At 37.2% G+C, this 72,089-nt stretch overlaps 2 protein-coding genes and 2 long non-coding RNA genes across 9 annotated transcripts; 3 read left to right on the forward strand and 1 right to left on the reverse strand.

Annotated features, from left to right (window-relative positions):
* The first annotated feature begins 11,664 nt into the window (after window positions 1-11,664).
* On the forward strand, window positions 11,665-29,516 carry LOC107768963 (2-oxoisovalerate dehydrogenase subunit alpha 1, mitochondrial-like). Of its 3 annotated transcripts, none has more exons than XM_016588142.2 (9): window positions 11,669-11,974; window positions 26,180-26,317; window positions 26,532-26,714; window positions 27,289-27,446; window positions 27,555-27,654; window positions 27,968-28,079; window positions 28,174-28,313; window positions 28,866-29,048; window positions 29,140-29,516. In XM_016588142.2, the coding sequence occupies exons 1-9, from the start codon at window positions 11,777-11,779 to the stop codon at window positions 29,305-29,307; spliced, it is 1,380 nt and encodes a 459-aa protein (XP_016443628.1). In that variant the 5' UTR covers window positions 11,669-11,776; the 3' UTR covers window positions 29,308-29,516. The 3 variants fall into 3 exon arrangements, with proteins under 3 accessions (XP_016443629.1, XP_016443628.1, XP_016443631.1); XM_016588145.2 differs by having other exon boundaries at window positions 11,836-11,974; window positions 26,140-26,317; XM_016588143.2 differs by lacking the exon at window positions 26,180-26,317 and having other exon boundaries at window positions 11,665-11,974.
* On the forward strand, window positions 11,981-19,751 carry LOC107768965 (uncharacterized). 2 transcript variants are annotated; one of them, XR_001644280.2, is made up of 3 exons: window positions 11,981-15,193; window positions 15,278-16,362; window positions 16,442-19,751. It is a non-coding gene; the product is annotated as an uncharacterized LOC107768965 (long non-coding RNA). The 2 variants fall into 2 exon arrangements; XR_001644281.2 differs by having other exon boundaries at window positions 15,278-15,406; window positions 15,479-19,751.
* On the reverse strand, window positions 28,493-33,293 carry LOC107768964 (small ribosomal subunit protein bS6c). Of its 2 annotated transcripts, XR_001644279.2 has the most exons (3): window positions 32,764-33,293; window positions 30,364-30,659; window positions 28,493-28,723 (listed from the first exon to the last, which is right to left on the reverse strand). XR_001644279.2 is itself a non-coding variant. In XM_016588146.2 (2 exons), the coding sequence occupies exons 1-2, from the start codon at window positions 33,262-33,264 to the stop codon at window positions 30,420-30,422; spliced, it is 741 nt and encodes a 246-aa protein (XP_016443632.2). In that variant the 5' UTR covers window positions 33,265-33,293; the 3' UTR covers window positions 30,202-30,419. The 2 variants fall into 2 exon arrangements, 1 of the variants encoding a protein (XP_016443632.2); XM_016588146.2 differs by lacking the exon at window positions 28,493-28,723 and having other exon boundaries at window positions 30,202-30,659.
* A 9,296-nt stretch (window positions 33,294-42,589) lies between these two features.
* Window positions 42,590-49,108, forward strand: LOC107768966 (uncharacterized). 2 transcript variants are annotated; one of them, XR_001644283.2, is made up of 5 exons: window positions 42,590-42,829; window positions 42,925-43,037; window positions 43,765-43,844; window positions 47,389-47,443; window positions 48,838-49,108. It is a non-coding gene; the product is annotated as an uncharacterized LOC107768966 (long non-coding RNA). The 2 variants fall into 2 exon arrangements; XR_001644282.2 differs by lacking the exon at window positions 47,389-47,443.
* Window positions 49,109-72,089: the final 22,981 nt, after the last annotated feature.

The raw sequence follows: 72,089 nt of genomic DNA on the forward strand, positions 1-72,089 counted from the left end.
AATTTCCGATGTTTAAACTTTACTTTTCTCTATATATGTGCAACTTGTTCCAAGTCTTTTCCTTTTGTCTCATTCCTTGATTCATACAATGTCCAAAAATATGTCTTTATTTGCAAGTATGTGTTTAAAATTATTTATTTGTTAAAAGGACTAATTCATAAGTATAAGTTCGGTCGGGACCCACCTTTGTGGACCGCGAGGGGTGCCTAACACCTTCCCCTCAAGGTTATTTCGAGCCATTATCCTAAATCTCTGGTAATGCAAACTAGTCTAAGAGTTAATAGCTCTAGGTGCCCTAACGCACAATAATCCGTTAGGTGGTGACTCTTCAAATACCCAAATCCCAAAAGGAAACGAGTTATTACCCCCATAAATGTCGAAACCTGGACTTCTCTCTCCTCGGAGGGAAAAAAGGGGGCGCGACATCAAGCGAATTCAAAATTCTTTTTATACTACTAATTTATCCGTTTTAAATATAATTTACATAATTTTTCGATGAAGCAGGTTCATGACACTATGTGGGTCCGCCCCTGCCTTGAATCTTACATTAACTGTACTTCGTATGTCTAACATCTTTTTGTATTTTCCGATGATACCAAAAGGGGGAAGATAAGGTTGGAGGGTTATGAATATGTTTGTTCATGGCACGTTTTCTGATTACCTGGTTCTAGTGTGTACAAAGTTTGTCATCATCAAAAAGGGGAAATTTGTTGAGTTTTGAGATTTTGATGATTAACAAAGTTTGTTTAGATACAATGTTCGAAGAACCAGGTCCTCAACGTAGCTGCTTAATTGTTCTAAGAACCAGCTCCTCAGGATAAATGACTAGCTGGTTAATGATTGTACGTATGTGCAAGACAATAACTTTTTTTCAACGTTACCCAGGTCCGAGTTTGGTGGAATAAGGCTGTTGCATGTTGATAAGAGTTGTTGCCCATGAAGATACGAATAAATCAGTAAGAGACAAGAGTCCCAAAACTTGTGGAGTCCTTGGAACAGTAGGAGTCCTATCAAAGGAGAAGTTGACTATGTATAGGACTCCTAGAAGAACTTGAAGTCCAGGCGTTTAAATACTATCTATTTTGGACTTCTGTGATTACCCTTTTACACATCAACCGAAGAACTATATGGTGTTCACTCTAGTCGAGTACCAATATTATGTTCTTCTTGAGTCAGTCTAGTGAATATGTTTTAGGAAATCGAGTTGTAATCAAGTGTCACAAACAATTAGTGAGTTAGAGTGAGTGTTTGCTTTACAAGTTAGAGTAACTTGTAAATCAAATAGACGTAGTTGGAGTACTGGAGAGTATTGAATTACAGTCTTGTAATTGATATATTTTGACTCATTGTTCTAGTGGAGTTGAAGTTGAAAATCCTACGCAATAGGTCGTGTTTATTTTACTTCACGTTTAAGGAACACGATAAAAAGTTAAAAGAAAAAATGTAAATAGGAGGTTGGCATTTCTTTCTTCTACCTAGATAAATTGACAATCTATCAGAAATTGATTCTTGATCGGATAGGGAGTAGAGAAAAAGAAATCGAATCCGAGAATAAAGGCTTTCATTTAAAAGAATTAAAAAATGATACTCTTCCTGTTTCAAATTGAGTGCGCATCTACCGTTTTAGTTTGTGTAATTAGTTCCTTTTCTAGGTGTGTTTGGTTTAGAGAAAAGAGATTATTTTCTGAAACCAATCTGTCTGTCGGGTGTATAAATACTTATAAATTAGTATTAAAAAATTTATTAAATATCTATAAATATTTAAATGGAAATTTAGTCTTATATTAGTACTCCCTCTTGTCTATTTTACTTATCATGTTTATCTTCTGCACCCTTTAGAAAAATATTAAATACAAAAATAATTTAACTAAATTATCTTAATTATTTTTTACCACAGTTATCTCTCTCCTTATTTATTAGAATAAGAGTACAACAACAACAATAATGTATTCAGTACAAACCACAGATGGGGTCTGGGGAGGGTAGTGTGTATCCAGACCTTACCCCTGCCTGGAAAGGTAGATGAGCTATTTCCGATAGACCCTCGGCTCAAGAAAAGGTGGAAAGGAAGAAAGGGAAAAAGAAGAAAGAGGGGGGAGAAATAAAGAAGGAGACAAAAGATGATAAGGAAAAAAGAGGAGAAAAAGTAGCATCAGATAGTAACAATCAGAGAGCAACAATTTCCAACAAAAGGGGAGAAAGAGTAGCATCAAATAGTAACAATCGGGGAGCAACAATTTTCAGTAGCAATTTTCAAAAATAATGGACGTGGTTGCTAAGTATCAGGTATAATAACAAACTAAAAGGAAGTATCTTTCAACCAACAAAAAGAATATTACTAGTACTACTGGTAAACCTAGGAGAAACTCACAACTACCCATCAACCCACCACCTTAATCCTCGACCTTCACACCTTCATATCGCTAGTCATGTCCTCGGTTAGGGGAAGCACCAACATGCCCTACCTAATCACCTCTCTCCAATACTTCTTTGGCTTACCCCTGCCCTTTCTCAAGTCCGCCATGATTAACCTCTCATACCTCCTGACCGGGGCATCTATGTCTCTCCTTCTCACATGGTCAAACCATCGCAACCTCAATTCACGCAACTTGGCTTTCACGGAAAAAAGTTAATTATTCTATCTTATTTTTCTAAAATAACAAGTATTTTGGATCAATTACTACATTCAGTAAAATAGATCGGAGGAAATATTAATTCAAAATATATAATTGTAGGACCGTATAAACTTCAAATTTAATTACACTTTCCTGCCAAAATCTTTTTTAATTTACAATCAATGTGACCTCAAGGAATTTTTCATGTTAGGCTTATAGCCCTTTCTAATAAATGAGCAACTAAAGTTTGGATGTTTGGCCCTGACGTCATTTGCAAATACTTTCAACTTTCGGTAGCTAGGTACATCTTTATGATTTTATTAATGCGTAGCAGACGTTGCACAGTCTAGTGATACTGAGAGGGTTTTTTGCTTTTGATGAAAAAGGAAAGGTCTTTTCTTTTTCCATTTTTATGCAAGAACAGAGGAGGGGAGTTGGGGACTTTACCAAGTTAAGGAAGAAGGGTAAATGCTATGGTCATCAATTCTCAATCTCCCTCTCGTTTATAGCGCACAGTTAAAGTCAAACAATTTTAAATTTTGAGTGGACCAATCCACCTCTCACACCCACCCATTAATATGTTACAGAGGCATGCAAGAATTATAGCCGTTTACCAATTGCTTAAACTAAAAATAATTGATGAACATGCCGGCCAGACCTTGAAACACTTGTTTTAGGTCCCAAGAATTTAAGTGGTATTTCTTTATATAGAGTATAGTATAATTTATATAATTATTTCTTATTGTTGATAAAATTTTTTTTTTGTCTTCATATTAGTGTTTAATAGCTTAATTTATTCATTAATTAATATAACCAAAATAGTTTTCTGTCAATCTTATTTTACGTATTTTTCTGAATTATTTTTCTCTATTCATTAGTTAGTCACATAACTATATCTAATAATTTAGGGAGAAATTAAAAAATAGTCAGATTTACAAGTGGTCATTCAAAAATAGCCACAATTTCAAAAGTAATCGAAATTTAGTCACTTTTCATGTAAAGATAAATCTGAACGAAAACACTGTTCAAATCCGGAAAATACTCCAGCATAATATACTGGAGTTCCAGCATAAGTGCACTCGAACTCCAGCCTATTATAATGGAGTTCCAACATAAATATACTAGAACTCCAGCATATTATAATAGAGTTCCAGCATAAGTATACTGGAACTTCAGCAGAGTATACTGGAGTTCCAGTATAATATATCGGTCCAGCATAATATGCTGGAAGTTCATACACATGTGTTCCAATCTCCAGTATATTATGCTGGAACTTTTCGCGTGTTAGAGTTCCAGCATAATATGCTGAAAGTTCATACACAGGAGCACCGATCTCCAGTATATTATGCTGGACCGATCCCCATTGCAGCAAAATAGTGGCTATTTTTGAATGACCAGTCCGAAATCTGGCTAGCCCGTACTATTTTTACAATAATCTATCTTATCATTTATTTTCCTCATATAAATTATAATCCCCCTGTCCCAGTTTATATGAAAGTGTTTGACTGGACATGAAATTTATGAAATAAAGGAAGATTTTTGAAACTTGTGATCTAAAATAAATCATAGGAACTTGTATGACTAGAAATCGTCTCATTAAGGGATAAAAAAAAATAAAGTTGAATTATTACCAAATATAAAAAGGGGCCTGACTAAAAAAATGTGTCACATAAGTTGAGACGGAGGAAGTATGTTTTATGGGTTCCCTCATTTCAATTGTGATGCAATCAACGTTAAGTTCGTTTAATTTTTTGTACTTTATAAAACCAAGTTCTCTTTTTTTTATTTCACATACTCGTCTAATTTTTCAAATAACGTTATACATACATACATACATACATACATACATACATACATACATACATACATACATACATACATACATACATACATACATACATACATACATACATACATACGTACATACATACATAAGGTCTCTTATTAAGGCTTTGCTGTAGGCCTTAGATGCTATTGACCTCTTATTAAGGCTTTGCTTTAGGCCTCAGATGCTATTGAGTCGTCCCTGTTGATGAAAACCAATTAAAAAAGGTAAACAATAATTCGACCGACTATTTACATAAAGCCCATTTTTTTCCCTACTTTTACATGAGCATCTTGGTACCGAATTTATAAGGTTCTTAAATTTGGTTTGTGAACAAGTTATCATAAGATTATAATATAATAATTAAATAATAACGAAATTATTTAATAACTATTTTAGATGTTTGGTGTATTGGATTAAAAATGAGATTTACATGATTTAATATAGAATATGTGCTTGATTTTACATTGAATAAATTTTTATTTTTAATTTTAACATTGCGTTCTTAAAGAACTTTGAAAGAAGTGTTTTCAATAAATTAAATTTTATGATTTAATTATTTTATCCTGGGATTAGCTTAAGATATCTACATTGAATGTGGTATAAAAATAATATCACAAATACAGTATAAATAATCCCGAATTACTTATATCAGAATAACAAATTTCAACCAAACATAAAATAAAATAATATCATCGTTTATCAAAATTAGTACCATTATTCCTTTGACCGAACGTCCTAACTTGTTAAAAAGGAAAAAAGGTCAAATTATTTCGGATATTGTCGTTTATTTTTAACCATCGTTATATTTGGCCAAATTTATTTTTACTGCTGGTAAATTTTTAAAAATTTGTTACGCTTCGCAGTATTAAGTTACGACTGTGTTGCACCCTGCAGTATTACATTACGGTGATGTCACGCTTCGCAGTATTAAGTTACGACGATAGTGCACCCTGAAGTATTGTACATTGAATTTGTCGCAAGGTAATTGACATCAGTCCAAGTAAAAGATTATTTGGAGATTATAAGGATTATGCTACTTCACAAGTGGTTAGTAAATTCATGAAGGTGAAAGGGGGAGCAAGTCAAAGAAAATGAATTTTATCCAAGTTTGGCATTTTGGGGTAAAATACAGTCCAAGCTAAAATACCCAATATTTATGGACTAGTGTCATACAAGGTACTACATGATTATGCTAGTAAGGTGTATAAGGTATGTGAAAAGTGAGTAATATTTTAAGTAAGTGAGAATAATTCTTAATTTTATAGGTAATTGATTAATTACCGGATAACGGGACATTACCTAATTAATTGGGGATATATTTGGATAAGATCAATCCTCCCCTCCTAAAAACGTGGCAGCATTTAGCTAACCACATGAAATGACTCTTAGTCATACAATCCTAGGTAGCTACCTAAGATGCATTTGAATTAATAAGTAAAAAACTTATTAAGTGACTTGTTCCATTCCATTTGAGCAAGGAACAAAACACCTTCATTTCCTAGTATCAAAAATGTTCTGTCCCATCTCATTTAAGCAAGAAACACATATTATCTTCCTAGTCCAAAAACTTCAAGAACAGAAGTTATTCAAACCACAAAAGCTCCAACGATATTCCTGCAACAAAACAATTCCAACGAAAATTGTTAGAATCGTTGCAACATAAATTTTTGCGGTTCTAAAAGAGTACGGTACAATCATTGCCAAGAATATTATACGGAGTTTTTCCTACTCCAGATATGTTAAGGTCATCCTTTCTTTCTTTTCGGCATGGTCCAAGTTATACAGAAGAAACGAGCAAATGCACAAATTCCATAAATGACTCTATTCAAAGAAGTATTATAGATATCTATGTTCTTGAATTTTCATGTGTCATAATATTTTATCATATGTTCATGGATTTCAGAAAAATATGAAAGTTAAAAAGAGTATACTTTATGATATTACTCAAAGGCAAAATGGTCTTATGAAATTCCGAAAGATTTTATTAACGTACTTTTCATGCATTGCATTCATGTGCATTGACTCATGACCAGATGACGTTATATACGCGTATATATGTATGTATATATATGTATATGGGATATGGGAAATGTTATGGCGTTATATACGCACCACCACCAGATTAGTTGGTATACATTGATGATTTTTCCCACAATGGCCGAGATGATATGATGGGATGCCCTCAGAGGCTGATGATGTTATGAAAAATGTACCTATGCACGACATGACATTCATACGTATATGCATGACACTATAATTATTTCATAATTTACAAAGTTATCTAAACTTACAGGTGGAGTCATTTACTCTATATGTCCTCTATGTCTATTATGTAGTTATTTATGTGCCTTACATACTCGGTACATTATTCGTGCTGACGTCCCTTTTGCCTGGGGACACTTCGTTTCATGCCCGCAAGTTCCGATAGACAAGTCGAGAGCCCTCCAAGTAGGCTATCAGCTCAGCGGAAGATGTTGGTGCTCTCCATTTGCTTCGGAGTTGCTTGAGTGGTTAGTATGATTTAGACGTGTATTGTTTGGTATGACGGGACTCTGTTCCGACCTTTATGAAAATTATGTATTCTTAGAGGCTTGTAGACAGATGTCAGGTACGTAAAAGATTATATGGCCTTGTCGGCTCATGTTCAGTACACGAGTGGCTATTTTGGTCTTATAGGCCCGTATTTCATATGTATAAGTTTGTGTTACATCATACTTTACTCCGATTCATTTACCTATGATAGAATGATATGAAAGATACGTTACGTTGGTACTCAGTTGAGTAAGGTACCGGGTGCCCGTCACGGCCCATCGGTTTGGGTCGTGACAAAAGTGGTATCAGAGCAGTTCTGTCCTAGGGAGTCTACAAGCTGTGTCTAGTAGAGTCTTGTTTATGGGTGTGTCGTGCACCACACTTATAAGCAGGAGGCTACAGGGTATTTAGGACTGTCACTCTTTCTTCTTACTCTAAATTGTGTGGTAGAGCTCACTTATAAGAATTCAAATTCCGGAATTCTATTTTATTCGTAATAAGACGATACCTACATCCGGAAAGAAGGTTGGAAAGAGAGATAGTCGTAGAAGAGCTGAGTTAGAGGAATTCGATTTTTGTATAATACCTATGATAAGTAAATGTGAGGTCTTTAACATATCATGGGTGTACTGAAAGGTATAAGCTTCCTGATAAGAAGCATTAAGGCAAGAATGCCTATCCACCTTTAAGGTGAAAGACAATGAGAGATTAAGAAGATAAATACAAGTTTGAACAAGCAAAAGAAGCAAGATGAAGAAGGGTACGAGGCGCCCAGTTAATGAAGGTTAACAGTGTTTATAATTCAGGCAGAGGAACATATGCTTTTTGAGTTATATTCAACAGTAACAAGAAGTAAGTACAATTGGTCACACCCATTTCAGTTATGCCCGGTGGGGTGCTAACAGGTATAGTTAAGAGAAGGACGTGATATCAAGATCTGTCTGGGGTTAGGGTAACCCAAATTGGTAAATGGATTGCTTGCGTTAGTTGACATTGACGAAGGATATTGTAAATGTGCTAATAAACCTCCTTATGAGACACCCAGATGGTGCACTCTAGAATATTACAATTAGATGTGAATACTAGCATGATAAAAAAATCAGATGATAGGCAACGAAAGCCTGGAAGGGATAAATATTGCATTAGTGTGACTCTCGTCCCTAGTAGAGCGAGGACGTTGAGTAACCCGAAGAGCCGATGAATGAAGCAAAGAGAGCTAAAAGCGAAAGAATGTCGTGTTGAAGTTTTCACAAGAAAAGGAATATGCAGAAATAATAGCAAAATAATGAGAAGAGAGATAAAAAAGCATTATGAATAAGGTGTGATATATGGATGATAATGGTAGAGTGTTACAGAACTTATAGTTAAATGAAGAAAGGGACGAAAGGTGATGGACCTTAAGACAATAAAAGAGTATAGGCCATACAGTCACATCCTCATTTTGAGAAATAAGTTTACGACTCTAACATGTTAATAAAAGGAAAAGTTAGACCCTAGAGTAATAAAAATCAGTATGGACTGGTGAATAAGATAAACTAAACATGAGCAAGGAACTGAGTGATTTGATAATAGTCAGCATCATGAGAATTTCATATTGCATTCCGGCAATAATAGAACGGACAACAGAAGAAGATCCAAGATGAATTTAGAGAATGGTCATTCAGGGAGACGCTTCCCCAAAGCAAGCAATGTTAGCAAAGTTAAGCTTAAGAGACTATATGTGCCAGTTACACTAAGTGTCACCATCGCGAGTGAGGAATTTAGTTATCCTTGGTACAGAAGGATTACCGCAAGACGAGTAAGGGTCGTGGATGATGTGAAAGGACGCTAAAGATGAAGAGGAAAAATATCTATGGGCAGGTCGTCATAGCTCCAAGTCTTAGTACTCCCATAAAGGGGGGAATATGGAATAATAAAGGAAGAATGCGATAAAAAAATGAGAAAGGGATGAGGTTGCACTTATCCAAAAGGAAGTAAGGGTTCCTGCACGGGATGTTATTGATAGATAAGGAGCCAGTACGTAAAGTAAGGTAAGACAAGAAAATACCCAAAAAAAAGATTAAGCGGAATATGGATATGAGAATAGGCCAACGAATAGTTAGTAGTTGATTCAGGAAGAGCCTAGTCATTACTAGACAAGAGGTTACAGACAAATCAATAGCTCGTGCAAGATAAACAAAGTGAACGGACCCCAACATGGGGAATTCAGCCTCACAGTAAGATATTATAATACTTGAGATATATTTATATGGGGAAGTTAAAAAGGTACCGTACGAGTGATGCGGAAATAAAAGAGAGTGCCACTGGGAAGACAATCAAAATATCAGTTCAGAAGCAACCCACAAGCTCCAAGGCGTGGAGGTAAGTAACTACGGATAAGTATAGGTAAGAAAGGACATCAGGAGGTCCGGCGAGTATACAATGTAATAAGCCCACAGCTTTACAAGAGTCAGAGAGTCCTCCCTAAGTACTACAATGGAAGACTAGCTGTGAAAATAAGGAAGAAGGCTTCAACCTAAACATAGTAACTCGAAGGAGAAATGGTCATGTAAAAGCAGTCTCACAACAAAAATTGTTTGTCCTCCAAAATAAAGTGGCACCTACCATGGCTAATGAACGGGGAGAAAGATCAAAGGTAATATTCGAGACTATATGAGTTGTACAAAAATTCTGGCATGTGTGGGAACTAGGATAAGTTAAGTATGCACGCAACAATGGGAAGAAATACCAGGAAAAGTAATTGCACACGTTTAAAGAAATCTGAGATGGAACGAAAGGAATTATTCGATCAATGATCCAAAGTTAGTACGTTATGGATACACTCAAGATTTTGGAACATTATCCATGCAACATATTTGTTGACAATCATACAGCCATAGAAGACTTCGGTATAAGTTAAAAGAAAGAATTGAGCCCAGGGCATAGACAAAGGATTGAATTGTTAGAAGATTGTATCATGGATATTCCATAACGCCCACCACCAGATTAGTTGGTAATGTTATGGCGTTATATACGCACCACCACCAGATTAGTTGGTATACGTTGATGATTTTGCCCACAGTGGCCGAGATAATATGATAGGATGCCCTCAGAGGCTGATGATGTTATGAAACATGTACCTATGCACAACATGACATTCATACGCATATGCATGACACTATAATTATTTCATGATTTACAAAGTTATCCAGACTTACAGGTGGAGTCATTTACTCTCTATGTCCTCCATGTCTGTTATGTAGTTATTTATGTATCTTACATACTCGGTACACTATTCGTACTGATGTCCCTTTTGCCTGGGGACACTGCGTTTCATGCCCGCAGGTCCCGATAAATAGATCGAGAGCCCTCCAAGTAGGCTATCAGCTCAGCGGAAGATGTTGGTGCGCTCCATTTGCTTCGGAGTTGCTTGAGTGGTTAGTATGATTTAGGCGTGTATTGTGTGGTATGGCGGGACTCTGTTCCGACTTTTATGAAAATTATGTATTCTTAGAGTCTTGTAGACAGATATCAGGTACGTAAAAGATTGTATGGCCTTGTCGTCTCATGTTCAGTACACGAGTGACTATTTTGGTCTATTTGTACTTCATATGTATAAGTTTGTATTCCCTCATACTTTACTCCGGTTCATTTACCTATGATAGAATAATATGAAAGATACGTTACGTTGGTATTCGATTGAGTAAGGTACCTGGTGCCCGTCACGACCTATCGGTTTGGGTCGTGACAAAATTATCCCTAACCCTAGAGGTAACCCACAATATCTTAATATTACCACAATCTTGTAATTTAGAGCTAGCACCCTCTTGGTAGATCTTAACTGGAACCTTATTTTTAACACAAAAAAAGAAAAGGAAAAAGAGCACGAAAAGCCATGTGACCGACACAATATTCATTTACTGCCGTTTTTACTTGGCTTAAAATCGATTATCATTGACAAATCATTTTGGATGAAAAACCTATCATATGGCTCTAAATCTTTCCCAAACCACTAACATGAACATAAATTGGAGTTTTTAAAATCCATTATTTATTTTTTTCTCTCTCTGCTATCTATGTTGATAACTTTTTTCTTCTTAGCACAGACAATTAGTTAATTACACATTCTTAATATGCAATTTCCCTATTTGTTATATGACGTATCCGTTTTCCTTTCCCTTCCCTATTTTATGTAGCTAAATACATTTTCAAAGTGTACATTGATTATATTTGACTTTATTTTAGTGCATATAGTTATTTTAAAACCATTTTCTCCCTATTTTTTTTTTGTTCTGGTTTTCCACCAGAGTTCGATACCCGGATTGGATCTCAAATTTTCTTTCTATTTATTTGAAGGGGAGCTTTGGAGCAACGATAAAATTGTTTGCGTGTAACCTGTATAGGGGTTCGAATCGTGGAAGCAGCCACTAATGCTTTAATTAGGTTAGTCTGTCTATTTATCAATCCCCTTGAGGTGGAGTCCTTCTCCGATTCGTACATGAATTCGGAATACCTTCTGCACCAGACTGCCTTGCCCTTTGGATGTTACAAAATTCTTTAACCTTGTATCAAGGGTATTTATTTATTAAGCCTAAATAAAATTAACTAACCAAATAAGAGAAACAAGTGGAGAAGTACAACTCTTCTTTATTTAGCCCCTGTAAATTCCAAACTCATCACCTCTTAGTTATTATTACTTCCCAAAGAGGAAACTCGTTCGTCCTTTAACAATATTGGAGTAGTGCATGTGTAGTATTTTTCTTTATATATATAACACCATTTTCTAGCTCTTTTCTTTTCATTTCTCCCATAAGAAACACAAATGGCCACTTGGATTTCAAGATCAACAAGAAGCTTTTCACATTTTCTTCAAAGGGCTGGTTCCTTATCTATTCTCCACCAGAGAGGTTTAAGGCCATTTTCCTATTTCGAGTCCACAAAAGGAAGAGAGCAAATAGAGTGCCCACACAAATATGAGAAGGATAATTATCATCTTGAAATTAATCTTGATGAGAACCAAGTAATGTTTGATCAACTTTCTTCTTCTTTATACTATTTCCAATTTTTAGTCCATGCTGATCAACGTATAATCTTGCTTTATCAATTTAGTATTTTACTCCCACGGTGATATACTGACAGTATGATTTTATTTTTTTTTTACACTTTTTAATTTGGTAAGAAAAGTTGAGCATGAACCCACGAAATCAACGAGACTAACGCATATAAGAGTTTCCTACACAAATTTTACAATAGCAATATAATTTAGGAGTAACAGATTATAGCAGGTTTTGCTTTATTTTTCATGTAACTAGTTTATGAATAATTTAATAAGATGCTATCTTTTAGATAATTAGTTTGATTGTGTAAAAATTATTTTAAACTATTCGCATATAAAATTACACTAAAAAAAAAGGTTATACTATTTGATACCAAAGGGATTACTTTCCAATTACCTCCATTTCCAGAAAACTCACACCCTTAACACTGAGCCTCCACCTTATTTGTTTGTTTGTTTGTTTATTTATTTAATGTACATTTATCCTTTAGGTGGTAATATTATTCACCTTGAGTTGTACTATTACACATAGGTTTAAATAATTTTAATTCATTATGAGAAATTTGCTTCGAAAAATTTAAATTTTAGTAATGATCCTAATTTACACAATGAACAAAACATTGGCAAAATTTATCTAATATATATTTTATACTGTACTCCTTTCATTATATTCCTTTCATAATGCAGTCACTAATGATCTTCTAATAATTTAGTCAGTTATTAACATAAAAATGACTGCGTTAACAGATTTATTCTCTTTATTCGACCAGCCCCTGTGCAAAGGTTCTCGGTGGTAGTGTGTCAAGGGACTAGTAAATATATATATAAAGGGCGGTTTTCTGATCATATTCAACATCAAATTAAATTGGATGAAAACAAGAATGGTTTGATAGTCTTTCTATCTCAAATAAATATAATGCAGTATCAAGATATAAAAGTAATTTCGTTAAAAATATTTAAAATGAGCCACTATTAATTTCAAAAATACCCCCATTAGTTATTTGGTTACCGCAGGATCATTTTAGATTCTCATTCTAAATCTTTCCTTTTGCATCTTAAATACTACTAGTACTATTTTCAGCTTGTAAGTAGAGAAATGTAATTTTTAGCTTCTCTCAAAAATAATAATCGATAATTTTTTTGTATATATGTGTATTATATACAAAAATATACATATTATATATATTTTTACCATTAAAGGCAATTAATTTAAGACGACCGGCTAGTTTTCTATTTTGCTCTGCAAAAGGACGAAAGAAATGAAAGTCTTGGATTAAACCAGCTCAAAGAAGGGCTTACATGGTGTGGTATTATGAGTTTTGGCCAAACAAGTAATTTTTTTTTTTCAAAAGACATCACGCCATTAATAGATTCATATACCTTATATGTAGCTTTCTAATTTTTTCAGCTTCCAATTATTCGCAAACCCAACAGAAATAAAAATCTACGGAGTATTTTTCCTCCCTATTTTCTCTTTGTATTTGAGTTATAAACATGTTTACCCTTAAAATTGGAGAACAATTAAACTTATAAGTGGTTTAAAGGATATGTGATTTTACTTGACACAAATTGAGAAATATGAGAAAAATGTTAGAAATTAATAATAGAATAAAGAAAACCAATATAATGAGCGATTATGGCCCTCGAGCTAGATCGCCCTCGAACCAAATGAGTATGCAATTGAGCTATATGAACTAATCAACAGAGCTTAAAAGAAAACGTAATGTATTGCTTTTTTATGCGTGAATATGATGATTATAAAATGATTAGACCCCTTTATATAGTAGAGGAATTTCACTTATGGTACAATTCTAAATACGGAAAGAAATCCCATGATTGGCTAAATAACCAGTCCTGACTCGATACGTGCCGAGATTTCCGCCATAATCCTTACCCGATCAAGGATATCTCAGCTTTCTATTATTCGACTTAGCAGGCTTCCTTCGGTCTCGCTCGATCTCTTTTCTGCTTTGGTCTCGATCACGGCTGGTCTCGATCTTGATCGGTCATTGATTCACGAGCTTAGCAATTCGTCTCCGTATCATAGTTCGATGCAATGCAGGGCCGAGCCTTGGTCTGCCACCCCAGTTTCGGTTAGCCATACAAAATTAGGGAAGTCTGATTCTGACCGTATACAGATAGTCCCCTCAGTTTTTGGAGTGTAAGATAAGAAACAAATTGAGTCTTCGAACTTCCCCTCGATTTACCATGACGTAGGCATTGTGACGCAAGCGGCAGAGGTGACCAAAATGTCCCATCGGTTCAGTTTCCTAGGCATTTAATGTGCGTCAGTTGCTGGTCGGCCACTACTAGTATTGACCGTCGTTGCAAAACCAATAAATAGCCACCTTCTTTATTCTTTAAAACTTCACTTTCAATTTCCTTCATCCTAATCTTCACAGTTCTTTGCTTTCTCCGGATCTTTGTGTTTTCAGTTTCCTGGGTATCTTTATTTGTTTCTTCGCAAAATATCCCAGCGTTCCTCCTCCATTCTATTCTTCTCCATTTACAAAAATGGCTAAGACCTCAAAAACTGACCCACACAAGGAAACCGCTTTTTCATCAAGGTCTGTCGGTGCCGGATCCGCGTCGGAGCCTCCCTTAGAGGACTTCGTTCCTACAAAGTGCCCTACTGCTGCTAATTTTAAGGTGGAGAATACACCCTCGACGCCGGGTCGATGCGAACCGATGCCGAGATACATATGTACTATTACCGACAATCTCTTCAAGAAGGTGAAAGAGGAGTGCAACTGGGTAGGCAAAGATGTAGTAGTTCCTACCCCCGGGGAGTCTATCACCACTCATGTGGAGGGGTATCTAAGTGTCTATACTTACCCCTTCACGATAGGTCCCTTAGACCCCATCATCATCGCCTTCTACAAGAGGTACGATGTCATTTTTGGCCAAATCCATCCATCATTCTGGAGGATCGTGATCCTCCTCCGATTTTTTGTAAACAAGATCGAGGGGCATCTTTTTACCCTCGATCATCCTATGTGTCTCAATGGCCCCGGCTATATGGAGGAGGGTTGATCAAGCTTTACCATCGAGTTACCAAACCCCTGTTCTCGAGCATAGATGAGACCCGAGACCAAGGTTAGATGGGTCGATTTGTCGGAATAGAGACTTCGAACCTGATCCCTGCCGAGGACATGCAGTTTTCTGAAAAATGGAACATGAATCGTAAGTATTGCCTCGCCTTTGATTATCTATCTCTACCGTTTTACTTCTTATCGTCATTCCTCATCTAAGTTTTTTGTGTTGTAGTTGTGGCCATCATGCCGGAAGTGATCCCTGACCTAAGGCAATGGGTCGAAGGCTTAGTGTCGCAAAAGTCTTACTTTGAGAATGCTTGGATAGAGTTATCAAAGGGTTAATGGGAGGCACGTAACCATGGTAATCTTTTTTCCTTAGAACGGTTTCCATTCGAGCTTTGTATTGGACTTACTCATTTTTATCTTTTTGTAGGCCTCGGGAAGGATGTAGCAATGAGTCCCTCCTCTGCTGAAAAAGAGGCACTTCTTTCATCATCTGCCCTGAAGTAGGGCAAAGAGAAGAAAAGAAAAGAGGCTCCGAGCTCTCCTGGCCCAGAAAAGAAAAGACTGGCTAGGAGGCCCCGTAAGCCTAAGGGGAACGTCATCCGTGTAACTTTGGAGTCTTTCCAACGGCTAAGGGATGAGGCTGAAGATGAAGATGATGAAGAAGAAGACTTTGGACTGGTGACTCGTGTGCGAGCTAGCACCAAGATTCAAGGAACCACTGGGTCGGCAGGAGCCGAAACTGCTTTACCTCGACCTGATGAGCCCGAGCCAGAAAAAGCCAAAGATGCTTCACCTCGAGGTGGGAAGATTGCCGAGGAGGCAATCGAAGCTGATGCATAAACTGGGCTCGAGGCACCCCAGAATGGAGGTGATGCCTCGAAAGACCCACTTGGGGCAATAGAGATTGGGGAATCCCCCTCGTTCCCTCCAGTTTCTGATTCAATGATACATGATGCTCAGGTTGCGGAGACTTGTCACGGGGAAGGAGCCCACGGAGAGGAAGATTTTTTTTGTGGTTATTTTGCTGAGGTAGAAGATGTCACCGGTCTTGGTGACTTTGGATGTACCGAGGAAGAGCTCGAGTGAGGCTTCCTCGAGCTTTAAACTGACCAATCAATTCCCGGCCCCAGTGTTGATCCCAGGCATAAGTGGCCACTTATCATCTCGGTCCTAGAGGATGCTCGGGTTTTTTCTGCCCCCGTAGGGGTGGCTAGCTTTATTCGATGCTTGGTCACTGAAGAGGACCAAGCAAAGATGGATGAAGTGGAAGTTGCTTGCTTGTTCAACGAGGCCCAACACACTCTGAATCATGTAAGTTTGAGGGCCATTCCATTATCTCTGTATAACTTTGAATCGTAGATATTTCTAACATTTTCGTCCTTTGTTGTAGGCTTCGGTGTTGCATCATGAGGCCTTTCTTCGAATCTGAGAGGAGTGCAAGGTTGAGGTCCAGGGCCTCACTGAGAAATGCGATACCTACAAGCTTCTCAGTGAGAAGCTTCAGGTAGACTTGGTGACGACTCGAGATGAGCATGCTGAAATGGTCGAGCAGGTATTCCGAGTCCTTCATGATAGTGAGGATGAGTTGGAGATAACAACTAACGATCCGATTATACAGGTTCGATAGAGGCTCGAATAGATCAAGGACCTCCAAAGGCAAATAGATAAAGTACGAGCTGAGGCTAAAAGTGTATGGACATTTTGGCTGCACAAAAGGAGGTCGTTCAAGCAGAGCTGGATTCGGCCGAGTCTCAGCTTCGGTATGCAAGAGAGAATGCCTTGGTTCAGGCAAAGAAGGTCGATGATCTTGAATCCCATTTGGCCAACTTGGCCAAAGAGCTCGAGGTGGCCAGGTCTGAGGCGGCCGCGGCCAATATTAAGGCTCAGTCTAATGCGACCCAATACAAGGCCGATGATGAAGCCACCCTAGCGCAGGCTAAGAGCATGGTGGATCATGAAAAGTGGCAGGCTTGAAGGGAGGCCCTTGAAGGAGCCCGTGATCAAAGCTTCGATATATCTGCTGAAATCGAGGCTGCTAGGGCAGACGAAACGAAGACTAGGAAGCTGGTTTTTCCCGAGGAGGACTCCGAGAGTTTAAGTGGATCTGGTGAAGAAGACTTTGAGGGCAAAGATGCTTCCTCCGGTAGGGACCATGCTGCTTAGACTTAGTATTTTTTGTTTTTCCGTCGAGGCCATCCGACCTTTGTAAAGAATTCTTAATCGGGCCATATGGCCCTTGTAAAAAGATATTGATGAATATATGAAACTTCTTCCCTTCCATGGCTTATGAATCTGTTGTCTATTTTTTTTATATCATGTAAGGGTCAAATGCCTTAGCATAAGATCATGAAGTTGTGTTCGAGGGTCCGAGGTTTGGGGAAGGTAAGGGCCGATAATAGGCCTTACATTTGACCTTTTCTAATCGATAGACTCCGAATGATAACCCGAACTTGAGTTTATGTAGCCCTTAAGCTTAATGATCGAGTGAGGACATGCTCGAACTCGGAATTAGGTAGCCCTTAGGCTTTCTAGTCGAGTTGAAAATGATCTCTCGATCTCGAAGTGAAAGTAACCCTTAGGACTTTGTAAATTTTGTATTCGGCTGATCTGGCCTTTGTAAAATGATCTTTTAGTCATATATATAAGGATTTTCTACCCTTTTTGGCTTTCAAAGTTTTCCCTTTATTTATCATTTATGTTCACAAAGGTTGTAATGCCTTAGCATGAACTAAGAAATTGTTCGAGAGCTCGAACAATTTTGTACTCATTAGAGTTTTCGAGGTTTGATATTATCGAAGCCTTTTATGATTTTGCCTGGGGTAGACCTTTTAATCGGTTTATGAAAGAATTCGAAATCCTGTTTTGTTACGAAATTTGGACGTCTCTGAACCGTGTTAATTTGGTCGTAGCCTCTTTAGTCCGGGATTTGCCCCTTGGGCTTATTTTCATGTTTTACTTCGATCTTGCTTGAAGTTTTAATGAGTCGGTCTAATTTATTTTTCGGACGGCAATCCCCGAGCATGGGGGTAATTATCCGAACTCTGGTTATGATCGACCCTTGAGCCTGTTTACATAATAGATTGAGAGTATGAAATTGTAAAGCAGAAATTTTCTTTTAAGGCATGAGATATTGGCAAGGAAAAATACTTCTCTTTATAATTGATTATACATGCATACATGTTCTATGCCAGGGCTCGAGAAAACTATGAAGGCACGGTTCGTTTGACCGTTTCTCCCTTACAAATTTTCCTATCAAGACCCTGATGCCATGAAGTAATTTTCTCACAAAAAGTTGTCATTCGAGAGTAATGCCCCACAATATTCGAGGTTGATTGTAAAGAAGCCTCAGATCTGTTGACTTGTTCTAAGTTAGCAACATCAATGGTTGCCTCGTTAAAAACCTCGTCGGAAAACCCATTTGGGACAAAACCGGTCTAAGGGAAAAAGAGTGTAACGCGTGCTTTCAGACCTAAATACTTCGTGTTGAGGAGTCCATTGTTGTTTCTGATCAAACACCTGCAGGAGTTAGTTTAAAAGATAAATAAAAATGGAAGGGGACGTACCTTAGAAGTAGTACCGTTTTAGGTTTGATATGTTCTAGTTGCTCAGTAGTTGTTCGTCGTTCATTGTGCCGAGCTTGTAGGATCCTTTTCCGATGATTTTGAGAACCTTGTACGGTCCTTCGTAGTTCTGACCTAGTTTCCCTTCATTTGGATTTGGGGTGTTGAGGATGACCTTTCTTAGCACCAAGTCCCTGATGTTAAAATGTTGAAAATTGGCTCTTCAATTGTACTACCTTTCGATCCGCTATTTTTGAGCAGCCAATCGGACGAGGGCGACTTCGCGTTTTTCGTCCAACAATTCTAGGCTCGTATTCATATCCTCATTATTTGACTCTTCTATTGCATATCAAAATCTGATGATGGGTTCTCCGACTTCGACCGTGATTAGAGATTCGGTGCCATAAACTAATGAGAACGGTGTTGCTCTGGTACTGGATTTCGATGTTGTGTGGTACGCCCATAGAACCTCGGGCAGTATCTCTCTCCACTTCCCTTTGGCATTGGTCAATCTCTTCTTAAGATTCTGAATGATGGTTTTGTTGGTCGATTCGGCTTGTCCGTTCCCACTGGGATGATAAGGCGTCGATAAGATCTTTTGACCTTGTGATCCTCGAGAAATTTAGTTACTTTGTTGCCGATGAATTACTTTCCATTATCACATATGATCTCGGAGGGCATCCTGAATCGATATATGATGTGATCCCAAATGAAGTCTATGACTTCTTTTTCTCTGACTTTCTCGAAAGCCTGTGCTTCAACCCACTTAGAAAAATAATCAGTCATAAATAAAATAAACTGAGTTTTGCCTGGGGTGGATGGAAGAGGGTCGACGATATCCATTCCCCATTTCATGAACGACCATGGGGATAAGATCGAATGGAGCTGCTCTCCGGGCTGGTGAATCATTGGCGCATACCTCTGGCATTGGTCGTATTTTCGAACGAACTCCTTTGCATCCTTCTCCATATCGGTCCAGTAGTACCCTGCTTTGATTACTTTGTGGACCAACGATTTGGCACCAGAATGATTTCTACAAGTGCCGTCGTGAACTTCCCGCATGACGTAATCTGTATCTCCCGGTCCCAAACATATTGCCAATGATCCATCGAACATCCTTCTATATAGTGTTCCGTCTTCGGCCAATGTGAATCGTGCGGCCATCGTACGTAGAGTCCTCTATTCCCTAGGATCTGATGGAAGCTTCCCGTTCTTTAAGTACTCTATGTACTTGTTTCTCCAATCCCAGGTCAAACTCGTGGAGTTTATTTCGGTGTGGCCTTCTTCGATCACCAACCTTATGAGTTGTATGACAGTCCCCGAGTTGAGTTCGTCGTCTTCGAACGATGAACCTAGATTGGCAAGAGCGTCGGCCCCGCTGTTCTATTCTCGAGGTACATACTGCAAGGTCTATTCCTTAAATCGATGTAGAGTTATATGTAGTTTATCTAAGTATCTCTACATTTGGTCTTCTCGGACTTCAAAAGTCCTCTTAACTTGGTTTACAATGAGGAAGGAATCACGCTTGGCCTCTATGATATCCGCTCCCAAACTTTTAGCTAGTTCGAGACCTGCAACTTTTATAGTTCTGATAGACTGTCTAACTATATTACCCATGAGTGATTTTAACACGATGTCTAGTCCATACCTCTTCACGTTCAAAGCATCGTCCGTAAAAAGGGTCCAAACTCCTGAAGGTGTACCCAATTTCATCAGCAGTTCTTTTCAACCTCGGGTACGAGGACCGGCGCAAAGTCAGCCATGAAGTCTGCCAAGATTTGAGACTTGATGGCAGTTCAGGGTCTATACTCAATATCGTACCCACTTATTTTGACATCCCATTTGGCCAATCGACCCGAAAGTTTGGGTTTATGCAAAATATTTTGAAGAGGATAAGTTATCACAACACATATTGGGTGACATCGGAAATATGGTTTTAGTTTCCTACAGGCGCTTATTAAAGCAAGCGCTAATTTTTCTAAGTGTGGATATCTAGTTTCGGCCTCATCTAAGGTCCGACTAACATTATAGACAGGGAATTGCGTACCTTGTTCTTCGTAGACTAGGACTCCACTTACCGCTATGTCCGAAACCGCCAAGCTGTTCGTCCACTTTCGGGGTATGAAGTTGTGGCGGGCTCGATAAATACCGCTTTAGTTTCTCTAAGTCCTGCTGGCATTCTAGAGTCCATGCAAAATTGTTCTTCTTCTTTGGTAGTGAGAAAAAACAGTGACTCCTATTTGAGGACCTCGAAATGAATCGACCTAGGGCGGTTATGCACCCCGTTAGCCTCTACACGGCCTTTACATTATCTATAACCGTGATATCCTTGGTAGCTTTAATTTTATCGGGGTTGATCTCGATCCCTCGATTGGACACCATAAAGCTAAGAAACTTGCCCGAGCCAACCCCGAACATACATTTTTCTGGGTTGAGCTTCATATTATACTTCCTCAGTATATCAAAGGTCTCATGCAAATGCTTTAAATGGTCCTCTGCTCGCAGGGAATTAACTAGCATGTCATCAATATAAAATTCCATAGATTTCCTATTTTTTCTTCGGACATTCGATTTACTAGGCGTTGGTAGGTTGCACCAGCATTTTTTACTCCGAATGGCATTACATTATAACAGTAGGTGCCATACTTCGTGATGAACGAAGTCTTTTCCTGGTCTTCCGGGTTCATTTGTATTTGGTTGTACCTGGAATAGGCATCGAGAAAACTGAGAGTCTCGTGGCCGGCCATGGCATCAATCGTGATCGATATTAGGCAAACGAAAAGAATCCTTGGGGCATGCTTTATTCAGGTCTTTATAATCTACACACATTCTAAGTTTGTTTCCCTTCTTAGGGACAACCACTATGTTTGCTAGCCATTCGGGATACTTTACTTCCCGAATGGATCCTATTTTGAGAAATTTGGTTACCTTATCCTTGATGAAGGCATGCTTAATCTAGGACTGGGCCTTCTTTTTTGCTTCACCAGGAAGAATTTAGGGTCTAGGCTCAGCTTGTGAGTGGTAATTTCCGGCAGGACCCCTGTCATATCAAGGTGGGACCAAGCAAAGCAATTCATGTTAGCTTTAAGGAAATGAATAAGTTTTTTCCTGAGCTCGGGGGTTAGCCTCGTGCCCAAGTATACCTTTCATTCGGGTTGATGTTAGGCTAGTGCGACGTGTTCCAGCTCTTCGACCGTTGACTTGGTGGCGTCGGAGTCATCAGGAATTATGAAAGATAGAGGGATCCAATAGTCGTCATCTTCATCGGTCCCCCGCTTCTCTAATTGTGTCGAGGTTGGTATCTGTGATTTCTATTTGGCTTCTTATTTTCCTTTCGAATCCAATCCCTTTACTGATAAAAGTGTCGGCACCGGTATTACTTCATCGATTGCAAATATCTCCTTGGCGGCGGGCTGCTCCCCGTACACTGTTTTGACTCCCTCAGATGTCGGGAACTTTAGAACTTGCTGAAGGGTCGAGGGTACTACCCTCATGTTATGGTTCTAAGGCCTTCCGAGTAGGCGTTGTACCTCATGTCACCCTCGATCAGATGGAATTTTGCTTCTTAGATGGACTCGGTCACGTTTACTGGAAAAAGAATTTCACCTTTGGTGGTTTCGCTTGCTATGTTGAAGCCATTAAGTACTCGGGCTAGGGGCACAATTTGATCTTGTAGGTCGAGTTGTTCTACAACCCTCGATCGAATAATGTTGGCCAAGCTACCTGGATCGATCAAAACACGTTTAACTTGAATTTTACTCATAAGGACAGATATTACCAGTGTGTCATTGTGAGTTTGTTTGATCCTTTCTGCATCCTCGTCATTGAAAGACAAGGTCTCTTCTGGTAAGTAGTCCCAAGTTCGCGTTTCCTTTGTGATCGTCACCTTGGTGTGTTTAAATACCGGTCCTTGAGGAATATCGACCCCTCTAACGATCATGTGAATTACATGTTGTGTATCTTCTTGGTTGTTCTGTCTATTTAAATCTCTGTTTTTAAAGTGGTTCTTGGCCCGATCACTTAAGAATTCCCGAAGGTGCCCCTCATTGAACAATTGGGTTACTTCATCCCTTAGCTGTCTACAATCTTCTGTTTTATGGCCATGGATACCATGATATTTGCATATTTGGTTTGGATTTCTCTGGGCCAGATCGGTCTGCAGAGGTCGAGGCCATCTGGTGTCTTTGATACATCCGATGGCCGATACAATGGCAGATGCATCTCCGTTGAAGTTATATTCTGATAATCGAGGTGCTTCTTTGGGCCCGACATCCCTATCGAAACCACTCTTACTCATGAGTCCTCGGGTGCTCTGTCCTCGATCTTTGCTTCTGTTATTCCAAACGGGGTTGCGTCTGGGCCCATTTTTCCTCCGATCTCTACTGTATGGTTGATATCGATCTCTGTTCGATCGTGGTTCCCGATCGATATCCCTTTTAACTCTGTCGATGGACCTGTTTGGATAAACGGACCAGGAAGGAACCCCTAGTTGATTATCCTCGACCCTAATCTTCAACTGATACCGATTATGTACATCAGCCCAAGTGACAGCTGGATATTCGATCAAATTCTGCTTTAACTGCTGTGAAGCTATGGAACTCTGAGCTTTGAGACCTTGAGTAAAAGCTTGAACATCCCAATCGTCAGTGACCGATGGCAAATCCATTCGTTCTGCCTGAGCATTTCGTTATCTTTCTGCCTTACCTTGAAAAGGTTAGACTTTCTTGTAGCGACCTTAATGGCTCTAGCGTGTGCCTTTACAAAAGAATCTGCAAGCATAGCAAATGAATCAATAGAATTAGGTGGTAAATTATGATACCATATCATAGCACCCTTTGATAGAGTCTCCCTGAATTTCTTCAGCAATACGGATTCAATCTCGTCATCTTCCAAAACATTTCCCTTGATGGCACACGTGTATGAGGTGACGTGTTCGTTTGGATCTGTCGTCCCATTATACTTCGGAATCTCGGGCATACAGAACTTCTTAGGGATCGGCTTCGGAGCCACACTCAGGGGGAAAGGTTTTTGCACAAACCTTTTGGAATCTAGTCCTTTCAATATTGGTGGTGCCCTCGGGATTTGGTCAACCCTGGAGTTATAAGTTTCCACCTTCTTATCATTTTCCTAGATCTTCTTTTTCCCTGTCTCGATTTGATTTGTCAGTTCTTCGGGCATCTTTATGGTAGCAGGATTGGTCTCCGATTATCCTCCATTTAATCTCTTTGGCATTGATTCGGCTCTATGAATAATTTCTTGCTATGGCTCGAGCTCGATCCTGCTTGGTGCACGGTTCTGATTTTGGAGTTGTGCTATTACAGCTTGTTGAGTCTGCAACATTTCGAATATCATTCAAAGGCTAATCCCGCCTTCTTCACTGCCCTGTGTGTTCTGATCGGCTGGTCGAACATCTCTGCGGACACTATTTTCAGGATCGACGGCCAAATTCCCATTAATTGCAATATGGGAGTTGACGTCGATTGGGTCCACAGTTGGGGATCCATCGGGGTTGACTGAAGGTACTCCATTTCCTGGGGCGGCTATGTTGTCGTTCTCACTGTGGAGGCCAAGGCCATTATCTGTGTGTGTGGGTGCTACTTGAGAATTTGACATATTGATCCTGGAATCAAAGACATTTTAAAGAACAAGCGTAAAATAGTGTGTGTTACGAAAATTGTACCAGGCAATCACTATTATCCTTAGCCCCACGGTGGGCGCCAAACTGTTTACTCTTAAAATTGAATAACAATTAAACTTATAAGTGGTTTTAAGGATATGTGATTTCACTTGAACAAACTAAGAAATATGAGAAATAATGTTAGAAATTAACAGTAGTATAAAGCAAACCAATATAACGACCGATTATGGCCCTCGAGTTAGATCGCCCTCGAACCAAATGAGTATGCAATTGAGTTGTATGAACTAATCAATAGAGCTTAAGAGAAAATGTAATATATTGCTTTTTTATGCGTGAATATGATGATTATAAAACGATTTGAACCCCCTTTATATAGTAGAGGAATTTCACTTATGGTACAATTCTAAATCCGAAAAGAAATCTCATGATTGGCTAAATAACCGGTCCTGACTCGATATGTGTTGAGATTTCCGCCATGATCCTTGCCCGATCATGTATATCTCGGCTTTCTGTTATTCGACTTAGTAGGCTTCTATCGGTCTCGCTCGATCTCTTTCCCACTTCGGTCTCGATCACGGCTGGTCTCGATCTTGATCGGTCATTGATTCACGAGCTTAGCAATCCGTCTCTGTACCATGGTTCGCTGTAATGCGGGGCCGAGCCTTGGGTTGCCACCCCGGTTTTGGTTAGCCATACAAAATTAGGGAAGCCCGATTTTAACCGTATACAAACCATTATATTCATGTTAATATCAATCAAAAGGGATTTATTCTTTGTTTTTCTCTCTCCTTTTTATGCTAAGAAGTTGATTAAGATAATATTGCGATAATTGTATTCACAAGCTTTTAAACCTGGATAGTTTTAGGGTTAATTTCACTGATGATCATTCAACTATCTTTTAATTTTACTAAAGTCACTTAACTATTTTTTGTCACTTAAAAGTAACTAAACTTTATCATTGTCACTTAAAAGTCATTTTGGCTCAAAACCCTACCATAAATATGACATGGCATAAACTTTAATGAGAAAAATCCAAAAATAAATGCCACATAAACTTAAATGGATCATATCCACTTTAGATCCATTTCTTCCTTAATGTGATTTGACCCATAACCCAAATACTTTCAATAAAAAAATTTAAATTTCACATTAGTTTTAAATGATTGTCCTATACTACAAAATTCTTACCTTTTCTGTTACATAATGCTCATTTATAATTATTCTATACTAAAAAAATTCTTATCTTGTTTGTATGCCCCATCCGAGTTGTTTTATAGCTCTACTGAAGTTAAAATACTACTATCCAACTCACATAACATATTTATAATTTTTTAGTGAAATTAAAATAGTATTGTATTCATCTAACATAACATATTAATGTATCATAAGTATACAAGAATAATAATAAGGCTAATAAGAGTCTATTTTCACAATGAACATGCAATTACAGACAACCTATTGCAATTGTTTAGACAAAAGAAAGATTGTATTTGTACGATAAAAACCCCACAAAAGAATCATAAGATCTAATTTTATTAGGGGTGTGTGTGTTTTCCCCTTATTGAAACCCATTTGGGTTATGGGTCAAATCAAATTAAGGAAGAAATGGATTTAAAGTGGGTATGATCCATTTAAGCTTATGTGGCATTTATTTTTGGATTTTTCTCATTAAAGTTTATTCCATGTCATATTTATGGTAGGGTTTTGAGCCAAAATGACTTTTAAGTGATAATGATAAAGTTTAATTACTTTTAAGTGACAAAAAATAGTTAAGTGACTTTAGTGAAATTAAAAGATAGTTGAATGAGCATCAGTGAAATTAACCCGATAGTTTTATTTTATGTTTGAAAGAAACATTATGTTGATTTTCATCATTCTGTGAAATTTTAGATGATCCTATCTTCCTAGCTAGTTAATACTCCATTACCAGGCCTTGGATTTCCCAGGAGGAAAGATTCCATTTACTTCTCAAATGAAATTCATTCCTGAATCATCCGAAACAAGGTTAGCTTGTTATCGAGTTCTTGACAAAAATGGCTATCCAATTCCAGGCAGTGTATTCGAGCAGGTAATTTCAATTCGGTAAAACAATTACCTGTATGTTGTATTTACACTAAATCAAAGAATGCTGAACATTATTGTCTTTCATATAACTGTTTATCACTTAACTACAGTTAAATGATATGTATGATACTCATTTTAATTTATTTTTTTCTAGTGCACGCAAATAGTTAAGTACCAGTAGAAATTAATTTTCATGTAATGTGATTTGTGTTTGGTAGGTGAGCAAAGATTTAGCAGTGAAAATGTATAGAAAAATGGTTACCCTTCAAATTATGGACAGCATTTTCGATGAAGCAAAAAAACAGGGCAGGTTATCCTTTTATTTAACAACTCTTGGAGAAGAAGTCATAAACATAGCTTCTGCTGCTGCCCTCACCTCAGATGACATTGTGTTGCCTCAGGTTATTTGGCTGTCTTATTTCTCCAGTTCATTGTGCTATCACAAACTAACAATAAAATGCACACAACTAATTAGCTAGATACAGTGGCGCACCCAAGAATTTTAGAAGAAATAAGCAAATGAATAAGTTACTGTAATAGCAAGCAGTGTCATTTTTTATATTTATACCTAATTTTTAATTTTATTTACTATTATTATTTTGTACGTGCATATTATTAAAAAAACTTCGATGTTGGAACAAGGTGCCTGTGCCCCTGGCTAGACAATAGTAGAAGTAAAATGACACTGATTCTTCAGTACATATTTGAATTATCTTTTGTCTTAATTGTCCCTAAGCTCGGCTATTTGATAGTCTTGACCATTGTTCCGTGACATGTCAGGTAAAATGTTATGCCTCAGCCCCCGCCTTTTAATTCGCTAAATGCAAATTTAAATATTTTATTATGAATTTATGATTGCAGTATATATATATATATATATATATATATATATATATATATATATATATATATATATATATAGGAAGTGCCCAAACTAGTTTGGGATTGAGGTGTAGTTGTTGTTATTGTTTGCAGTACAGGGAGCCCGGGGTTCTCTTATGGCGTGGCTTCACCCTACAAGAATTTGCCAATCAATTGCTAGGAAACAAGGGTGACAATGGGAAAGGAAGGCAAATGCCAATACATTATGGTTCTAACAAGCTCAATTACTTCACCGTTTCTTCAACTATAGCGTAAGAATCTATGCCCCTTTTAATTTTCTCCAAACAAATGATTCAGATCATATATATCTCATCAAATCCAGCAATTTAATTTAAGCATATTAACGTTCATTTCTCCAGCACACAGCTTCCACAGGCAGTAGGCGTGGCTTATTCTCTGAAAATGGACACAAAAGAGGCTTGTGTTGTCACTTATTTTGGAGATGGTACCACTAGTGAGGTGATTTTGGATTAAGCGGGCGTTTGGTCATAATAATTATAAAATTCCGGAAAAATGTGATTTTTTTTAAAAGTAAAAAATGGTATTTGAAAATTAGAGTTGTGTCTGGACATGAATATAATTTGGAGCTGTTTATGAATTTTTATGAGTGATTTGAAGTGAAAATTTTGGAAAACAGCTTTTTGGAGTTTTTCAAATTTCCGAAAAATTTCGAAATTCAGCTTCAAGTGAAATTTCCAAAAAAAAAAATATGGCCAAACGGGCCAGTATAATATATTATTTTAATGAGCTTTTGTGTTGAATTTTTTTTCAGGGAGATTTCCATGCTGCTTTGAATCTTGCAGCAGTTCTGGAAGTTCCTGTTATATTTGTATGCCGCAATAATGGATGGGCAATTAGCACCCCTGTGGCCGAACAATTTCGAAGTATTTTCTTTCTGAGAATAACTTTTATTATACCAAACATAATCGAAATACCGCATATACTTAACTTTTATTCTCCTATATTTCTTTAATGTAGGTGATGGAATCGCGATTAAAGGGCAAGCTTATGGAGTTCGAAGCATTCGAGTGGATGGCAATGATGCTCTTGCAGTTTATAGTGCTATTCGTGCTGCTCGTAAAATGGCAATAAAGGAACAAAGGCCAATATTAGTCGAGGTGAAATTCATCTCTCTCATATATATGTTGTGATACAACTAAATATAGTTCAAGTTACTCATATATATGTTGTGATACAACTAAATATAGTTCAAGTTACGAATGACGTTGAATCTCAAGGATCTATATAAAAACTACATGCACGGTGCACAAGGCATCCCGTATTCACACAGGGTCCGAGGAACAAAGGCGAAGCTAGACCTTCGCTTACGGGTTAATTAAGTATTTGTTTTGTGAAATTCATGGAATATGTACAAATGATTAATTTAAAATCAAGTGACGTAAAAGAACCAGATACTGAACCCGTAAGCTTCAAATTTTGGTTCCGCGTCTACCGAGGAAGAGCCGCACCCAAAGAGATATGATATAATCCAAGCATTAGTGGTTGGTTCCTGGCTCGAACACATAACCTATAGGTCAGAAGACAACTTTAATTTAGCGTTGATCTAGGACCCCTTTCAGGAACTTGACTACTATTCATCTTAGCAGTATTATAAAGATACTATTCCTTTGCTTATAAAACTTCATTTGTACGTATATAACACTTGTTAGGCCATGGCTTATCGAGTGGGCGACCATGCATCGTCTGATGATTCTACCAAGTACCGATCCAAGGAGGAAATTGAGTACTGGAGAAGACGAAGCTCAGTCGCCAGATTCAGAAAATGGATACAGAAAAATGGTTGGTGGAGTGATGTAGAGGAATTCGAATTCCGGGGAAATATCAGAGAGCAGGTTCAAAATTCAAAATTCAAAAATGTCTATTTGATTTTCTTCTAACCTATTACAGTATTTATTTGTTTAATTATCTATTTAATTAATGTAGGTGTTGCAAGCAATTCAAGTTGCTGAGAAAGAAGAGAAACCTCCGTTGGTAGATTTGTTTACAGATGTTTATGACCAAATACCATCAAATCTTCAAGAACAAGAGAGGTATATTAGAGATGCTGTGAAGAGAGGTCCAAAAGAGTATCCTTCTAATATGACTCTATAGGCTATGTATATATATATCTCCTCTGGTTATAGATAAGTACAGGAGCTTGCTACATTTTCTAGAATTTTCAATCTGAAATTGGCCCCCTTGAAATCCAGTAATATCCTAGATGTAATATGATACAGTAATATGTGTGTGTGTGTGTAATCTGAAACTGCACGAACTATCCAAGTTAAATGAAGTTTGAACTCGTTTATCTTCTTTGCAAATGGATGTTGTATGTTCCTACCATAAACTAGTTTTGTCTTCAACTCTACTAAGAGAAAACTGATTATATGAATAAAGCGATGACAAATTATTCTTTTCAATAAGTAATCGACACAGCCAAAACAAGGCAATGTAATCAAGGTGGAGGCAAACAGATACTCTAACTGAAGAAAGAATTGAGAGTTTCTCCCTTTTTAAAAAAAATTTAAAACATGCACTTACTCTATTTTCACTGTTTACTAATAAGAATTAAAGTCAATGATCTATTATACGTAACTATAATTTAGTTTTGGTTAATTATAATGAAGTTGACATGGAGCTACTATACAGCCGATACACCTAGTCGATAAAGCTAATGGGGACTATACTTTAAAACTAATGATCAAAATAATTAGTAGTACTATTTTAGTCTGGTATATCACAATTCACAAACATAGAGAATGTTGGGCTATACCCTTGGGTGCAAACGAGAAATATAGTTTCTCAACTTCATTTTTTTTTTTTTCATAAACCAGTCAAACAAGCCACTCTAAGGTACCAAATCCCCCTTTCACCAGCCATAGATCGAGGGACGGAAGGAGAGAGAAGAGGGAGATTATGTAACTTCTCATGTTTTAAATGGCAAGCTTTAAAATCCTTAACATATTAAATTGGCACCAAAGAAACTAGAAGAAAATAGATGCACTGTGTTCAAGCCTCAGATAGAACTATCAGCTGCTCAATAATGTACACATTACAATGAAGCCGGATTGGAGTATTTGCAATTTTCAGTAATCTTACAAACATTAGAAATTGAATCACTTCGAAAAATTTCTGAAGATAACATTAGTGAGGTGAGATGAGTAATACCTGTCTCCTCCCGATCATCCCCTTTCACCGCTAAATGAATCGACTAATCAATCTACCTAGTATTTTCTTTTCCTTATTTTGAAGCTGGATGAGCGTATAACATCATCATCAGTATTGAGTGTTGCCTCGAGAGCTGTCATGGATTCGGGTTTGGTAAAGTAAGTAAACAGCAAGTAGATCCCGTCCAAGTAAGTATTGGTTTCTCCAGCTTTATTTTTCCTCCTGATGCTGTAGGCAAGGGGAATAACCCCTCGGTTGAACACCTCCACATACATGCCACCACCAGCAACAAGCAACTGTCCAAGGAAAAGAAAAGCAAAAAGACATTGGAGAACACCTGGAAACACTTGTCTAAGACCCAACGGTTGAACCTTATTTCAAATATGACCATCTTGTGTGCAATTGAACTTAAGGGAAGAAAACACAGGACTTTGTATAGCTTTGTAAGGTAAATACTAACAATCTGCGATGCATGAAGATAGATATATAGATTATATGCAGTGTAAAAGATCAGAATTGTAGCAACAATTTAGACACCAATTCAAGCTTGAGCTGAAATCAAAATGATACTGACGGGATGAAATTCTCTTAAAAAGAATCCAAATTAGGTACTTATTGCTGAAATAAGAAGACATATCTGATAAAGCAAAATGGTTATGTTCTAATTAAGCATGTTGTTGACTTTAGATAGTAACTGCTTGGAGAGGATGAAGGTGAGTGTGAGAGATATTGAATCTGGTCAAGAACTGATTGCAAGAAACAATGTTATTCTGGTCAATCAGAATAGGGAGGACGGAAAAAAGAGGTTGCGAGGCCCTAAAGAAGAAAAGCAGGTTTGTCGCACTTTATGCAGACGGAGACTTTGAGTGAGGTAGTCGAGGCTCAGAGAGGAGACACTTCTTAGATTTATCGTTAGACCTACAGTTGTCATAGGTTGTACTTCAGTTTCTTAAGGGGAAATGAAAGTAACACAGGTCATACCCTTATCACTTGGCTATGAGAACTTTGGTGATGGTGGGCTGAAGAGCGATTACCAAACCAGAGAAAATGAGATCAGTGCATAAAGGGCATCAAGGATAAGAGATTCCCATGTTCGGGAAAAGAATAAATGGTACAGAAATCTAGTTGTTTTTTGTTTCCTTCCCTCCCAAACCCCGGTAGGTTGGGCTCAAGTAAGTTTTTGTATGGTTAAATGGAGCAGTTGAGCCAGAAAACAAATAGATTGGAAACATTAGCACTTATTGTTGCATCTATTTGACAGTAAATGTTTGAAAAGTAGAATTGCAAAGAAATTTGGAAAAAACATAGGTGAAATGGTGGAGGAGGGGAAGATGTATGCTCAGATTTTCTTTGATATAGAATTTCAACATATAAAGTTTCCTCTTTTTTCTCTTGGTATATCATGGATTTCACACACTGCAGAACATTTTTTCCATTCATTTGACTGAAAGATGAGACATAGTTCGTTGCCATTGAGTAATCCTTTTGCGTAATTCTATGTAATTTTTTTCCCATGCTTCACCAAATCTCTATCTTTCTAATAGAAGTTGTTGTAGTTCTGAAAATGAGGGGCAAATTAAAATAACAAGCTTCAACATAGTGATAAGAGGAAAAATGACGACAATAATAGCAATCTGTTGATCAAGATATTACGTGCCAAGCAGGTCTTTTTTCCCTTAAAATGTATTTCCCATAGGACCCAAGACTAGATAATCCAATAAGTGAATAAACTGTTGAGACAGAAGGGAAATCCCTCCCTACACTGCTTTGCTCCTCTCTCCCTAAATGAAACATGAACTTCCATTCAGAAAGTACCATTAGACTGAAAAGCTCATATTTTTCACAACAGTGCCTAAATGCCAATGAGGGAAATGAAAAAGGAAGAGTGCACTCTAAGAATCCTGTGCTCAAGTCATCAACAGCTCGAAATTTTCCTTCTTTAAACCGTCCACCTTTGACATGGTTTCAGCAAAGAACTTATTTTTACTAATCATTTGTGAGTTATTCACAAGAACAAAAAGAATAGTAAGTGAAAGAGTCCTATTGTAAGGACTAAAGAACTGCTTCTATATGGTTGAGTGTTCACTATTGTTAATCTCTTCAGAATGACAGGAAACAAAGCATAAACTATTTCGGATTACTATTTTTATTCCTGCATTCATTTTCCCTCAGCTAATTCTCAATACAAGTGAGGATAATTACATTCTTATCTTGAGCCTATACTTGCACTTGAAAATCTACAATGTTCTTTATCATCAACTAAGCAAGCCAAGAACTATATATATAACACAGTCAACACATTAAATCATATATATATTTATGCACGGACAGTGTGAAGAATTTTAACACTATACGCCCAAATTAAGTAATGTGCACAAACTGTTCTACAAATATTCATACCTCTTCATACTTCTGGGTAAGAGCGAGTCGCTCATCTTCAGACATATCAGGCCTCAAAACCGCCATAGTTTCATATGGCCTCAAGCCAGGAGGGCACTGGGGCTCCTCTTTATCTTCAACAGCGGTAATGCCCGACCCGGGAGCAGTTGGCGGGTCGTCATCTCCCCCGAACCCACGTTCAAAGAAGGAACCCGAAAATTCTAAAGTCTGAGCCTTCACAATTAAACAAGAATGGTTCACATTTTTGGCATTGGAAGTTATGGGGAAAGTCGTGAATGGGTGAAAATGAGAAAGCGTTAAGAAGGGGTTGAACGAAGAGGGTGTGGAGGTCAAAGCTGGGGATAGTACCATTTTCTTGTGAATTGGTTCTGATGTTACTGCATATGGTGAAGGTGTGGACTGGGAGTCGATTACAAAGAGGAAGAGATTGGATAAGGGGGGAAGGCAGAGTTGATCCCATTCCCATGTGTTGGCAGAGAAAAATAGGATTATTTTAACCATTTAGCCACTTCTCTGGGTTTTATCTAAAATTTATAACAATTATTGCAAACCTAGTCACTATTGGCACATCGGCTTCTAGCATATTTGGCCAAGCTTTTCCAAAGTCAAACGTAAATATAGTGCTCCTTTTTTCAAAGTCGAAGTGCTTCGGAAAAAAAATGCTTTTTGGGTAGAAGCAAAAGCATTTTTGGAGGAGCAGAATAAAAGTAACTTCTCCCCAAAAGCGATTTTTTGGAAAAAATACACTTAGAAACACTTTTTAAAAGTTTGGCAAACACTAATTGATGCTCAAAAGTGCTTGTATGCACAGAAAAATAAAATTGCAATCACAAACATATAAAGGAAAAAAGATTTTATTGATAAACATTGCAGGTTACAACTTTGTTTATCCCTTGATTCTTCCATCCGATTTATTCTACGTGATTCGAGTGCCTTAGCAGCATATTTCTCGAACGTAGGACATTAATCAAGACATATTTGACATGTCCTTGATCTCTTAATGAATATTCCAAGAGTTTCATGGAATTTCGGAGATCTCATATTTGATCTCTTTGTGCATATTCCGAGAGTTTATGGAATTGTCGATATCGTCTTTTAAGGACATATGTAGCCTTATTTATAGGCATGAATTAGGGTTTGGGTAAAGTAGCCACCAAGTAACCCTAATAGGCTCCTAATATTTCAAGAGTTGTCTTGAATTTAGGATTTATCTTGATCTGTTAAAATTTCAGTGTCTCAAATGCCCCTACTTCAAGGTTTATCGAGGTGTAGGCTTGCTGAAACTTGAAGTACCCGACCGTCGTAACAGATAATTTTGAAACTTGAAGTTTTTGATTTGCAGGAGGAAAAGATAAAGGGCAGAACTTGTCCCATTGTGCATGTCAATTTGTTTGCAACGAATTTATGTAGAGAAAAATAAAATTGCAATCACAAACAACTATAAAGAAAAAAGGATTTTATTGATAAACATTGCAGGTTACAACTCTGTTTATCCCTTGATTCTTCCATCCGTTTATTCTGCGTGATTCGAGGGCCTTATCATCATATTTCTTGAACGTAGGACATTAAGCAAGACATATTTGACATGTCTTTGATCTCTTAATGAATATTCCAAGAGTTTCATGGAATTTCGGAGATCTCATATTTGATCTCTTTGTGCACATTCCGAGAGTTTATGGAATTACCGAGATCATCTTTTAAGGACACATATAGCCTTATTTATAGGCATGAATTAGGGTTTGGGTAGAGTAGCCACCAAGTAACCCTAATAGGCTCCTAATATTTCAAGAGTTGTCTTAAATTTAGGATTTATCTTGATCTGTTAAAATTTCAGTGTCTACAGTATTTTTCAAATTAATTAGTCAAACACAAACTGTTTTTCACCCAAAATACTTTTGAGAAAAACGCTTTTGAAAAAAAAACAATTCTCAAAATAAGCTAATTTTGGCTATTCGTCTTCCTCTTCTTTCCTGCTTCTTCTTCTGCCTCCCTCCTCTTCTTATAAACTTAGTTGTCTAAGTTTAGGTGCATCAGTTCGAACCTCAAACTAGCAAGTTGCATTAATTCGAACTTCGAAGACTACTAATTTGCACCAGATCAAACTTCATACTAGCAGATTGAAGTTTGGCTAAGGCTAACGTTGCACTAATTTCTAATTTGTGATCATAATTTAAAGAGCAATATTAGAAGTGATTATTTGTGCAAGTGGCACATATTCCACTATAATGTGATACTATTCATTTTGATTAGAATATTCCATGATCATCCAACCCAACTAAAATGCTCACGAATATCTTGGTTGGACCGGCCAGACAGAAGCTATCAAATGACAAATATTATTGGTTGGATCGGCCAGCCCATAAATAGCTACGAATGAAGCTGTCAAATGAAAAATGAGAGAACTTCATTTATAGCCCATCCGGCAAAACAAATATCATTCGGTAGCCCAAAATTATAATATGTATTTTATAGCCCAAAAGTAATTCTAGTGGCTAGCCACCAAACTATATATCTGACCCACAAACTCTGTAAAAAAAATGGATCTTACAAAGGAGATTAAATCTCCGGCATAACAAGTTCATAGTAACAACAATACACAAACAAACACAGGTTCACTGGAGAAATAATTTCCGGCCCGAAATGGTTTAGCCGGAAAACTTCACGGTCGTCAGAAAAGCTATATACTGGCCAGATCTACCGAAATTCAAATTAGCAAGCAAACCATCTTTCAGATCTAGATTTTTATAATATCAAAATCTCCAAAACAGTAAATAAAACGAGAAGAAAGAGTCGCCAGATTTAATGGAGGGTCGCCGGTATTTGAGTTTCCGTCCAGATCTAAAGCCAACGAGATCGAGCACAGTGGGTTAGACTAACTGAGTTTTGATTTCAATTTCACGATAAAGTTCGGTTCTTCCATCCAAGATAAAGCGTCCCTTTTTATGTTTTTACAAAGGTGCAAGTCGTTGGGTTTCTACTTGGGTTCAATCTGATGGCTTTCCTTCTCTCCTTCTTCCTATTTATTTATCTTTTTATGTTTTTGAATCCACTAATAGAAAATCATTCACTGGTTTCACTCCTAAATTCTTGTCACTCTCTGTTCTCATTGCTTTTTTATTAGGTTTTAACAACCTTTTATTTTCTTGGGGTAATTCTTATCTTCCCGTTTTAACAAATTCTCTTGTTTTATCTTCACAGTTAGCTTTCACTCTTAACACTTTTGTAATTATTGTCAAACAAAAAATCACATATGCAAATCTCAATTGTGTTATTTTGTCCAATGTAGAGGTAGACCATGTATTATATTTTTAGACTGTATTAGATTGGAGAGCAGATTGTTTTTTGAATATTGATATATTACAAATATATACAAAATAGACATTCACTATACAAAAATTATATAAAATAGACTGTCACTTTACAATTTATATACAATAGACTGTCACTATACAAAAATTACAAAAATAAATTATTATTATTATATAAAAAATATACTAAATAGACTGTTACTATATAAAAAATATACAAAATAAACTGTCATTATACAAAAAATATACAAAATAGACTATCTCTGTACAATTTATATACAATAGATCACCACTATACAATTTATATACAATAGACTGTCACTATACAAAAATATATTAAATAGATCACCACTATATAATTTATATACAATAGACTGTCATTATACAAAATATATACAAAATAGACTGTCACTATACAAAATATATACTAAATAGACATTTCGTGCTATTAGATATAATATGTTTGGGCCAGAGGGCCATTTCGTATCAATGAGGGAAAATAGATGAAACTATACAAAATATATACAAAAAAGACTGTCACTATACAAAAATACATGATACACTCCAAATACACAGTGTGCACACATTACACATACAAAATTGTATATAATTTATATACACTATGTTTACATATTAGAAAATACACATTATATACAATTTTGATACATTGTTCAGACAGATTATACATTCACGATACAAAATACATTTGGGATACACAAATATATACACTTTAGATACACAAGCACACTCGAGATAGGCTCAATATACACTAAGGATACACTGTCGAACTTAGGATACAATATTTATACATTGCAAAATAATGTTGGATTACTAACACCTTCTCAATATACACCTTCTCAAGTTAACATAGTAAAATATTGTAAATACTGTCACGATGAAATCTCAATTTGGATTTGGTTGAAAATCAATCCCGAGATTGGTGCTCATGCTTCACTCAAGTTCGATAGCTTAAAAGAAGAGAAGGGCCTTGCAAAACCTCATTATCATTTAATTATTCCATCATATAAAAATAAGAAACTATCATGATAGCATATCTTGAAAACAAGCTACACATGAAATTTAATAATTTAACATCGTGTGCATTCAATTGACCTGCATTACATATTTCATTCAATTGTTATCAGAGGCAGAAGTACATTTAAAAGGGCAAAAAAGGGTTGCTCTATCGCACAGGTAGGGGTCGAACCTACAACCTTCAACTTAGGAAACATGCGCTCTATCCACTGAGCTACAGGCGCTTGTGTTGTCATACTCATTTTTTCGGCTATTATATGCAATACGTTTGGCCCGAAGGGCCATTTTTTGTAAGTAGGACAAAACATGGGCTATTAAAATTTTGAGGGGCTATAGAGGGTAGTTTTCTCATGAAAAATTCTCGGGCTAAGTGCATCGGTAACCATTTTTAAGGTAGTTGTTTAAAAAATATTCAACATTTTGCAGAGTATTTAAAACATAGCCACATCTAAGTTGAGCTATAGAGACACGCTGTTTTAAATTTCAAGACACTTTTTGAAACTTTAGGACATTGATTCAGCTTCAAGACACGAGCCTCAATTTCAAGACACAGTTTCGCTTAATTGGTGATCTTATATTGTTTAAATAACAAATATATTATTATTTTAAGTTCAATTAAGTGAAGGAGAAAATATGTATATGTTGCGAATGGAAAGAACTAAACTAATAAGAGATACTGCTTCCATAGTGGGGACGGTATTTGACCAAAAACAAATATGGGGCCTTTTTGTCAAGCTAATTAAATAAGAAGATAGAGGGTAAATCTTAGTTAGGAATAATTAATTCTAGATCTGAGATGAACACCATGAATAAAAAAATATAGTCGAGTAATAGTATGAAAAATGATGCATTAAGTAACATAAATGGTAATAAAATATAAATAAAGGAAGAGATTCACTCAATAGGTGGGATCCTCTTTCATTTGATAAAGAAGAATGATAAACCGATACAAGAATCTTAAGACCCTTTTCGGGTCCGGTGAAGGGTGTGGGATCACATATCCTATAATATCTTTAGAGAGGTATGTTTACATATTTTTTAAGGAGAGGGAGAGGGAGAGATAGCCCCCTTTGGGAAGTCCCCTCTTCCAATTTATAAGGGGTATCCCTAAAAAATCTTAAAATAGTACAATTAGAGGGAATATCCAGTAGAATGTTCCCTTTGAGGATTCCAAAGCAAACTAGCTGTTACATCTATAGATCACTGCCCGACCTCGGTCTTATTGATTACTGCCCGACCTCGGCCTTATTGATCACTGCCCGACCTCGACCTTATTGATCACTGCCCGACCTCGACCTTATAGATCACTGCCCGACCTCGACCTTATAGATCACTGCCCGACCTCGGCCTTATTGATAACTGCTCGACCTCAGCCAATTATCTCTGCATGTCGAATTTCTCTTATCTAATTTTTACCCATACAGTTAGTACATCCGCTTATCGAGGTCGTCTTTTGGTCGAGCTCGGTGAGTGGACTTCATTAATCGTAGTTCGAGAAATTCAAATGGGGAGGTCGACTAGTGTGGATCGCGGCTAAGGGTATCGATCTTCGGGTCAAAGTGGTATCCCGACGGGCTAAACTTGAGTAGAGTTCGACCAGGGCCAATGACTCGAGTGATGAGTTATTTGAGAAGACGGTAGAGTTGGAGAAGGCCAACGAGGCTAGGATGGCGGCATCGGAGGAGGTCATCTGCGTCCTCGGATCTGGACGGGCAATTCGGCCCTTGTAAGATGCCTTTTCTGGATTTGGAATGCTACTTCTGTCGCTTATTCTTGTTTCTATCTTTCTTTTTCTTGAACGTTTTCCTCGATTGATGGTTTCAAAGGAATTGTTGGTAGGCATTAATTCAAACGTGATCAAGTGTTTTTTATTAGTCCGGGCGAAGTCAAACATTGCCATATTTAACTCGAACGAGGCCTAGCTTTGAATCAAGTTCAAACTAGGTTGGATGCGAGCTTAATTCGAGCGAAGTAGAATGTTAATTCGGGCGAGGAGGTCGAATGTCGATTCGGGCAAGGAGGCCGAATGTCAATTCGGGCAAAGGCGAGGAGGCCGAATGTTAATTCGGACAAGGCCGAGTGTTGATTCGGATGAGGCCGAATGTTGACTCGGATGAGGCCGAGTGTTGACTCGGACGAGGGGCGAGGCTGAGTGTTGACTCGGGCGAGGCCGAGTGTTGACTTGGGCGAGGCCGAGTGTTGACTGATGCGAGGCCGAGTGTTGATTTGGACGAGGCCGAGTGTTTATTCGGACGAGGTCGAATGTTGACTCGGGTGAGGCCGAGTGTTGATTCGGACGATGTTACTTGTGTAACTGATGCAACGTCGCTTTGGCAAAAATACGGGTGAGCTTCATGCACTTATGCTTTGCTTATGCATATCAGAGGGATTTACTTGTTTTCCGGGCTAGCAATCCAGTCCCAATCTATATGGTCTCTTAGCGTCTTCGGATTTTTTTTATATACATATGATGGCGATCGTTCCCTGTTCGCATATCTAGGAGATTGCTCATGCTTCTATCCCACTTAGAAAAATAGTCAATTAAAACCAAATGAAATCGTTCGTTACCTCGATTTGATCGGTTGACGAGTGGAGGGGAGTGACCATGTTTCCTTCTCCGGTTGTGCTTTTAGTGGCCACTACCAATTTGGTTAGGCCGTCCGCTTTGATATTTTGTGCTCGAGGGATGTGGTCGAGCTGGCATTCATCGAACTCGAGTAATAGCTTGCAGATCTTGGCATGTTATTTTTGGAGTCTTTGTTCCTTGATTTGGAAAGTCCCTGTGGCTTGATTGACAATGAGCTGAGAGTCGCACCGTAGGACGACTCGTTCTGCTCCGTAGAAGGTAAAAGGCTCACTGAATCGGAAGTAATGGCAAGATAGCCGGAGGAGGAACTTGCTGGGGGCAATGACGCTGACGGCGTGGCAGCGATACCAGATCCAGAACCACCACCGGAGCTGCTGCTATTTTTACTGGCAGCCATCCCGTCTCCTAGATCTGTACGCACACGTTTTTGTACCCAATCGAAGCTAAAGTAGATGAACGGCATCGATCTGAGTGAAAAGCATGTTATCGTAGTGAAGATTGGACTCTGGATCAACAATGATATCCTTCAATCAAATCTTCAGTGTGGTGTAAATAAGCAAAAGCACACTCTGGTTATAGCTATTGATAAAAGCTAATAGAATCTAGCATTTGATCCATACTATTTATATTTTGTACCAAAGTACGGGAAAAAATCAAGGAAAGATCAAAATGATGTTCTACTCATTTGAAAGCATTTTCTGTTTCTTTCAAAAACAAACCAACTGTGTGAAGTAAAGAAGAACCACAAACATGATACTACGGGACATATTTAGATCGCTATAATTGTAACGACCCGACTGTCGTTTTGAGCTCTAGCGCGTCATTTAACAGTTTGAGGCCATGAGCAGCTTCACTTCAGGTATTATGACTTGTACGCATGGTCGGAATTGAATTCCGGGGAAGTCGGAGTTGATTTGGAAAGGGAATTCTCATTTCGAAAGTTTTAAGTTGAAAGAATTGACTAAGATTGGATTTCAGAGTAAACGAACTCGGAATCGGGATCTCAAGGTTCCAGTAGGTTCGTATGATGATTTCGGACTTGGGCATATACCCGGATCGGGTTTTGGATGACCCGGGAGCGTTTTGGCGCCTATTGTGGAAGTTAGCATTTTGGAAGAAATTTCATAAGTTTGGGTTGAAGTGCATTTCAGTGTTATCGATGTCCGTTTGAGATTCCGAGTCTGGGAGTAGTTCTGTATGGTTATTCTGGAGTTGGGAGCGCGATCGGAAGGGAGTTCGGAGGCCCCTAGGTCATTTTGGAGTCATTTGGCTAAAGATAAAAATTTGAAGGTTTTTGAGAAGTTTGACCGGAAGTTAACTTTTTGACGTCGGGGTCGGAATTCGATTCTGAAAGTTGGAGTTGGTCCGCAATGTCGAACATAACTTGTGTGCAAAATTTGAGGTCAATTGGACATGATTTGCTAGGTTTAAACTTCGAAAGTAGAAGTTTGAAGTTCTAAAGTTCATAAAGCTTGGATTTTTGGATTGGAGGCCGATTCGTGATTTTAGCATTGTTTGATATGATTTAAGGTCTCGAGCAAGTCTGTAATGTGTTTTGGGATTGGTTTGTATGATTGGTTGGGGTCCCAGGGGCCTCGGGTGGATTCCGGGTGGATAACGGATCGAAATTAGAATTTTGGAGAAGGCTGAAGTTGCTGGTTGCTGGTGTAACCGCACCTGCGAGGCTAGGGTCGCATGAGCGGTCGTCGTGCCGCAGAAGCGGTTAGAAGTGAAGGGATCAGAGGCCGCAGGTGCGAAGGAAATCCCGCACCTACGAGATCGCAGATGTGGCCGGTGCGGCGCAGAAACGGGCTGGGGCAGCAGGAGGAGGACCGCATAAGCGATATTGTAACCGCAGTGAGCGTTTTAAAAATTGGGATTTGACCATTTTCTCTCATATTTTCTTGGCTTGGGCGATTCTTGGAGGGTTTCAAGAGGGGATTTTCATCATCAACGATAAGGTAAGCTATCCCTACCTATCTTGAGTTAAATACATTGATTATGTACGGATTTGAGCATGAAATTGGTAGAAACTTGGAGTTTGAGGGAAAACCTAGAAAATTGATATTCTTGGAATTTGACCACGATTTTGGGTATGAAATTTAGAGTAAATTATATATATGAGTTCGTGAGGTTATGGGTAAAATTATCCTTCGAAATTTTTTGGAATCCAGGCACGTGGGCCCAAGGGCGTTTTTGTTAACTTTTCGATCAGGGTAAGGAATTGCTATAAATTGGATTGTAATGAGTAATTAAGCATATATTAATGGATTTGCATAATTATTGGCTAGCTTTTGAGCATTTAGCATCGATTCGGGTCTTCGGAAGGGCGTGGAAATGTCGGTTATGGATCTTCCATGCGAGGTGAGTCTCCTTTCTAACCGTGTAAGAGGGAATTGTCCCCATAAGTGAGTTAATTGGTTATGTGCTCCTATTTTTGGGGGCTACGTACGCACAAGGTGACGAGAGTCCGTGCGTAGCTACTATTATGCTATTGTCCGGGTAGTCTAGGACCCAAAAGCATGCTGTACTTAGAAATATTTGTAATCTTATTGACGGTTTGAATTACTTAAATCAGATCAGATTAGTAAGTGAATTTCTAAAAGATTGAGCTTCATTTTATTGAATTGTAAAAAGAGAATTGGATTTTCCTTGGATAATTGTTACGTGTAATTTATACGTGACTCCAGCTGTATTTTTATAATTTTTCATTAATGCATTTGAATTCACGGCTTCTCCCTGTTTGTCTTATCAGCTGCAGGTACTTTTTTTCCTCCTTTTTTCTTTTTTCTTTGGGTCATTATTGTTAGCTTTGAAATTTAATGGTTCCTGATATATATATATATATATATATATATATATATATATATCTTTTTCTCTCATTTTTTTCATCTTTTTTCCCCTTTGTATTTTTCAGCGCTATTGCAGGTTTCTCTGATTTTTCCCAAATCCCTTTCCCTTCTCTTTTTCTATTTTGGGTTCTTTTCATGATTTTTAATTTTGCAATTGAAACCTTGCTGAGTTTTGAAATTGCACGCTTTCCTGGGTGCTCCACCTACTTGTTAATTTTGCAATTTCAGGACTGTTATATGCTGTAATACTTAATAACTCTTCATTTTATCACCCAGATAGTAAGGTATTTATGTCATACTACTCTGCTGATCTTCTTTGTCTTTGTTTTATTTTTATTTTTCAGATGGTGTGTAAATCTTTTTGAATATGGGCCTGCAGATAAGTTAAACGGGAGAAGGAGCGCTGACAGACATAGAGGCGAAGAGGAACTATATTAATCTTAATTGCTCATTGGAAATATAACAAACTGCTCCTAGATTCTTTACTGTGAGGTAACTTTGGAAAGAAGAAGTTAATTCTTTCTTGATATCTAAAAAAACAAATATTGTAAACCACAAAATAGGCTAAAAAATTACTTAAAGTAGACCAGAGGGAGTAATATTTAATCAATACAGTTACCTATAATAATTATTTAAATAATCTGATATAATATAAATATACAGAAGTTATAGTCCATATCTAGCCCTTAGGGGTCATTTGGGATGAGTGATAAGGTGGGATAAGGCGTAAGATTAAATTTATACTGTTATAAATTTATATCTCCAACCAAACAAGGTATAAATTTAATCCTAGATTTAATCTAGGATATCCCATCTTATCCCATCAAATGTGGGATTATTTTATCTCATCTCTCATGTAGTATAAATTAGTACCGGGAATTCCGGGATAATTTAGTCCGTGTTACACGACCACTTATATATTCAGCCACAATCATATCAATTCCTCCGTCTCTTCTTCCTATCATATCCTTCAAAAATTTGATTTGCCATTTTTTTCAATCCTAAAACTTAATTCCCATATTAATTATGTCCAGAATGGTCAACATAAAACTACATTGTCATTGCATACTCTTCTTTATCTTACTTTCTTCAGCTGCAGTTTCACAAGGTTCCATAACTAACACATAATATTGCATCTCATTCATTGAGTTTCAAGCTTCAACATTAGAATTAATTCCTCAAAACTTTATTTTATGTAATATAGTTTCTGTTGCCGCAGGGTCAAGAAGTCAAGTGACAATTTCTCATCATCGAAAAGCCAGCGGCATGTTTGCAGCCCATAGAGAATTACAATTGAAGGTAGAAATACGCGCACATTTTCTTGTACATGTATTTATTTTAACTCGTATACAATTACAGTGTCATGATATTTTCCACTATTAATGTATTTTAAGTACTTTTATACTTCTTCCGTCAAAAAAAGTATGATCATTAGAAAAGTATCATCTTTTTTGGATGCAGAGAGTAGTAGTAGAAACATGAGGACTAATTTCAGGATATTAATCTCACTTTTTATGCATGATTGTCCGTAATTAGTTTTTAAATGAATCGATTGACAAAGTATCATCAGCTTTGTGACATAGAGAATAGTAGTAGAAACTAGTGTATTAAAAGGTATTTTCGGGGCGAGCTTTGGGGCGAGGCGCACAAAAAATGCCCCAAAGTGATGGTAGAGGGTGAAAGTCACAAGAGGCGTACACCCAACAATTATATTCAGGGCGTATGTCTATGCGTTGAGGCGCGTTTTTGTAGTGAGCCGTAAGCCCAAGAGACTTTTTCAAGTTAAAACAAAATTTGCTACGTAAGTCCTTAATATAATACCAAATTTTTTCAAAAATCAGCTTGTAATTACTCAAGTTTTAAAAAGGAATTGAAACATTAACAACTTGTTTGGATGGTTGTCGCCCATTGTATCGTATTGTATTGTTATCCCAAAATAATATTTGTTTTGATTGTTTAATTAAAATTGGTTGTATTGTATTGTTAAATCCGTTGTTCCGGAGCAATGAAAAGTTCCATTTTCTGAAACAACCAATTTGGTGTGGTGGTATTGTTTCTTATTTTTCTTTTCAATTATGCCCTAACTTATTACTTATAATTTTATTTTACCCTTTACTTCCTAACCTATAACCTACTTCTTTATTCCTTTTTTCCTTCCTAACATTGACATATGCCAATGTGCTATATTGGGTTCCCATGCAAGTTCATTAGACTCATTGGGTAAGACCACTGTTGTTGAGTTGAAGTTGATGCTTGGTGCTCCAGCATAAGAGGAGTCTGTGTGGTAAACCACTGGTTCTGAGTGTAGGCCTCCATGCCTAGTCTCATTCCTTCTGCCACTATCTCTGCCAAGTGCGTAGGGTTTTGAACTAGGAGAACAACCTCCTGATTGTTCATCTCCATGGTGAAGATCAGTGCATAACCTTGCAAGCCCATCTCCAACCAAGATTGGAGGGTTTATCCATTATCATCGACTGAGAAGTGTAGATCAGCGGAGTTGAGATATGTGGCAGTTGTGGCCCCTGCATGGTTAGCCTTGGGAGGTGGAAAAACTGGTTGTTTTGTATATTCTTTCTTAGAGACATATTTTGGTTGTTGGTCGGAAAAGAGGGCCTCTGCATTGTTGATGATATCAAAATTATTCTGTCTATGAGTGATGATTTGAGAAGAGTTGTTATAGTTGTCTATTAAGGACTCAAAGTGTGCATGTTGTCTAAGTGATTTGGATTGTTAGGATGGTAAGTAGTGCCGTGTAGGTCTTTACATGTTTTGCAATCATTGTGTTTGCATGGATCTTGAGTAGACCTATGGTCTTGAATATTATAGGGTACTGTAGCATGCAAAATATCTTTATTTTGGCTTATTGTTAATAGGGACGTGGCTGAGTGGGGTGTATTCAATTGGGATTTGTCTATTAGGGATTGGTCTTGGGAGGTGAGTATGCTGCTACATGGAGAAGGCAACTGATGTGTCTGTGCTTCCTTAGGAAACATGTTTGGGTCATTTAAGTATGTTAAAGAGTGGGACTGTGAATCAAGTAATATAGTCTTAGGGTGGACAATAATTTTATTGGGTAAAGAGGGCTGTGAGGCTATGATCTGTCTTGATTGGTCAAGAGTGGGCTGCAACATTGGTATCTCTATTGTATGTGATACACATTCCCCAGTTGGGCCAACTTGTATTGGGCTTGTACATATTTGATTAGCCCCTCTCATAGTTTGCCCATAGTCCGCTAAGGTATCAAATTTATTAATGAATTCCTTATTGGGCTTAGCAAGCATGTGTGGGTTAGTCAAGGGTAGCCGGCCCAAGTGTGGCCTAGTAGGGTTAGAATACTTACCTGACATAGGTTGCTCTTGTGGTTGCGCTGCTACTGTAGCCGCTTTGCTTGTGGTGGTTGTGGAGTTCTTGTATGCGTAGTTTGATCTCCTTGCAAAGGTGACCGTTTTCCAGTCACTCTCATGTGTTTGGTCAGTGTTTAGTATTGTAGAGGATGTTGCAGCCTGATTTTTTATACTTTGTTCCAGTGAGGAATGTGCAACAAAAAAACAATTAGGTTTTGCATGACCAGATCGTTCACAACTCGTGCAGAGTAAGTTAAGCCCCTTATAGAGAAGATTTTGCCCGTGATGGCCTATGGGGATATGAGTTTTTAAAGGTTTTTCTAAGAGTACTTCAATGCAAATACGTGCATATCTTCCCCTTGTAGTTGTTGAGGTGCATGTCTCTATCTTTAATAATTGCTCCAATTTCGACCCAACCCTTTGTAGTATTTCCAAATCATAGAATTCAGTAGGAAGTTCAGGAAACCTAACCCAAATAACCGAGTAAGCTAGCTTTAAAGATGATGCTATGAATTTGGGTTCCCACCTTCGAACTAACAAAAAATGGCTCAATATGAACCATGGTCCGCCGTGAAGAGCCTTAATCATATTCTCTTCTTTTTGAAATTTGATAAGAAAAAAGTCAGACCCCAGATCAATAATAGGGAGGTCTTTAGTTGGCTTCCATAGATCTAGGAGCTTGTTCCTTAGAATATGATGGGCAATCCTCCTTCCAAATAACTTTATTATTACCAAGTATTTCCAAGGTTCATACAAGCGTGATTTATCAGTGGCACTAATTGGAATAAAAATGTCTTCATCTATAGTGTTTTGGATGATTTCATAGAGAGATCAGCTGTAGTTATTGTATTTTGTTGATTGGTTAGTGTTGGTGATAGATATTTATTGGATAGTAGAGTTTGTAGAAAAGTTATTGGTTTTGTAGGTGTGTTAACATGTGATGACCCAAAATGTCATCTTTAATTTAAATAATTATCTCGATATTTTAAGACCTTGAAAAGCGCTATCAATAAATCCTCGACTTGCGTGCGCAGTCCGTATAATTTTCTGGAAGGTTCTTATGTGAAAAATGGATTAAATCGTGAACTAGAGCTTTAAAACTCAACTGAGTTGACTTTGGTCAACATTTTGGGCAAACTTTGACCATTCCGGTAATTCCGTATCGTGATTTGGGACTTGGTCATATGCCCGAAATCGAATTTGGAGGTCCTTAGATCAAATTATCGTCATTTAACGGAATCTAGAAATCTAAGGTTAAATATTTCTTAAGTTTGACCGGAGATTTGGCTTTTTGATATCGGGGTCGGAATCCAGTTCTGAAAATTTTCATAGCTTTGTTATGTCATTTATGACTTGTGTGCAAAATTTGAAGTCAATCGGACTTGATTTGATAGGTTTTTGCATCGAATATAGAAGTTGGACGTTCTTAATTTCATTAGGCTTGAATTGGGGTGTGATTCACGATTTTAGCATTATTTGATGTGATTTGAGAATTTCAGGCACGAATTCACGAGGCAAAGGCTTGTTGGAATTTTGAATTGGTTGCAAAGCGAGGTAAGTGTTTGGTCTAACCTTAGCTTGGGGGATTAGGAGTTGTGTCTTAATTGGTACATGTTAATTGTGGAGTACGACGTATAGGCATGGTGACGAGTATTTATACGTTGGTGTCAAGCATGCCTGTGAGTCTTGTATTATAATTGTTATGACTCTGTTGTGGTTTATTGAGCTTCATATGTTACTATCACCATTGTTCCCTTATCGGGATGTTTGTTTGATATTATTGTTCCCTTGCCGGGATGTTTGTTTTGATAGTATTGTTCCCTTGCCGGGATATTGTTTTGATAGTATTGTTTCCTTGCCGGGATGTTGTTGAAATATCATTGTTCCCTTGCCGGAAAGTTGTTATATTGCTCTTGTTCCCTTATCGGGATTCCTTGTGATTATTGTTGGCTTGTAACTGGGAGCGGGAGCGGGTGGTACGCCTACCAGAAGATATAATAAAATGGGAGCAGGTGGTATGCCTACCACAAAATATTATAAAATGGGAGCGGGTGGTACACCTACCACAAGATATAATGAAATGGGAGCGGGTGGTACGCCTACCACGAGATACATGAAATGGGATCGGGTTGCACGCCTGCAATAAGATGTGAAAAGAAAGTGAAATCTGTCTTTGTTTTCCTTATTCTTGTTAGTGGTTGGATTTTGATTCCTTTATAATTCTCTTGATATTCTGTTTTTACCTTTTTTTGTATATGTTCAATACTCCAAATTTCAACAATTGTTACATTTTTTTAACTCAATTGATTTCTCAACTAAATTTTCCTTAAACCGTTTGAGGTTGTACTTTACTTAAAAAGAAATTTCTACTATGTTTTGATTTATTGATTTATCGTATTAAAAGTAATGATTCATTCGATATTGTACTTTAATTGAAAAGGGTATCTTCTTTATCAAATGATTTCTAAAAATAACTTCATCTTTTCTTGTTGATTTCCTAATTGGGTTGGAAGCTGTACTCTACTTTATGTTAAGTGAATGAGGCGTCACAAAGTGACCTTTACTCGAAAGAATTATATTCGAAAGATATTTATTTAAAGGAAATATATTCGAATATATTCATTGAAAAGCATATTATCTTAGAGATTATTACTTGAAGGATTTCTAGGCGAAAGATTTATATTTGAAGGACTTGATAAATTAATTGCATTTGTATCTATTATTTGTTGAGAAACATTTATGATGTTCTTGTTGCCTGCTATTTATATCACTGATTGATCATTGTTGCCATCATTGTTATCTGCTTCCTATTATTTTTGTACGCTATATTGCACAGGTTTATTTGGCAGTCTGGTCCTAGCCTCGTCACTACTTCGCCGAGGTTAGGCTAGGCACTTACCAGCACATGGGGTCGGTTGTGCTGATACTACACTCTGCACTATGTGCAGATACTGATACCGGAGTGCTTGGACCGCAGTGAGAGTGCTGTCTTCAGCCCACACAGGCGACACGAGGTAGTCCTGCAGACGTCCGCGGGTCTTGGCGTCACCTCCTATCTTTTCCTTTATCCTGTTTCCTTTACTCATTTCAGAAATAGTGTATATTTTATCTTTCAGACTTTGTATGTAGTATTTTTAGACCGTCTGTGAAGCTGTGACACTAAATTCTGGGTAGAGTTGTATTTAGACATCCGCAGTTTTGTATTAAGATAAATTGTCAGATTTTGTCTTTCGCTTAATTATTTTCGTTATTTGCATGATATCTACCCATCACAGATAATGGTTTAAAACTGGAAAAGGTTAAGTAATTAGAATAATTTGGTTTGCCTAGCTTTCACCAGTAGACGCCATTACGGCTCTCGAGGTTGGAAAATCCGGGTTGTGACATAACATCGTCTATTTGCATGAAACTTATGTCCGGCGGTTCAGTGATTGGTTGTTGTGTTTCCAGTTGATGAGTAGAATAATTCATTTTTGGAGTTTAGTCAGTTTAGGCCGTAGATGTGTGAGTGAGATCGGGGCTAATGTTTTGAACAAGAACAAGAACAGTGGAAATAGCAACGTAAAGGGAGAGTTGTTACATGTTGGGAGTTCTTTTTAGCTTAGACTAGACTTGGCGGTTCAGTCTGCAAAGCCTGCCGTTGTTTCAAACAAAACACTAGCAGTTTTCTGCTTCCTAAAGATAATAATTAAAAGAATAAAAATCACATGGGTGCCAAGGCAAAAAGTATTTGAACTTGTAAAAATTCACAAGAAACAATTATTTTTGAGTTAAGGTATTTTTTTGCAATGGACCAAACAGTGTATGCACCTAAAGATGTGTGTAAAAAGTATTAAAATCACAAATGGTTTTAAGGTTAAAGTATATTAACTTGTTAAAATTCACAAAGAACAACTTTGGAGCTGCAGCTTTGTTTAAGAAATGGCACAAAAAATAGCATTATAGAATGTAATCTAGTTCAAGAAATTCATGGTTTACTGCAGGATTTTTTTTTTTTGTCAGAGTATAGTCTATAATCCAACATGCATTATAGACTATAGTCTATTCAAGAAAACTCCTTAACATAATATTGCACCTAAAGATGATGTTCAAAAGCATAAAAATTAAAAGGGGTTCCAAGAAAAAGTATATTAATATTTTTTCTTATTTTTGGTAAATTAATATTTTATAGATTTGTGTAAATCCAAAATAGAAAGTTGTGCTCAACCTATCTCAATTTATATAACACACTTTCCTTATCAGTTCGTTCTAAAAATAATAATATAACTTTAAACTTTTATTATATTCATTTTACTCTTTAAGATATTAGGACCATAAGCCTCTAAAATACATATTTTTAAATTCCATGACAAATTGCAACGGAGAGAGTATATAAGATGTCATGCACTTATAGTTAAAAAAAATTTAATTGGCTTGTTGAGGTTTCATTCCATTATTTTTCTTTTGTTGCTTTGTTTCTTCAATTTTTATTCTTAAATTCCGTGTTATATATACCACGTAACATAAAATAAAACAAAATAAAATAAAAAAAGACAAGACAAACGAAGTGGAGTACTGTATAATGTACATAATCACGAAAGTCCTAATGAAATGACGTTCGCCTTTTTATCCTTTAAAAATAAATTTCACATTGGATATAATTATAATTTAATTATTATTCTAAGTTTTAGAAATTTAAAATCAATTAAAAAGTTCATTAATTTTTTTTTATTTACAAAGACATAATATCTAAGAATTTAAAATCAATTAAAATTTTAACTTGCCCAACTCCTTTCCTTATTTGATTTATGTAATATAACTAAAATACCTTTCATATGAAAACTTCTAATATTTAAGATTTTAAAATTAATTAAATATTTTTTAAATACACATCAAGAAGATCCTTTTAATTTGTAAACACCTTAACGTTAAACACTTCTTAAATTTAGTATAAAATAACGATTTCCTTATTGAAATTAATTACAACTCTATAATGACGCCAATGTGTTGAAATCGTAAAATTATTCATCACTTCACACCAAGTCTTGTTAACAATAGCACCAATCCTTATTCATAAATATGAGTCTTGAACTAATATTTTTAAGGATATAAGCTAATGAATAAAAATTAGTGCAAAATTCTAAGTAATATTAAAGTCTTTACTATTTTATACGTGAATACAAAAATAGTAAAAAGATCTAAGGTTATAATTGGCAGAAAACCGTTTATAACTATGTTTTATGCAATTCAAAATAAACACAACACAATAAAATATCATGAAGAATATTTTTAGAACAATAAACATGCAAAACAATTATGTAAAAATTTCTTCAGACAAAATGTTTTTGACACTATGGAGAGTTAAGTATATAATTTTTTTGGTGTGAAGAAAATCGAAGTTACTTTTAAAAAATCTCAATTTAAATGAGAACTAACTAAAAAAAACACAAGAATTAAAATGCAACAGTCGTGAGAATGGTTGAAAAAATAAATTCTAAATCTAATCTAAACATGTATGAATCTATATTTTCACCATATTCAACGTAATTCATTCAGAATTCATCAATTACAAGTAATTTCATTACAAAAATAAATTTTTATTTTTATAAATAGACAATTTCCTGATGCAGAATTCGAATGCGTTTAGTTATGTTCTTGGACAAAAAATAAAAGATCCCTCAAAATGAAGAAAACTTATATTACTAACAATGTAGCGGCTAGATTATACATTCGTATCTTGTTTGTATTTTCTATAATGAACTTAAGAACGTGAGTTTTCTAACAAAAAAAAAATCAATAGAGCTCTTAATTCTTCAAGAAATTACGTATTCTTGCCAAAAGTAAAAAAAATTGATAATTTACGAAATTAAATTAGTGAAATTATAAAACTAAAATAAAATTTAAGTCGAATATATTGATTGAGGTGATTGAACAGTTCTATGGATAAAATTTCTTCTTTTATTGAGTTAGTTAAATAAGATCAACAATCATTATTTTCAAGAACTTATGCTTTTCTTTAATTTTTATTTTAAACTCGAATATAATTTTTAATGTAATATATACGTTTTAATATAATATAGGCACAATTCGTAATGTTTAAAATATATATGCTCATCGGGTTGGAGTCCGGAAACAAAGTAATAACTAATTGAACCCAAGCCACTAAAGTATGTGGTAAAAAAAGGGCGAACCAATTTATGTATAGTGCATGAAATAAATGCGCTATACACGGACAGGGAAACGACCAAATTTAATATCAGTGTGCTAGCATTGGGATGTAGAGCACATAAAATAAATGCGCTACATTTTCATGAATGTAGGCATATCCGCTCTAGCAGCGTGTGACTCGCCTTGGTCACCTGGCAAACCCTGTAACACCCTCCACGGGTGCCTCACCACCCCTTCGTTGGCCACCCTATCCGCGCTAACCACCCCGACCATGCTGACCACTCTGTCCTGTCTGGCCATGCCTAGCACGTCTACCTCGTGTTTGGGGCACATCTGGTCCATGATGGTAATCTTCTGGTGGAATGTACACAAAATCAAAACCTAACCGTGCCTCGGCTCATGCAGCAACCAATGTCGCAGCAGCAACTGCATAAACTTGACGACCCCACTGGTTCAATAGTAGTGCTTCTTCATCGCCTACATGTTGCTGCATCTCTAGGCCCATCTGGTGAATACGGTGTAAGCCCATAGCCTGCATAAAATGTAACATATTAATTAAAAAAATAAAGTAAATCAAATATTATATATAAGTAGATCAAATAACGTACTAGTGCCTCGTGCCTCCCGGCATATGGAATGTATCGGCGACTCTCCCGATGATCAGGATTACCAATCAAAGTACGAGTAACGCGATGATACCAAGCCATGTACTTGTCAACGTCAACACTGTCATGTGGATGGTCTGGCAGAAACATAAAAAGCCTCAGACCCCATTCTTCTATCCGGGGCTCGAGCTAAGCCAAGTACTCCTGGTCAACTCGACTACGATCGTCCCGCTCGTAATGAGTGGCATGCCAACTGGGATGGGCAGGTATATGTTATGGTCGGCCAAACTGCTGCAAGATTCGCCCTGTCGGATGATGCTCCACTATATCAAGGCAGATCAACGGGACCTCAAAAAGACATACGGCTCGACCTCGTGAGCAGTACTCTGGCAAGCTGGCAATGATCTCATTGGTATATGGCCTCCATACGAATTTTTGAGTAAACACAAGACAAGTAAGTTAACACAAGACGAATAAATTATTAACAAACGTACTAAGCCGAATATTTACCTGATCACCATCCAAGAGATCCAATATATCCCTGCAGAGCGGAAGGTGATGTCGAGCCTCGACGTCGCGAGCGCGGCCTCTCCTATCAACCCACCTCCTCGTATGGGGTAGTAATGATGGTGATGGTGCATCCAGATCTAATGGTCGACCCACCTCCACATCCTGCAGCGTGATGGTGGCCTCGTTGGTGGGCAAATGAAATGTGTGTGTCTCCGGCCTCCAATGCTCGATCAAAACCGTGATCAACGGCCAGTCGAGTTGTAACTGGTCGACCTCTATAACTCGGTAAATACCAGTCCGAGTCAGGCACTCGATAGTACGATGATGTAGTGGGTGCTCCTTGATAAGCTCCCAAAATTTGTCAATGCGTCGTGGGCGGAAGTTCTGACTAAGTAAATCACCATCCCATATACGCGAAGACCTATGGCCCGCCTGTAGCGTAAGTAGCTCACGTGAACTGGGTCCGGGATGACCACTCGGTCGATCCATGATGATGTCTGTACATTGAATAATGTTAATTAAACGTATGAAATTATCTTACTTTTTTCATAGCGAAGGATTTTATTTATTACTGTTGTTTGAGACCGTAAAGAGTATTATTTAAGCATATGAAGTATTATTTATCTTTTATTTAATTCATAACGATTTATACGTTAGTTTTTTTATTTGACGTTAAAAATTCGGCGAAGTAACCTTTGTACGGATAACTATCCAATTTTTTTATTCGTTAGTCAAAGAACCGTACAATATTTTATTTATTTAACTTATCGGAATATCTTGAAATATTTAATTGATTAATTTGATATGGAATATTATTTATTCTTTTTTTAATTCATAACGCTATATACATTGATTTTTAGATTTTACGACAAAATTGCAGAGTCACTTTTGTACTGACAACTATTCAAATTTTTATTGCCATTTAAAGAATCCTAAAATATTTTATTTTTTAATTTATCAGAATATCTTGAAATATTTTTATTAACTAATTTGATATGAAGTATTATGCATCATTTATTTAATTCATAATGGTTTATACATTAGTGTTTTTGATTTAACGGTAAAAATTTGGCAGAGTCTCCTTTGTACTGACAACTGCGCAAATTTTTATTCGTCAGTCAAAGAACACTAAAATATTTTACTTGTTTAACTTACCAGAATATCTTGAAATTTTTTATTAGTTAATTTGATACGAAGTATTATTTTTTATTTATTTAATTCATAACGGTTTATATGTTAGTTTTTCAGATTTCACGTCAAAAAATTGGTAGAGTCTCCTTTATATCGACAACTATTCAATTTTATATTCGACAATCATATAATCCTAAAATATGTTATTTGTTTAACTTATTGTACTTTGATTGATAAGTATATGATCATACTTTTAGTTCAGCAACCGAATACAACAAAGGGCTACGTTTATGAGGCGCAAACAATTATTGTTCAGTATTTAACATACAATTGTTTAAATTCAATTACAGAAAACCCTAACTCAAAATTAGCCAAATGATCTACGATATATACAAAGTTCTGTCTGCTACTCCACTTATTTCTACGATTCTAAGGTAAATTTCACGTTTTGCTTATGAATATATTTTAGATTTGATACACTTTCTTCTGCTTATGATTTTTCACTTCGTCTTTATGTGTCTCTACTTGAAAAGAACATTTATTCTTTTTTGTCTTTCTATTTGTTTCAATACTATGCTGGATTTAGAGGAAAACTGTGGAAGGCTCAGTTGGTTATTGAATTTTTCTGTTGAAACTATAGGTTGTGGAATAATTTATGTCTTAAATCAGACATTAGTATTACACTTAGCTACTTTTTCTATCATTGCTCCAGTAACTTGTGAATTATTTGTATGCCTAAAGAAATTGATTTCAAAGTAGAAACCTATTTAAATTTTAATATGCTTGAATATTTGTTGTATCTCTTAAGTAATAATGCTATCATCTGTAAGGGCAATCGGCTCATCGTATTTGCTTGAGCAAATGGAGATCTATATTTACAAGGTTAAAGAAGAAGCTTTTAGTTGGAGATGTGTATATATGAAAAGGTGGAGAAGTAGTTAGCTGCATGCGACGAGGAGTGTTTATTGTGATGGATTATTACATGCAGCGGAAGCAATCTCAGTATCAAAATCACATGTAATTTAGACAACTAGCATAAACGAGATTTCACGGGTTACCTGTTGAAGCGTGAACATATCTCTTCTACCACGTGAGCCTTCAGTTCCATAACTTCTCAATGGAATCTCCATCACCCGCACAATCGTGATCCTCGAACGTTCCACGGTCTTCTACTGTGTTACCCAAATAATACCCGAAAATAGCAATTTCGTGTGGGCACAATTTCTAGGAAAACTTGGCTGAAAATTTCAGCCACCATGTACTCATCCCTCTAGGTGGAAAACCTTATGTATTTATAGCACAAGTTTTAAGGGTTAAGACCCTTTTCCAAAACCAGTTAGGTTTTCTTTTCCACCAGAAAAAGGATTCCTTTATTTCCTATTATTTAGGCACAGTAGAGACCACAGAATTTAATTAACAAGGCTTCCAATTATGGAATTAATTTGTAATTTTCGAAATTAATATCCACCATAATTAATTACGAATTATTCCACTAAAAATTCGTAATTACACTCCTTATTCAATTTCGAAATTCATCCATTAAATCTTATTTAACTCCCCATGTTAAGATTCAGATACGAATCAATTAAATTAAATTACTGACGATTTAATTTATTGATTATTTCCTTTAGACTTTCGCTTAACTTATTTCATGTGTCGGATACAAAATCCACCGGCCGGGTTTACACATGAAAACTTATAAGCTTTCATAAAGGTATATCATCAATCTCTAAACCGAGACATGGATTCCATCAACTAACTATTACTTCGCCAATGTATATTATTATTATCCAATTTACCAGACATATTGACCCACGAAAGAATCTCGCCTTTTAATAAATCAAAATAATAATAATATACACAGCTAATAATAATTATATCAAGATTAAGAGTATAAGTACATTTAATGGCTAGAGAGTTTATTTTATTAAGTCAGTATAAAATATTTATCTCTACCTGGTCCGTTCAATACATACAAAATATACTAGCACAAGAAGTTGGAATTAAACCATTCCCATAATCAAGATTAATTATATTTAATCTTGTGCTACAATCATTCCTGATGGTTTGTCCAATTCCATCATTAGATTGTGAACTCAAACTTTATACTTATAAGAACCGATGATTTAATCTTCCGTGTATAAGCTAAACTCTATACACTAAATCATCTACTATATAAGCAAAGGACACAGACTATTATATGATCTATTTAAAACTTTATTAAAACTGAATAAATAATTATTTCATAATAAATACTATATCTAAACCAAACTCATGGTTAATAGTATATATCCCAACAATCTCTTACTTAGACTTTTAACCATGATAATTATTAGAATATACTATATCCAAATGCATGGTTAATAGTATATGCCCCAACAATCTCCCACTTAGACTCATAACCATGCATCTACAACTTTCTCAGGCATTCTTTTACATGACTATTAAAAGTCTTCACCAAATAAGGTTTTGTTAAAGAATCTTGCCAAGTTATATCTGATGCAATATTTGTCCAGTAGTACTTTGTCGTAATTATCTAGTTTGGTATTAAACTCTTCAGAGATCCTGTTACCGAAACTATCCCAAGAATGAACACCGAACTATAATTTTCTTTAGCTTTCTCCCACTAAGACGAAGTACCACTAATATTACCTTCGTTACCTCACGACATTGAAATATTAGTGACTTCTTACTATAGTGTTCAATGTTCAAACATCACTCCCACTCGATAAAGGCATATTATGTCTATTAACATTCTCCCACTACTTAAATGCAATGGAACGTCAATTCTGACGTGTGGGTTTTGATGTTCTTGAACATCTAGTTATTTCTTTGCCCAGTTCCTGTAAAAATAGTTTACTTCTAGGAACATGTTTTATTAAACAGTCCTTATCTAGAAAAATGCATTTGTTTTAACAATTGCCTTATTTTCTTTAGGACAATAAAATAAAGCTTCATTCGTTTTCTTGGATATTCGATAAACATGCACATATCCATCCTTAGTTCCAACTTACATATCTGCTTTCCCTTTCAGCACATATGCGGGATAATCCTATATCTGAACATGCCACAGACCAAGCTTACATTCAGTCCACAGTTCTATAGATGTCTCAGGTACTAGCTTAGAAGGAACTAAATTCAGAATGTAATTTGAAGTTTCCGAAATATTCCAAAAATAAATAAGGCAAATCTGAATAACACGTCAGTAGTCTATCCATATCCAAAAGAGACTTATTTCTTCTTTCTACTACACGACTCTATTATGGAGTTTACAGTGTAGTCAATTGAGATGTAATCCCTATTCTGATATGTAACTAAAAAGCTCTTTAGAGAGATGCTTGCCACTACAATCAAATTGTAGTAACTTAATATATTTCTTTGGTGCTTCTCTATTTCAAGTCTTAAAAACCTTGAATTACTTAATTCATTAAGACTTACAGTGCATCAAATAAATATATTAATATTTTGAGTAATCATTTATGAACGTCATAAAATACTCAAAATCTATCTCTTACGAGTATGTTCATTTAACCATACAAATCAGAAAGGATTCATTCTAGCTTATCACTAGTTTTATTTTCTTTTAAAGGGAAACATCTTTTAGTCAAATTTCCTTCCAAACAGGATCCACAAGTTGGTAGTGCCTCTACTTTCAATGAACCTTAAGGTCCATACTTGACCAACTTGAAATCCTATCCAGATTAATATGACTTAGATAAAAGTACACAGATAAGTTTTACTCAATTTTGAAGAACATATTCTCTTATGAGGTAGACTAATATTGTTCTGTTCAGGAGAGACATCAATATATAATAACAAGGTCATGCATTCATGTACCACAAGAGATAAAGTGTTTATTAAGCTCAATAACTCAAGAGTTATTCGAAAAATAAAATAAATATCCATCTCTTATTTTGCCCAGAAACCGGAATTAAATTCCTTCTAACAAAAGTACATATATTGCATCCTTAAAATTAATGCCTTATCACTAAAAGAAAATTTTAACAAGTAATACGACAAATTGCATAAAATCATTGTGGAGTTGAGATAAAAATATTAAATAGATCATAATAAGTCAAAACACTGAATAGTAAAATTCAGACTGCATTCAATATTTATATACATACATGCATCTGGAATAATAAATTTCGATGGGAAAAGAATTATTCATGCAAAATATATTATATAATGCAAGAATTATACAATCCAAAAATAAATAGAACCAACTCAGATGGAGAGCATACTATTATTTTCAGTCAATTGTATATAACTTTTTAATACAAAAATTTTAAAATACACTACACATATATGTCATGCATCTTGAATAGCAATTTCGATGGGAAAGAACTACTCATGCAACATACATATGCAATGCCAGATTATTCACTCCAATAATTAAAACAGACCCAACTTAGATGGAGAGCATACTATTATTTTCAGTCAAGTGAACATCATTTTTAATAGCTCTAGTTTCATTGATCCAACATGTATACTCAGATGGAGAGTAAGTACACGATATCAATTACTAGTATTTCACCTAGTGAGCTTACAATAAATTTATCCGATATGGAGGAAGACCTAAAGTCAACGCATAAATTTATTACTCACTTGAAATTAATAGTGGAAGACCATAGAAATATATTTCTATCACCACTTAATCATGATTGTATTGTAGTTACAAAATTGATTCAACCCTTTAAGCTCAGATGGAGAGTTAATACTAGTTATCAATAACTAGTAACTATAGCCAGTGAGTTCATAATAAATTTATCCGATATGGAGGAAGACCTAATGTCAACGCATAAATTTATTATCTCACTATAAATAAATAAAAAATGAAGACCATAGGGGTTTATTCCTATCACCACTTTATCACAACCACGAACTTTTCTCTGAGGATTAAGTTCCATATTAAAAAAATGCTCAATACCCATTTAAACAGTCTTAAAATACTAAAATTAATATTTCACACTGTATAGTGGTGATTATTGTTGACTGGACTATTTCTGATAAATCTACCAAATTTCATATCAATCAAAAATTGTGACCAAATTTGGAAAATTATCATTTTAAGCATTTTTTTAAGAATTTAAAATATGACCTACATTTTTTTTATCATATACCAATTCATGTCAAATCAACATGTGTTATCATGTTCCAGATTAGACATATAAAATGATAGAAAGAATGACTTTTCGTATGTAAATCACATTTTAATCCGTCAAACCTCCAAAAAACTCACCTAAACGATCCCAAATCGTCAAAATACGATGTGATTCACTGCATAGCAGTGAGTTCTTCTTAAATGATCGTTTCCAATGATCCTACTGAATTTCAGGTCATTCGGAGATCGTGAAATTCATGATCGCCAAAAACTAGACCAAATTCGAATAAATTATTTTTTTGGCGTAGTCAGGATTAAATCCATGTGATTTGCATTCTTGCTATATATCATATCAAGTTAAATCATCATGTTTCAGATTTAACACAAATATAGCTGATATATAAAGAATAATTTTTCATATTTATAACAAATTCAATTTAATAAACTGCTTGAAAACCCATCTAAACGACCTCAAAATGCCAAAAAAACAACATGATTCACTGCATAGCAAGGAGTTTTTTTTCACTAGATTGTTTTCGATGAACCCACCAAGTTTCAGGTTAATCGTAGTCCATCAAATTCATGATCACTAGCCTGTAACCAAACTCGGAGAATAACCGTTTTAAGTAGTTTCATGAATTAAAATAAATATGATATTGATTTCCATTCTCCTTATAATTACACTATGAGCTCAAGGCATATATTATTTTCTTCCTATTTCTAGGATATATAATATCTCCTTTTGCAATAAATTATCCTTTTATTAAATACATAAGAACCTGTGATATTATATTTTCTCCCGTTCAGTGAAAACCCCAATATCTCTTCTCATGGGTGGAGTTAGTTTCACTAGTACCCAAAGATAAATATTCTTTTTCTAGTTATGAACCTCCACCATTAATGTAGATTTCTCAAGGATAATTTTCACATGGTATATTAAACATATTTCAATGACTCAAATAAACAGACCATTTTGTGGATCCTACTTATTAATCATAATGCTCAATCCATGAATATATATAATTTCACATGTACAAATTTACTAAGAATTTTTCATGAGTTCAAATAAACAAACCACTTCAGTGGTAACTATTTATTACTCATAAAATTCTCAATTTACAAGTGGATATATATTTAGCTCATAAAATTATTTTATGGTAGACCATAGCTTAAAAGTCATACCAACATTATAAAACTCATACAACATACCGTCATATTTCACTTAATTAGAACCTCCAATCAGAGAACAAAATTCTTCATCGAAAATCCAAACTAGTAATCACGTAGGGCATGAAAATATAAACTTAAATTTGAGAAATTTTTTATGCACAAACATGCCAAACGCTCCAATCATTAGTCATCCAGGATATCAAATAGAGAATTTTACTTTCTTACAAAATAATTATATCATTACACAATATGAATTATACCTTGTAAGACCTAGTCAATAAAATCTTACACCTCTATTATTGAATTTAATACAACAACACGTTTATTTGCTAATAGTCAATGTGTAAACCTATTATATGACTAGTATTTAATCATGGGGACCATGGGGAGTCATCCCCAACACCATTGAATTAAAAAAGAATTAAAATTATTAAGAAATAATTTCCAGAAAATAGAAAAACGTCCAAAACACAGTCCAAACGACCTCAAAACGCCGAAAAATACCATGATTCACTGTTAAAACAGTGAGTTTTTCTCACCACGGCGTTTCCGATGGACCCACCAAATTTCAGCTCAATCGGAGTCCGTCAAGTTCGCTGACCTCCGAAAATTCCGGCTATTCGGTCAAAAACAGGTTTTGCGTTTTTCTAGGGTTTACCCCAAAAAATTCAGATAATCTCAATCAAATATCAATAAGAAAACATATATCTCATGATTATAAGAATAATCCATAAATTATGCACAGTTAATTCACAAAACAGCAGTGCAGTTTTTCAGAAAACCACATATATATGTAATTCAAAAAATGCACATAAACACCATATTCTTATTTCATGAAAAACTTAGTTATCTAATTAGATGTGAGTGAGCTCTGATACCAGTTGATGGATTATTATATGCAGCGGAAGCAATCCCAGTTGTGAGCACGTGATTTTTGTTTTCGCGACAATCACTCCAAAAGAAACGAAAATAATAGCAATTGGTCTTGCTGTACAATTTCTGGATTTTTACGTGGCATTTTGTTAATTATCTATGATTTTGCCCATTTTTATTTTTATTGAAACAAAAACACAAAAAATGTGTGTCATGTGTAGTTTGAACCGTAATCCGGTCATTAAATGGAAAATCATAAAATATGCATTTTTTTGTCCTGATTGTTTGCCTTGTGTGATTTTACCCACTTTAAATATTTTAATATGTGTAATAATTACATTAAGTTGTTAATTAATGATGTTTAATTTTATTTAATTAGGTTTGTGTTTAAAAATTAGAAAATAAAGAAAAAAAAGGGGGTACGAATTGGTCTAAAATCGGATTGGGCCCATTTCTATTTTTAAATCTGAGGCCCAAAAGTAGCCAGTCCAAACAGCCCGTCTGCAGGCCACCAAAACGACGTAGTTTGACACCAAAACTACGTCGTTTCAATACCAATTCATCTCGACCATCAAACCAAATTGATCCAACGGTCGAGATCTCTCACCCATAACCCCATTACCCGACCCGTTACCCGAACCAACCCCGACCCTTACTAAGCCAAACGACATCGTTTCACTTAAACCTCCAGATCCAGGCCGTTGATCTCGACTGATCTAACGGCTGAGATCAGGCCATCCACCCCATATATAAGCTTTCCACTCGTACCCCACCCCCTATCCAAATACCCCTCCTTCGTCCTCATCCCTTCCAACAGACCCAACCCCGGAACCCTAGAGCCGCCCCCCTTTCCCCTCACCAAAAACCCGGCGGCATGGACGCCGGTGACCCCCACCTTAACACCCTAGGACCACCTTGAAACCCTGAACATGGATCTACAAAACATTGATCTCGAACCTTCCCCCATCGTCTCGAATCTTTATTTGAAGATTCGAGCAGAACCTCGACTTATACCGATGTACCCCAGCTTCACACCAGACAGTCCCCGAACCTCCCTCGTGACCAAACCATGCTTGGTTTGGTCCGAATCTAACCATGGAAACCCAAATCCCAAATCTACCATCTAGGAACCCCAGAAACCCCAGGCCTGGTCTGTGTCCGTTTGAGCCAAAGTGATTAGGGTCTAATGGACCTTAATCGAAGTGTTCTCAGTTGAGAACACTTCGATTAAAGTCCGTTCAACCCTAAGAAGGGTCTATTCAAACACGAGCTGGTTTTCTGATTTTTCTTTCAATGACTTTAAGGTAAGTTTGTTTTTCTTTTCTTTATTCAGTTCATGTGTTTGTTAAAGGTCTGTTTGTATGGACAAACGTCTTGTTTTAATTTGTGTTTTGAATTTTACCAACTGTTTTTGCCCACCTTGCCCGGACCTTTGTATTTGGTCAAATTTTTCCTCATTCACTGATAATGTGTGTGTATGTAAACTGCGTAATCGACTGAATTGAAATTGTTTGAGTAATCAATTCCCAAGTTAATCTCTGTTTTGACAGTGCAATCTGAACCCTTGGTGCAATACTATTTGATTCCAATCCTTGGCTTTGATTGTATATGTTATAATTAGTATAGTCGATTCGATACGTGTCGTCAAATAGTTTCAACTGTTTGAATGATAACAATTTGATCTGTTTCATTGCTGAACATTGTTTGAATCAAATTGAGAATCGAGTATAGCTACTTATAGTTGCTAATTTGAATCAGAAATATAAAGGATTTGGTTTGTTTAGTTACAGTCTGAATTGGTGGCATGTGCATTTATGCACAGCATGTGCATAAAGGCCCTTTTGAAATGAAAAATAACTTGACAGCATGTGCTGTCAGGGCATAGTCAGGCTGCCCACACGGAGGGGGGAATATCATAGGAAGGGTTATATTTAAATAGTTGAGTGGAAACTAGAAAGAGAACAGACCACATGGAGGGGGGTTTCTGATGGCTTTACAGGCTATTCAAAATGGCCTGAGTTTAGGATAAAAGGAGGCAGAACTTCCATTAGTAAAGGGAGGACTCAAACTGATTTTTGAGACTGAATTTTGAAAAGAAAAGGGCAGACAGATTTTTAGATTGAACTCAGATTTTTCGAGACTTGATTGTTAGATAGATACAGACACATACACAAGAGAGAAAAACACACAGAAAAATCAGAAACTGTTTCTTCCTATTTGTTGTTTGGGCTTCATTTGTTTTCAGCATTTTCAATCAATTCTGATTCTTTGAAGTTCCAATTGAGTTTATTGGTTGAGTGTTTTCATTGGTTTATTGTTGGTTCTGGTCTGCCTGGAGTTTTGATTCTATTCCATTGTGGGCTGCTGTCATTTGGCTACCTCTTCTATCGGCTATAGTTGCATTCTTGCACTCAAGCCTGTTCTGCTGTGTTGTTCTGTTTGCTGCTATTACTTTGTCTGTTGCTGTTACTTTGTGCCCTGCTGCTGCTGATTTTCCCTATCTCTTTCTTCTTCTCCTCTGCATTTTCAACATTCCAGGTACACATTTCGAGTCCCATATTGGTGTAACTGAAACAGTTTGAAAGCATGAAATGAAAGATGTTGAAGAAGTTTAAGTATTTGTTGTAATACTCATGGTATATTGATGGGCTCGTATAATTGATTTGGTTTGTAATTCAATAGTATGAAAGGATAGTTAATTGATACTTAACTGAGTTTTAGTCTCTTGTGGTTTAGTTTATAGTTGTTTATTGGTACGAGGTATATAATTGTACAGTACACAGAATGCACGGATAATTGACATAGTGACTGACCAGACTCCTTTTCAGCTATAATGATATGCATAGGATAGAACACTTCAACTTTATACAATGCTGTTCTGTTTTATTATAGTTCTTTTATCGGGTCCCGTTAAGCAGTATATAGGATCACGTTCGAATCCCCATTAGTAACAATGCCTAGTAGTCAATTCCTTTAATCTAGCCTAAATAAGTTTAGTTAAATTCAATTCAAAAAATGTTTGGATGTAAGTGTAGCGTTTCATCAGCTTGTATGTAATTTTTACCAAATTAAAAGCAGGCTCCATGAGGTATGACATTCTTCATCTTGTAGACAACTAATCAGATGATTAATAGGAAATCCGGATTTGGCTAAAAAAGCATGCAATTGAATTAGCACGTACCTTTTCCTTTCTATTTTTAGAGACAAATATAATAGAAATGTAGCCACTTTAGGATATCCCTTTTAAAAATAATGAGATGAGCCTCGTGCAAATAAAGATACACATTGCGGGGCCCTCAATAATTAATCATAATAAATATTTAGAATTTGGGATGGGCTGTCTAGCGAATTTCCCCGCCTTCTCCAAAGACAATAACGCGTTAGACTCTTTAGGCGCGGTTTAATTAAATTACATTCTTAAAACATTGATGTGACCCAAATCCCAATCTCAACGGAGCCGAAATGTGTTAACAACTACGGGTGCATTGACTGTGACGTAGTTCGAGATGCATTTTCACGACGTTGCAATTCTATAAAAATAAATGACAATAATAAAAGCGGTTTAAACTTAACAGAAGCATGTAAGTCATAACATGTATTTAAATCAGATATTTAGCCATTATAACAATTTAAGCGACCGTGCTAGAACCACGGGATTCGAGAGTGCCTAACACCTTCCCTCGGGTCAACAGAATTCCTTACTTAGAATTTCTAGTTCGCAGACTTCATTTGGAAAAGTCAAAAATTTCCTCGATTTGGGATTCAAGATATACCGGTGACTTGGGACACCAAAAGCCAAACCTTTCCCAAGTGGCGACTCTGAATTAAAATAAATAATCCCATTTCGAATATTGTCGCTTAAATTGGAAAAACTCCCTCGCGCATTTAACCCTCCGGGGCCGGGCGCGCAAAAAGGAGGCATGACAGCTCTGGCGACTCCGCTGGGGAAATAATACCCAGAACCTCCGGTTCAGGGTTCAAGAATTCGAGCGTAGAATAATTGTTATATTTGGCTTTATTATCTGATATTTATTACATGTTTTGACATAACGTGCTGCAATGTTTGTTTTTTACTACTTTGATATTATCTGAACTGTATGTAAACTGTGCCGAACCCTTCTCTCTTCACCTCCGGGGAGAAGCTCGATGGTCGAGGCTCCCTATTCTGTTAGTGTCGATACCTGAAATAAGAAAGAGGACGGATAAGTTACGAAGTCAGACGGCCTTTTGGTTCCTGGTAAGTTGCCCCTCCTCGACTCGAGTTGTCCGCTCGGGTACACAGTCTAGAACATCTACCCAGATTATAAATATAGTATAACGAAACCTCATGCCGGATCCCTAGTAGGAACGCTTATCTGCATCATGTTGCATTTGACATAGGGGACTCAACACAGGGGTTGGGTCCGTCTAGGACAGGCAACTTGGAATGAAAAGACCATCCTGCTGCATCACGTTTGTTCTGCGCATCTATTTGCTTCAGATCTGCATGTTTACCGGTTTCCGAAAAATTTTCAAAAAAAAGAAAAGAGAATAGCAGGGTAGGGAGATAATTACTTATTCTTTTGGGGAAAAAAACCAATGTCCAAGTAATGTCAAAACCTCACCGGAATTTTCTTTTAAAAAATATATATATATAAAAAAATGAAAACAAAGCTTGTCTTTCAGTTTGACTATTCCTTTTAATCACTTTCAAAATCCAAAATACATATAAATAAAACAAAAATCAATTTTTTTTTATTGTTTCATTTGTAGTACCTCTTTAAAAGATTTTCGAAATTTCAAAAAAAAATGAAAAAAAGGGAAGTTTAAAATGTATAAGTATTTCCTTGGTCTATTTTCAAAAATAAATACTATAATAAAAAAAAATATATAACAAAATTCTAGGAAAAAAAAACAGTTATTCTTCTTTTCTTTAAAGGATTTTATTTTTGTTTCCCCTATTTTGATCCGACCGAACTACGCCGGTTTGATTCTCACACGGTGTGAGATACGTAGGCAACTCTCATCGGGTCCAACCTCCCGTTTTGCAAAAAAAATCTTTAAAAAAAAATCTAAATAATTTTAATTTTTGAGTCTAATAAAGGTTTTTTTTTTCACCCTAAATAAATGTGCAGGATGAGCACGATACAAAACGAACCTTTTTCAATAATGACCAAGATCCCTTTTGAGTTGCGATTATGGTGGAACGACTTAGACAAGGAGGGGCAAGGCAAAGTAAGGAAATATCTGAAAAATCTCTCGGATTTACTAGACATTCAGCCTCGGGGCGATATTATCAGATCATTGGTCACTTACTGGGATTCGGCACACAATGTATTTCACTTCTCAGACTTCGATCTCACCCCGACTTTGGAAGAAATAACGGGATACATCGGGGGTGATGAAGCTCCGTTAAGGTTCAAATACTTGATTGCACCTAGGGCCGTCACGGTACACCGGTTTCTGGATTTCCTGAAAATACCCCGAACATTTCACCATCCAGATCTTGCCAAAGGTTTTTGCAGTCTCCACCTCATGTATGCTGGATACAGTCACGAGGGTGGGTTCAATAAGCCAGATTTCAAACTGTGTAGTAAAGGCAACCGACAAAAGTGGGACGAACACAGGCTGTTAGCTTTTATGACAGCCTTCTTGGGTCTTATAGTGTTCCCAAGGAAGGACGGAAACATCGATCTAAAAATAACTAGGGTCGTCAGTACTTTGCTTACCCAAGATAAAATTACTCTGGCGCCTATAATTATGGCTGACATTTTCTGGGCTCTCACCGCTTGTCGAGCCAGGGGCGACTTCTTCGAAGGATGTAACCTACTGTTACAAATGTGGATGACCGATCATTTATGCCACCGCTCCCCGCTCTTGGGTTACGGTTCGCCCGAAAAAACTTGTATTGGAGAATTCTACACAAGAATCAAAGGGTTCAATTTACCTGAGGGAGTCACATCATGGACCTCATTTCTCCGAACTCTCACTGCTAGCCAAATCCAGTGGACGCTCGGATGGTCGCCTATTGAGGAAATCATATACATGCCGGCAACCAGGCCCCACTTTCTGTTGATGGGACTTAAAAGCATCCAACCCTATGCACCATATCGGGTTTTGAGGCAACTTGGGAGATATCAAGTGGTGCCGAAAGATGAAGATCTGAGTACCCAAGTGATTGAAATCAGTCCGGACGGTCGTTTCCCCGAAGAAGAAGTTCGCCAAATCTGGAGTGAGTGCCAACATCTGACAGCAAGCACTTGTGTGATGGATATAGCAAAAGGGGAAGTTGCCCCAGGGTACCACGCTTGGTTCAGAGGCGACCTGTCTTGCGAAAGACCAGCTAAGAGACCGCATCTCAAAGATTTTGTAGAATCGTCCCAAGGGCAATAGAACTGGTTAGCAAAAGAAAAGGGGTATCGGGCAGAGATCGGTGATTTGAAGCTACAAATTGACAGTCTGAAATTCAATAACAGCATACAAATCGCGGCAGATCGAAGCGAAAAGAATAAATTGATCCAAGAGAATGAAGAACTTAAGGCCCAAATCCAAAAATTGAGATTGTCTCTTGATGAACAGCCCAGAAGTCGATCAGACCAGCAGTTGATTAAGGGTTTAAAAAGAGAAGTCACGGAATGGCGAGATGGTTTAGAAGAATCTGAAAAGGTCATGGCAAAGCTCAAGGCATAGTGGGGAACAAGAGTAGAGAAGCATCGCCGATACTTGAACCAATTGAAACGCGACCACGAGAAAACTGTTGTCAAAATGAAGAGAGAGATGGCTATACTTGAGATCAAAACAGTTAATCAGGCCAAGGATTTCCAAATTGAGAGTAGATACTGGTACGACTTGTTAGCCCAGATGAAGTTAGAAGTACGGCGACTGAAGAATCAACATATACATGATTCTCAGGTATTCAAGATGTGTAGCGATCAGATAAAATGCCTACTCATATAGAAGAAGCAAACCAAAGATAGGATCAAGGCCATTGCCCATGCCATCACCAGACGATGTCTACGATGTGAGAACATGACCAGTGTTACCGTCCTCTCGGCAGTGATGGGTTATGTCAAGCAGACCATGCATGAGCTGGAGCAGCTTGAGAGGGATCTCACACCTAGGACCGCGGCGAGGCCGAATGATGCCCCGCGGGCACCAATTTTCAAAACCATAATGTACTCATAAGTCGAGTCTGTATCTTAGCATCTTCTGCCTGTTTTTCCCATCAGTTTGTTTTAGTCTATTTTGAGTCTAGGTTTATTTTCAAAGTTTGCTCTTTCTTTTGCAGAATGTAGTTTGTAATAGACCATTTCAACAATAAAAGGTGTGCTTCTTTTACGCTCATTTGTGTTTTTGAACTACGTAATGATCTGATTCATGTGGCATCGTGATACGTAGGCAATCCTTATCGGATCCGGTCGCGGTTTAACCAAAGAGAAAAATTAAAAAAAAAGGAAAATAATAAAAAGCCTAAAAGAATGCCGGAATGACACATGCTTTCGTCGCAAACATGTAGGAATCCATTTAACTGTATAGGTGCATCATGCCCCAACGTGAGATTGCCTATCTGTTATTTGATTCGAATTAACCGTTCGTTTGTCGTTGAGTTCCTTCCAGGTTTTTGGAAAGGTGGTTGGTTTGGTGAAAGTCTGGCCTCGCACTCATATTTCACGAGATCGAAAGGGAGTGTTCAATTACCTATTGTTAAGACAGGAGGCAGTGCTCACACTTACTTCACAAGGTCAAAAGGAAGTGTAGAAATGTCTTCAGAGATTCCGTTGCCAACAATCCCTGTTCCCGAGGAAAGTTCTATCTCGGCCATCCTCACGCCCGAATCCGCAACTGCGGAGGAAAACAGAATCTTGCGGCTCCGCATGCTGGAAATGCTTGATGACTGGAATAATGGGAAAGAGCCGCCAAGCATCGTCCCTGGATTCCCTGAGTTATTCTCCAGGACAAGTGGGACTTCTAATATCCCCATAAGCTATCCTGCTACCCCGTTTGGATACCCAGCCATTTCGGCCTTCTCTGCTGGATCGCCCTCTGAGTCTTATCCCCGAGTGTCAACATCAGATGTAAACACCAACATCTTTACTGCACCACCTTGCCCGATCATGGCACAACCTGCTGCATACAAGCCGACTTTTGACTCGTCCTCGTTTACATTCCAAGCCCCATCTTTCTCAATGGAACCAACTAGGTTCGCCACCAGCACTAATCCTCCACAGCCTCAGTGCGAGCTTGCACCTGGGCAGGATCAGAACCCCAGAATTGCTGAACAAAATGAGATGGCCAAAAGAATGAGAAGCCTTGAACAAAGTTTGAAGAACATGCAAGGTTTGAGCGGACAGAAAAGCATCTCTTACGCTGACCTATGCATATTCCCTCACGTGCACCTACCAGTGGGATTCAAGACCCCAAAGTTTGAGAAGTACGACGGGCACGGTGACCCCATTGCTCACCTCAAGAAATATTGCAACCAATTAAGGGGAGCCGGCGGAAAAGAGGAATTGCTAATGGCATATTTCGGGGAAAGTCTGGTAGGGATAGCCTCGGAATGGTACATGGACCAGGACATGTTCCAATGGCATGTCTGGGATGATCTCGCTAGAGATTTTGTGACACAATTCTAGTATAACATCGACATCGCACCAGACCGAAATTCTCTGTCGAACTTGAAGAAGAAACCTTCAGAAAGCTTCAGAGAGTATGCTATTAAGTGGCGCGAGCAGGCGTCAAGGGTAAAGCCTCCCATGGATGAGGTGGAAATGGTCACTACTTTTCTCCAGGCTCAAGAGTCTGATTATTTCCAAAACATGATGTCAGCCATGGGAAAGCCGTTTGCGGAAGCAATTAAGATTGGAGAGATGGTGGAGAATGGTCTGAAAACAGGTAGGATTTTGAGTCAAGCAACCATAAGGGCGACCTCCCAAGCCGTCCAAAGCGGGTCCGGAGGAATGGCAAGAGGGAAGAAAAAGGAAGAAACAGCCATGGCAGCCTCAGAAGTAAGGGAATATCGTAATCCCAGGCCCCGTTTTCCGGAAAGAACCTCACAACACTACTACCCCCACTCAAATACAACATATCCTCCTCAACCCTACATGGTCATGAACACCCAGCCTTATGTCCATCCGCCGCACCAAGCCAACAGAGGCCAAGCTCCACCTCCCAGGAATCAGCCTCCTTACCGCAACCACTATAACCCACAACCTCCGCAAAATAACTTAAGTCCTCAAGAGCCACCTAGGAGGAGGACTTTCACGCCCATCGGTGAGCCATACTCTACTTTGTTACCGAAGCTAGTCCAGTTGGGTTTCCTGCAGCCAGTCCCTCAGACAAGGCACAACCCGGCATCATATTCTTACAAAGCCGGTGTCAGATGCGCCTATCATTCAGGGGCCGAGGGGCACGATACAAATGATTGCTGGTCATTGAGAAGAGTGGTCGAGAATTTAATAGAGCAAGGGAAAATAGTGCTAAGGGACGAGGAGGTCCCAAATGTGACTAACAATATATTACCTGCTAACAATAATGGGCCGCTAATCGGAATGATTTGCGAAGACAAAGAATTTGACCCTGCTTTGAAAGCTATAATCGCCATTGTTGACGCAGGGAAAAAGCCTGAAACAGCCCAGAAACCAGAAAAAGGGGAAAAGGCCAATGTTGTAAAGTGCGAGCCCGAAAAGAATGTGGAGAAGAAGGCGGTGCCTGTGAAGAACGGAGTTCTTTACATCCCACGAGGTCGAGCAGAGAAGCCGCAGAGCTTCGAGGTCAAAAGGGCAAAACCTATGTACGTGCCAAAGGGGGCCTATGTGGTCCGGGGGACGATTCAACCACCTCGTCTGAATGAGCCAGTGGTTATCGGATGTGTGCCACAAAAGCCGATGACCAACCCGTCCGCAGTGCCGTGGAATTATCAAAGGACGTTGGTAACGTACAAAAGTAAAGAAGTCACGGGAGAACTTCAAGAAAATACTTTCATTGGAAGGTATTCAAACACCCAAGAGCTGAACAACGCCACACGGAGACGCTTCCCACCAAAGAAGCCCGTAAGCATTGAAGAAGCGGAATTTTTCTTCCAACAAATGAAAATGCCAGACTACGAAGTAGTAGATCAACTACGCAAATGCCCTGAGCAAGTGTCCATGCTATCTCTGTTAATGAGGTCAACCGAGCATCAAAAGATCTTACTCAAGACCCTGAATGAAGCATACGTACCAGCTGAAACCTCAGTTGAACAACTGGAACGGATGACGGAGAGGTTCTTTGCCATCAACCAAGTCTCCTTCAGCAAGAACGATCTACCCCCAGAGGGAGCGGCACACAACAAAGCCATGCATCTAACAGTTAAATGCGAAGGCTACTACGTCAAGCGGGTAATGTTGGATGGGGGTTCAGGTGTTGACATTTGTCCGCTCTCCATGCTACAGAGAATGGAAATTGGGACCAGAAGAATCCGCCCCAATAATGTCTGTGTGAGAGCTTTTGACGGCATCAAAAGAGACACCCTTGGAGAAATAGACTTGGCTTTGACCATAGGGCCAGTAGAGTTTGAGGTAACTTTCCAAGTGCTTGACATGGATACGTCCTACAATTTCCTCCTTGGTAGACCTTGGATTCATGCGGCAGGAGCTGTACCTTCCACTCTTCATCAGATGGTGAAGTTTGAGTACGAAGACCG

The sequence above is a fragment of the Nicotiana tabacum genome, chromosome 20, assembly GCF_000715075.1.
Source record: "Nicotiana tabacum cultivar K326 chromosome 20, ASM71507v2, whole genome shotgun sequence".
In the NCBI taxonomy this organism is placed as follows: domain Eukaryota; kingdom Viridiplantae; phylum Streptophyta; class Magnoliopsida; order Solanales; family Solanaceae; genus Nicotiana; species Nicotiana tabacum.

Bases quoted from the DNA above. Each gene is read 5' to 3' on its own strand.
- LOC107768964 (XM_016588146.2), bottom strand. From the start codon at position 33,264: ATGGTTAAAATAATCCTATTTTTCTCTGCCAACACATGGGAATGGGAT. The intron at 30,660-32,763 runs GTATGAATATTT...TTCCTTGGACAG, and splicing joins TTACCCAGAAGTATGAAGAG to TTGCTTGTTGCTGGTGGTGG.
- LOC107768963 (XM_016588142.2), top strand. From the start codon at position 11,777: ATGGCCACTTGGATTTCAAGATCAACAAGAAGCTTTTCACATTTTCTT. The intron at 26,715-27,288 runs GTTATTTGGCTG...TATTGTTTGCAG, and splicing joins ATGACATTGTGTTGCCTCAG to TACAGGGAGCCCGGGGTTCT. The intron at 27,655-27,967 runs GTGATTTTGGAT...ATTTTTTTTCAG, and splicing joins GAGATGGTACCACTAGTGAG to GGAGATTTCCATGCTGCTTT.